This window comes from Durio zibethinus, chromosome 9, assembly GCF_047325235.1.
Source record: "Durio zibethinus cultivar Kanyao isolate XHJ-2024 chromosome 9, ASM4732523v1, whole genome shotgun sequence".
NCBI classification, from domain to species: Eukaryota; Viridiplantae; Streptophyta; class Magnoliopsida; order Malvales; family Malvaceae; genus Durio; species Durio zibethinus.
Genome location: NC_143170.1, coordinates 12,624,166 through 12,696,254, shown reverse-complemented (window position 1 = coordinate 12,696,254; position 72,089 = coordinate 12,624,166). Strand labels below are relative to the sequence as shown.

The window sequence follows — 72,089 nt, the reverse complement described above, 5'->3', positions numbered from 1 at the left end:
GCCAGCGAACCTATAAAATCTCAAATGCTCTTTAAGGGGGTGTGAGTTCTCAAGGTGTGATGAGGGATAAGGGGCCAATATAAGGGCCAAGTACTAGCACCCATCGCACATCTTGTGCGCACACCCCCCCGGCTCCCCTGATCGTCGGAACCCCAATGCCGTCGGTCAGGTTCTCCGATGATGCTCCGACAATGGTGCCCCGACGAAGAAAAATACAGAACCAGCACATGCCCGAGCCCAGCATGTGCTGTCGCAACCCTCGGTCTGGTCTGATCTTAGACTGGGAATGAACTCCATATGCTTAGACTGGGAATGGACTCTGTATGCCTAAGTCAACCCACGAAATGAGCGTGCGGGCGCTCAACCGGACAGAGGGGCGGAATTCGCAAACCGGGGATCGATCAAGTCCCCCTCTGCGTGCTGCCAATCCTGTGGCTGAAACCCTCGATCCGGTCTGATCTTAGACTAGGAATGAACTCCGTATCCCTAACCAATCGACGAAACGAGTGGGCGGGCGGGCACTACGTCGACCAGAGAAACGGGATGTGCAAGCCATGGATCGATAGGGTGGTAGGTGGGTTTAGGCACATCTTCATATTTCTGCATGCCAATGCCATTTTTATGGCTTGTAAATTCATACAATGGTCCCTTAAGCCTTCACGTGAAGTTTCATGGATAGACGACTCGTTTTCTATTTTTCACGATTTTTGAAACTTTTTGCAGTTCAGGATTTTTTAAAATTTTTTCGGAAAGAGTTTTGGGCCCAAACTTGGTAGAAATGATACTTGTATTTTTTTTGGTAAGCACAAAAACATTCAGCTAAAAACTCGAAGTGTACAAGATTTTGTGCCCATTTGAAAAGAGTCTCCCCATTTCAGACACTTTAACGGCTACTGGCAGTAAACCTGTAAAATCTCAAATGCTCATTAAGGGGGTGTGAGTTCTCGAGATTTTGATGAGGGATCAGGGGCCAATATAAGGGCCAAGTACCAGCACCCATTGCACATCATGTGCGTACACCCCCGACCCCCCTGATTGTTGGAACCCTAATGCCATCGGTCAGGTTCTCCGGTGATGGTGCCCCGACGAAGAAAAATGCGGCACCAGCACATGCCTGAGCTCAGCATGTGCTGCTGCAATCTTCGGTCTGGTCTGATCTTAGACTGGTAATGAACTCTGTATGCTTAGACTGGGAACGAACTCTGTATGCCTAAGTCAACCCATGAAATGAGCGTGCGGGCGCTTAGTCGACCAGAGGGGCGGGATGCGCAAGCCGGTGATTGGCCGGGTCCCCCTCTGCGTGCTGCCGATCCTGCTCCTGCAACCCTCGGTCTGGTCTGATCTTAGACTGAGAATGAACTCTGTATGCCTAAGCCAATCGATGAAACGAGCGGACGGCCGGGCACTACGTCCGCCAGAGAGACGGGATGCGCAAGCCGTGGATTTATAAGGTGGTAGGTGGGTTTAGGCACATCTTCATATTTGTGCATGCCAATGCCATTTTTATGGCTTGTAAATTCATACAATGGTCCCTTAAGCCTTCACGTGAAGTTTCATGGCAAGACGGCTCGTTTTCTATTTTTCACGATTTTTGAAACTTTTAGCGGTTCAGGATTTTTTAAAATTTTTTTGGAAGGAGTTTTGGCCCTGAACTTGGTAGACGTGATCCTTGTATTTTTGTTGGCATGCATAAAAAAAATCAGCTAAAAACTCGAAGTGTACAAGATTTTGTGACCATTTGAAAAAAGTGTCCCCATTTCAGACAGTTTAATGGCTACCGGCAGCAAACCTGTAAAATCTCAAATGCTCTTTAAGGGGGTGTGAGTTCTCAAGGTTTGATGAGGGATATGGGGCCACTATAAGGTCCAAGTACCAGCACCCATCTCACATCATGTGCGCACACCCCCTCGACCCCCCCGATCGTCGGAACCCTAATGCCGTTGGTCAGGTTCTCCGGCGATGCTCCGACGATGTTGCCCCGATGAAGAAAAATGCGGCACCAGCACATGCCCGAGCCCAGCATGTGCTGTTGCAACCTTCGGTCCAGTCCGATCTTAGACTGGGAATGAACTCTGTATGCCTAAGTCAACCCACGAAACGAGCGTGTGGGCGCTTAATCGGCCAAAAGGGCAGGATTCGCAAGCCGGGGATCGACCGGGTCCCTCTCTATGTGCTGCCAATCCTGCTGCAGCAACCCTCGATCTGGTCCAATCTTAGACTGGGAATGAACACCGTATCCCTAAGCCAACCGACGAAACGAGTGGGCGGGCGGGCGGGCACTATGCCGGCCAGAGAAACGGGATGTGCAAGCCGTGGATCGATAGGGTGGTAGGTGGGTTTAGGCACATCTTCATATTTCTGCATGCCAATGCCATTTTTGTGGCTTGTAAATTCATACAATGGTCCCTTAAGCCTTCACGTGAAGTTTCATGGAAAGATGACTCGTTTTCTATTTTTGACGATTTTTTAAACTTTTTACGGTTCAAGATTTTTTAAAATTTTTTCGGAAGGAGTTTTGGCCCCAAACTTGGTAGAAATCATCCTTTTATTTTTTTTGACATGCACAAAAAATTTCAGCTAAAAACTCGAAGTGCACAAGATTTTGTACCCATTTGAAAAAACAGTCCCCATTTCTGACACTTTAATGGCTACTGGCACCAAACCTGTAAAATCTCAAATGCTCTTTAAGGGGGTGTGAGTTCTCGAGATTTTGATGAGGGATTATAAGGGCCAAGTACCAGCACCCATTGCACATCATGTGCGCACACCCACCCCGGCCCCCCGATCGCCAGAACCCCAATGCCGTCGGTCAGGTTCTCCGGGATGCTCCAGCAATGGTGCCCCGGTGAAGAAAAATGTGGCACCAGCACATGCCCGAGCCCAGTATGTGCTGCCACAACCCTCGGTCTGGTCCGATTTTAGATTGGGAATGAACTCCGTATGCCTAAGCCAATCGACGAAACGAGCCGGCGGGCGGGCACTACGTCGGCCAGAGAGACGGGATGCGCAAGCCGTGGATCGATAAGGTCGTAGGTGGGTTTAGGCACATCTTCATATTTCTGTGTGCTAATGATATTTTTATGGCTTGTAAATTCATACAATGGTCCCTTAAGCCTTCACGTGAAGTTTCATGGCAAGACGACTCGTTTTCTATTTTTCATGATTTTTGAAACTTTTTACTGTTCGGGATTTTTTAAAATTTTTTTGAAACGATTTTTGGCCCCAAACTTGGTAGACATGATCCTTGTATTTTTGTTGGCATGCACAAAAAAATTCGGCTAAAAACTCAAAGTGTACAAGATTTTGTGACCATTTGAAAAAAGTGTCCCCATTTTAGACACTTTAATGGCTACTAGCAGCAAATCTGTAAAATCTAAAATTCTCTTTAAGGGGGTGTGAATTCTCGAGATTTGATGAGGGATAGGGGGCCAATATAAGGGCCAAGTACCAGCACCCATCGCACATCATGTTCGCACACTCCCCGGCCCCCCTTATCACCGAAACCCCAATGTTTTCAGTCAGCTTCTCCGGCGATGGTGACCCGGTGAAGAAAAATGGGGCACCAGCACATGCCCGAGCCCAGCATGTGCTACCGCAACCCTCAATCTGGTCCGATCTTAGATTGGGAATGAACTCCGTATGCTTAGACTGGGAATGAACTCCGTATGCCTAAGTCAACCCACGAAACGAGCGTGCGTGTGCTCAGCCGGCCAGAGAGGCGGGATGCACAAGCCGGGGATCGGCAAGGTCCCCCTCTACGAGCTACCGATCCTGCTGCCGCAACCCTCAGTCTGGTCTGATCTTAGACTAGGAATGAACTCCGTATTCCTAAGCCAACTGACGAAATGAGCAGGCGGGCGGGCACTGCACCGACCAGAGAGATGGGATGCACAAGCCGTGGATCAATAGGGTGGTAGGTGGGTTTAGGCACATCTTCATATTTCTGCGTGCCAATGCCATTTTTATGGCTTGTAAATTCATACAATGGTCCCTGAAGCCTTCACATGAAGTTTCATGGCAAGACGACTCGTTTTATATTTTTCATGATTTTTGAAACTTTTTACGGTTTGGGCTTTTTTAAAATTTTTTCGGAAGGAGTTTTGGCCTCAAACTTGGGTGACATGATCCTTGTATTTTTTTTGGCGTGCACAAAAAAATTCAGCTAAAAACTCGAAGTGTACAAGATTTTGTGACTATTTGAAAAAAGTGTCCCGAATTCAGACACTTTAACGGTAACTGGCAGCAAACCTATAAAATTTCAAATGCTCTTTAAGGGGGTGTGAGTTCTTGCGGTTTGATGAGGGATAGGGGGCCAATATAAGGGCCAAGTACCAGCACCCATCGCACATCATGTTCGCACACCCCCCCGGCCCCCCCGATCGTCGGAACCCCAATTCTACCGGTCAGGTTCTCCGATGATGCTCCGACGATGGTGACCCGATGAAGAAAAATGGGGCACCAACACATGCCTGAGCCCAGCATGTCCTGCTGTAACCCTTGGTCCGATCCAATCTTAGACTGTGAATGAATTTCATATGCTTAGACTGGGAAGGAACTTCGTATGCCTAAGTCCACCCATGAAATGAGCGTGCGGGCGCTCAGCCGGCTAGAGGGGCGATATGCGCAAGCCGAGGATCGATCGGGTCTCCCTCTGCGTGTTGCCCCTCCTGCTACCTTAACCCTCAGTCTGATCTAATCTTAGATCGAAAATGAATTCCGTATGCCTAAGCTAACCGACGAAATGAGCGGGCAAGTAGGCAGGCGGGCACTACGTCGGCCTGAGAGACGGGATGCGTAAGCCATGGATCGATAGGGTGGTAGGTGGGTTTAGGCACATCTTTATATTTCTACATCCGAATGCCAATTTTATGGCTTGTAAATTCATACAATGGTCCCTTAAACCTTCACGTGCAGTTTCATGGCAAGACGACTCGTTTTCTATTTTTCACGATTTTTGAAATATTTTACGGCTCGGGATTTTTTAAAATTCTTTCGAAAGGAATTTTGGCCCCAAACTTGGCATACGTGATCCTTATATTTTTTTTGGCATGCACAAAACAATTCAGCTAAAAACTCGAAGTGTACAAGATTTTGTGACCATTTGAAAAAAGTGTTCACATTTCAGGCACTTTAATGGCTACTAGCAGCAAACTTGTAAAATCTCAAATCCTCTTTAAGGGGGTGTGAGTTCTCGAGGTTTGATGAGGGATAGGGGGCCAATATAAGGGCCAAGTACCAGCACCCATTGCACATCATGTGCGAACACCCCCCGGCCCCCCCGATCGCCGAAACGCCAATGCCGTCGGTTAGGTTCTCCGGTGATGGTGCCCCGGTGAAGAGAATTGAGGCACCAGCACATGCCCGAGCCCAACATGTGCTACCGTAACCCTCGGTCCGGTCCGATCTTACGCTGAGAATGAACTCCGTATGCTTAGACTGGGAATGAACTCCGTATGCCTAAGTTAACCCATGAAACGAACGTCCGGGCACTCAGCCGGCCAGAGGGGCGGGATGCGCAAGGCGGGGATCAGTCTGGTCCCCCTTTGCGTGCTGCCAATCCTACTGCCGCAACCCTCGGTCCGGTCTGATCTTAGACTGGGAATGAACTCCGTATGCCTAAGCCAACCGATGAAACGAGCAGGCGGGCGGTCGACCGGGCACTACGCTGGCTAGAGAGACGGGATGCGCAAGCCATGGATCGATAGGGTGGTAGGTGGGTTTAGGCACATCTTAATATTTTTGTGTGCCAATGCCATTTCTATGGCTTGTAAATTCATACAGTGGTCCCTTAAGCCTTCACGTGAAGTTTAATGGCAAGACGACTCGTTTTCTATTCTTTACGATTTTTGAAACTTTTTACGGTTCGGGATTTTTTAAAATTTTTTTGGAAGTAGTTTTGGCCCCAAACTTGGTAGATGTGATCCTTGTATTTTTTTTGGCATGCACAAAAAATTTCAGCTAAAACCTCGAAGTGTACAAGATTTTGTGACCATTTGAAAAAAGTGTCCCCAATTAAGACAATTTAATGGCTACTGGCAGTAAACCTATAAAATCTCAAATGCTCTTTAAGGGGGAGTTAGTTCTCAAGGCTTGTTGAGGGATAGGGGGCCAATATAAGGGCCAAGTATGAGCACCCATCACACATCATGTGCGCACACCCCCCCGGCCCCCCCGACCACCAGAACTCCAATGCCGCTGGTCAGGTTCTTCGACGATGGTGCCTCGGCAAAGAAAAATACGGCACCAGCACATGCCCTAGCCAAGCATGTGCTGTCGCAACCCTTGATCTGGTCCGATCTTAGACTGGGAATGAACTTCGTATGCTTAGACTGGGAATGAACTCCGTATGCCTAAGTCAACCCATGAAACGAGCGTGCGGGCACTCAGCCAGCCAGAGGCGCGAGATGCGCAAGCAGGGGATCGGCCAGGTCCCCCTCTACGTGCTGCCGATCCTGCTGTCGCAACCCTCGATCCGATCTGATCTTAGATTGGGAATGAACTCCGTATGCCTAAGCCAACTGATAAACGAGCGGGCAGGTGGCCGGGCAGGTACTACGTCGACCAGAGAGATGGGATGCTCAAGCCGTGCATCGATAAGGTGGTAGTTGGGTTTAGCACATCTTCATATTTCTACGTGCCAATGCCATTTTTATGGCTTGTAAATTCAGACAATGCTCCCTTAAGCCTTCACGCGAAGTTTCATGGCGAGACGACTCGTTTTCTATTTTTTACGATTTTTGAAACATTTTGTGGTTTGGGATTTTTTAAAATTTTTTTGAAAGGAGTTTTGGCCCCAAACTTGGTAGACGTGATCCTTGTATTTTTTTTGGCATGCATAAAAAACTTCAGCTAAAAACTCAAAGTGTACAAGATTTTGTGACCATTTGAAAAAAGTGTCCCCATTTCAGACACTTTATGGCTACTGGCAGCAAACCTGTAAAATCTCAAATGCTCTTTAAGGGTGTGTGAGTTCTCAAGGTTTGATGAGGGATAGGGGGCCAATATAAGGGCAAGTACCAGCACCCATCAAACATCATGTGCGTACACCCCCTGGCCCCCCGATCACCGGAATCCCAATGTCGTCGGTCAGGTTCTCCGATGATGCTCCGGTGATTGTGCCCCGATGAAGAAAAATGCAGCACTAGCACATGCCCGAGCCCAGCATGTGCTGTCGCAACCCTCGGTTCGGTCCGATCTTAGACTGGAAATGAACTTAGTATGCTTAGACTGGGAATGAACTCCGTATGCCTAAGTCAACCCACGAAACGAGCGTACGGGCGCTCAGTCGGCCAGAGGGGCAGGATGCGTAAGCCGGGGATCGACTGGGTCCCTCTCTGCATGCTACCAATCCTGCTGCCGCAACCCTTGGTTTGGTCGGATCTTAGACTGGGAATGAACTCCGTATGCCTAAGCCAACCGACGAAACGAGCGGGCGGGCGGGCGAGCGGGCACTACGCTGGCCAGAGAGACGGGATTTGCTAGCTGCAGATCGATAGGGTGGTAGGTGGGTTTAGGCACATCTTCATATTTCTGTGTGCCAATGCCATTTTTATGGCTTGTATATCCATACAATGGTCCCTTAAGCCCTCACGTGAAGTTTCATGGCAAGACGACTCGTTTTCTATTTTTCACGATTTTGGAAACTTTTTGTGGTTCGAGATTTTTTAAAATTTTTTTGGAAGGTGTTTTGGCCCCAAACTTGGTAGACGTGATCCTTGTATTTTTGTTGGCATGCACAAAAAAATTCAGTTAAAAACTCGAAGTGTACAAGATTTTGTGACTATTTGAAAAAAGTGTCCCTATTTCAAACACTTTAATAGCTACTGGCAGCAAACCTGTGAAATCTCAAATGCTCTTTACGAGGGTGTGAGTTCTCAAGGTTTGATGACGGATAGGGGGCCAATATAAGGGCCAAGTACCAGCACCCATTGCACATCATGTGCGCACACCCCCCGGCCCCCCGATCGTCGGAACCCCAATGCTGTCAGTCAGGTTCTCCGACGATGCTCCAGCGATGGTGCCCCGGCGAAGAAAAATGTGGCACCAGCACATGCCCGAGCCCAGCATATGCTGTCGTAACCCTCGGTTCGGTCCGATCTTAGACTGGGAATGAACTCCGTATGCTTAGACTGGGAATGAACTCTGTATGCCTAAGTCAACCCATGAAAAGAGCGTGCGGGCGCTCAGCCGGCCAGAGGGGCGGGATGCGCAAGCTAGGGATCGGTCGGGTCCCCCTCTACGTGCTGTCGATCCTGCTATCACAACCCTCAGTCTGGTCTGATCTTAGACTGGGAATGAACTCCGTATACTTAAGCCAACCGATGAAACGAGCGGGCGGGCGGGTGGGCACTATGTCGGCCAGAGAGACGGGATGCGCAAGCCGTGGATCGATAGGGTGGTAGGTGGGTTTAGGCACATCTTCATATTTCAGCATGCCAATGCCATTTTTATGGCTTGTAAATTCTTACAATGGTCCCTTAAGCCTTCACGTGAAGTTTCATGGCAAGACGACCTGTTTTCTATTTTTCATGATTTTCAAAACTTTTTACGGTTCAGATTTTTTAAAATTTTTCAGAAAGTGTTTTGGCCCCAAACTTGGTAGACGTGATCCCTGTATTTTGGTTGGCATTCACAAAAAAATTCAGCTAAAAACTCGAAGTGTACAAGATTTTGTGACCATTTGAGAAAAGAGTCCCTATTTAAGACACTTTAACGGCTACTGGCAGCAAACCTGTAAAATCTCAAATGCTCTTTAAGGGGGTGTGAGTTCTCGAGGTTTGATGAGGGATAGGGGGCCAATATAAGGGCCAAGTACCAGCACCCATCGCACATCATGTGCACACACCCCGCCCGGCCCCCCCGATCGTCGGAACCCCAATGTCGCCGGTCAAGTTCTCCGGTGATGTTTCAGGGATGGTGCCCCGACGAAGAAAAATACGACACCAGTACATGCCCGAGTCTAGCATGTGCTGCCGTAACCCTCGGTCCAGTCCGATCTTAGACTGGGAATAAACTCCGTATGCTTAGACTGGGAATGAACTCCGTATGCCTAAGTCAATGCACGAAATGAGCGTGCGGGCGCTCAGTCGGCCAGAGGGGCGGGATGGGCAAGCTGGGGGTCAGTTGGGTCCCCCTCTGCATGCAGTCAATCTTGCTGCCACAACCCTCAGTCTGATCCAATCTTAGGCTGGGAATGAACTCCGTATGCCTAAGCCAACCGACGAAATGAACGAGCCGACAGGTACTATGCCGTCCAGAGAGACGGGATGCGCAAGCCGTGGATCAATAGGATGGTAGGTGGGTTTAGGCACATCTTCATATGTCTATGTGCCAATGCCATTTTTATGGCTTGTAAATTCATACAACGGTCCCTTAAGCCTTCACATGAAGTTTCATGGCAAGACGACTCGTTTTCTATTTTTCATGATTTTCGAAACTTTTTGCGGTTCGAGATTTTTTAAAATTTTTTTGGAAAGAGTTTTTCCCCCAAACTGGTAGACGTGATCCTTGTATTTTTGTTGGCATACACAAAAAAATTCAGCTAAAAAATCGAAGTTTACAAGTTTTTGTGACCATTTGAAAAAAGTGTCCCCATTTTAGACACTTTAATGGCTACTGGCAACAAACCTGTAAAATCTCAAATGCTCTTTAAGGGGGAGTGAGTTCTCGTGGTTTGATGAGGGATAGGGGGCCAATATAAGGGCCAAGTTCCAGCACCCATCGCATATCATGTGCGCACACCCCCTGGCCCCCCCGATCACCGGAACCCCAATGCCGTCGGTAAGGTTCTCCGATGATGGTGCCCTGGTGAAGAGAAATGCGACACCAGCACATGCCCGAGCCCAGCATGTGACGCCGCAACCCTCGGTCTGTCCGATCTTAGACTGGGAATGAACTCCGTATGCCTAAGCCAACCGATGAAATGAGCAGGCAGGTGGGCGAGCGGGCACTACGCTAGCCAAAGAGATGGGATACGCAAGTCGTGGATCGATAGGGTGATAGGTGGGTTTAGGCACATCTTCTTATTTCTGCATGCCAATGCCATTTTTATGGCTTGTAAATTCATACAATGGTCCCTTAAGCCTTCACGTAAAGTTTCATGGCAAGATGACTCATTTTCTATTTTTCACGATTTTTAAAACTTTTTACGGTTCGAGATTTTTTAAAACTTTTTTGAATGGGGTTTTGGCCCCAAACTTGGTAGACGCGATCCTTGTATTTTTGTTGGCTTGAACAAAAAAATTCAGCTAAAAACTCGAAGTGTACAAGATATTGTGACCATTTGAAAAAAGTATCCCCATTTTAGACACTTTAATTGCTACTGGCAGCAAACCTGTAAAATCTCAAATGCTCTTTAAGAGGGTGTGAGTTCTCGAGGTTTGATGAGGGATAGGGGGCCAATATACGGGCCAAGTACCAGCACCCATTGCACATCATGTGCGCACACACCCCCAGCCCCCTCGATCATCGGAACCCTAATGCCGTCGGTCAGGTTCTTCGGCGATGCTCCGGTGATGGTGCCCCGTCGAAGAAAAATACGGGACCAGCACATGCTCGAGCCCTGCATGTGCTGCTGCAACCCTCGGTTCGATCCAATCTTAGATTGGGAATGAACTTCGTATGCTTGACTGGGAATGAACTCCGTATGCCTAAGTCAACACACGAAACGAGCATGCAGACGCTCAGCCGGCTAGAGGGGCGGGATGTGCAAGCCGGGGATCGGCCCGGTGCCCCTCTACGTGCTACCGGTCCTGCTGTCATAACCCTCTGTTCGGTCCAATCTTAGAGTAGGAATGAACTCTGCATGCCTAAGCCAACCGACGAAACGAGCGGGCTGGTGGGCGGGCACTACGTCGGCCCGAGAGATAGGATGCGCAAGCCGTGGATCGATAGGGTGGTAGGTGGGTTTGGGCACTTCTTCATATTTCTGCATGCCAATGCCATTTTTATGGCTTTTAAATTCATACAATGGTCCCTTAAGCCTTCACGTGAAGTTTCATGGCAAGACGACTCGTTTTCTATTTTTCATGATTTTTGAAACTTTTTGCAGTTCGGGATTTTTTAAAAATTTTTCGAAAGGAGTTTGGGCCCCAAACTTGGTAGACGTGATCCATTTATTTTTGTTGGCATGCACAAAACAATTCAGCTAAAAAATCGAAGTGTACAATATTTTGTGACCATTTGAAAAACGTGTCTCCATTTTAGAAACTTTAATGCTACTGGCAGCAAACCTGCAAAATCTTAAATGCTCTTTAAGGGGGTGCGAGTTCTCGAGGTTTGATGAGGGATAGGGGGCCAATATAAGGGCCAAGTACCAGCACCCATCGCACATCATGTGCGCACACCCCCTGGCCCCCCCGATCATCGGAACTCCAATGTCGTCGGTCAGGTTCTCTGACGATGCTCCGGTGATGGTTCCCCGGTGAAGAAAAATACGACACCAGCACATGCCCGAGCCCAGCAAGTGCTACCGCAACCCTCGGCCTGGTCTGATCTTCGACTGGGAATGAACTCCATATGCTTAGACTGGGAATGAACTCCGTATGCCTAAGTCAACCCACGTAACGAGCGTGTGGGCGCTCAGCCGACCAGAGGGGCGGGATGCACAAGTCGGGGATCGATCGGGTTCCCCTCTGCATGCTGCTGATCCTGCTGCCGTAACCCTCGGTCTAGTCTCATCTTAGACTGGGAAAGAACTCTGTATGCCTAAGCCGACCGATGAAACGAGCGAGCGGGCGGGCAGTACGCCGGTCAGAGAGACGGGATGCACAAGCCGTGGATCGATAGGGTGGTAGGTGGGTTTAAGCACATATTCATATTTCAGCATGCCAATGCCATTTATATCACTTGTAAATTCATACAATGGTGCCTTAAGCCATCACGTGAAGTTTCATGGCAAGATGACTCGTTTTCTATTTTTCACAAATTTTGAAACTTTTTGCGGTTCGGGATTTTTTAAAATTTTTTCGGAAGGCGTTTTGGCACCAAAATTGGCAGACATGATCCTTATATTTTTGTTGCTATGCACAAAAAAATTCAGCTAAAAAATCGAAGTGTACAAGATTTTGTGACCATTTGAAAAAAGTGTCCCCATTTCAGACACTTTAATGGCTACTGGCAGCAAACTTATAAAATCTCAAATGCTCTTTAAGGGGGAGTGAGTTCTCGAGGTTTGATGAGGCATAAGGGGCCAATATAAGGGCCAAGTACCAGCACCCATTGCACATCATGTGCGCACACCCCCCGGCCCCCCGATCATCGGAACCCCAATGCCAATGGGCAGGTTCTCTAGCGATGCTCCAACGATGGTGCCCCGACGAAGAAAAATGTGGCACCAGCACATGCTCGAGCCCAGCATGTGCTGCCGCAACCCTCGGTCGGGTCCGATCTTAACTGGGAATGAACTCTGTATGCTTAGACTGGGAATGAACTCCGTATGCCTAAGTCAACCCACGAAACGAGCGTGCAGGCGTTCAGTCGGCTAGAGGGGCGGGATGCGCAAGTCGGGGCTTGGTCGGGTCCCCCTCTGCATGCTACCAATCCTACTGCCACAACCATCGATCCTGTTCGATCTTAGACTGGGAATGAACTCCGTATGCCTAAGCCAACCGACGAAACAAACGTGCGGGCGGGCGGGCACTATGTTGGCCAGAGAGACGGGATGTGCAAGCCGTGGATCGATAGGGTGGTAGGTGGGTTTAGGCACATCTTCATATTTCTACGTGCCAATGCCATTTTTATGGCTTGTAAATTCATACAATGGTCCCTTAAGCCTTCACGCGAAGTTTCATGGCAAGACGACTCGTTTTCTATTTTTCATGATTTTTGAAACTTTTTACTGTTTCGGATTTTTTTAAATTTTTTTGGAAGGAATTTTGGCCCCAAACTTGGTAGACGTGATCCTTGTATTTTTGCTGGCATGCACAAAAAAATTCAGCTAAAAAATCGAAGTGTACAAGATTTTGTGACCATTTGAAAAAAGTGTCCCCATTTGAGACACTTTAATGGCTACTGGCATCAAACCTATAAAATCTCAATTGCTCTTTAAGGGGTGTGAGTTCTCGAGGTTTGATGAGGGATAGGGAGCCAATATAAGGGCCAAGTACCAGCACCCATCACACATCATGTGCGCACACCCCTCCGGCCCCCTCGATCGTCGGAACCCTAATGTCGTCGGTCAGTTTCTCTGGTGATGCTCCGACGATGGTGCCCCGGTGAAGAAAAATGCGGCACCAGCACATGCCCAAGCTCGACATGTGCTGTCGCAACCCACGGTCCAGTCTGATCTTAGACTGGGAATGAACTTCGTCTGCTTAGACTGGGAATAAACTCCGTATGCCAAAGTCAACCCATGAAACAAGCGTGAGGGCGCTCAGTTGGCCAAAGGGGCGAGATGCGCAAGCCGGGGCTCAGTCGGGTCCCCCTCTACATGCTACCGATCCTGGTGCCACAACCCTCGGTCTGATCTGATCTTAGATTGGGAATGAACCCCGTATGCCTAAGCCAACCGACGAAACGAACAAACGGGCGAGAGGGCGGGCGGGCACTACATCGACCAGAGAGACGGGATGCGCAAGCCGTGGATCGATAGGGTGGTAGGTGGGTTTAGGCACATCTTCATATTTCTACATGCCAATGCTTTTTTTATGGCTTGTAAAATCTGTAAAATCTCAAATGCTCTTTAAGGGGGTGTGAGTTCTCGAGGTTTGATGAGGGATAGGGGGCCAATATTAGGGCCAAGTACCAGCACCCATCGCACATCATGTGCGCACACCCCCCTAACCGCCCCGATCATCGAAACACCAATGCCGCCGGTCAGGTTCTCCGGTGATGCTTCAGTGATGGTGCCCCGGTGAAAAAAAATACGGCACCATCACATGCCCGAGCCCAGCATGTGCTATCTTAACCCTCGATCCGATCTGATCCTAGACTGAGAATGAACTCCGTATGCTTAGACGGGAATGAACTTCGTATGCCTAAGTCAACCCACGAAATGAGCGTACGGGTGCTTAGCCGAGGATCAATCGGGTCCCCCTCTGCATGTTACCGATCCTGCTATCGTAACCCTCGGTCTGGTCTGATCTTAGACTGAGAATGAACTCTGTACGCCTAAGCCAACCGACGAAATGAGCGGGCGGGTGGGCGGGCACTACGCTAGCCAGAGAGACGAGAAACGCAAGCCGTGGATCAATAGGGTGGTAGGTGGGTTTAGGCACATCTTCATATTTTTGCGTGCCAATGCCATTTTTATGGCTTGTAAAGTCATACAATGGTCCCTTAAGCCTTCACGTGAAGTTTCATGGCAAGACGACTCATTTTCTATTTTTCATGATTTCTGAAACTTTTTGTGGTTCGAGATTTTTTAAATTGCTTTCAGAAGGAGATTTGGCCCCAAACTTGGTAGACGTGATCCTTGTATTTTTGTTGGCATGCATAAAAAAATTCAACCAAAAACTCAAAGTGTGCAAAATTTTGTGATCATTTGAAAAAAGTGTCCTCATTTCGAACACTTTAATGGCTACTGGCAGCAAACCTGTAAAATCTCAAATGCTCTTTCAGGGGGTGTGAGTTCTTGAGTTTTGACGAGAGATAGGGGGCCAATATAAGGGCCAAGTACTAGCAACCATCGCACATCATGTGCGTACACCCCCCCGATCCACCCGATCGTCGGAACCAAAATGCTACCGGTCAGGTTCTCTGGTGATGCTCCGGCGATGGTGCCCCGACGAAGAAAAATATGGCACCAGGACATGCCCGAGCCCAGCATGTGCTACCGCAACTGTCAGTCTGATCTGATCTTAGATTGAGAATAAACTCTGTATGCTTAGACTGGGAATGAACTCCGTATGCCTAAGTTAACCCGTGAAATGAGCGTGCGGGCGCTCAGCCGGCGAAAGGGGCGGGATGCCCAAGCCGGGGATCGATCGGTCCCCTCTGCATGCTGTCGATCTTACTACTGCAACCCTCGATAGGGTCCGATCTTAGACTGGGAATAAACTCCGTATGCCTAAGCCAACCGACGAAACGACCGGGCGGGCGGGCGGTCAGGCACTACACCGACCTGAGAGACGGGCTGCGTAAGCCGTGGATCGATAGGGTGGTAGGTGAGTTTAGGCACATCTTCATATTTTTGCATGCCAATGCCATTTTTATGGCTTGTAAATTCATACAATGGTCCCTTAAGCCTTCACGTGAAGTTTCATGGCAAGACGACTCGTTTTCTATTTTTCACGATTTTCAAAACTTTTTACTGTTAGGGATTTCTTAAAATTTTTTCGGAAGGAGTTTTGGCCCCGAACTTGGTAGACGTGATCTTTTTATTTTTGTTGGCATGCATAAAAAAATTCAGCTAAAACCTCGAAGTGTACAAGATTTTGTGACCATTTGAAAAAAGTGTCCCTATTTCAGACACTTTAATGGCTACTGGCAGCAAACCTGTAAAATCTCAAATGCTCTTTCAGAGGGTGTGAGTTCTTGAGGTTTGATGAGAGATAGGGGGCCAATATAAGGGCCAAGTACCAGAACCCATCGTACATCATGTGCGCACACCCCCCAGGCCCCCCCGGCTGCCGAAACCCCATTGCCGCCGGTCAGGTTCTCCGATGATGCTCCGACAATGGTGCCCCGGCGAGAAGAAATACTGCACCAGTACATGCCCGAGCCTAGCATGTGCTGCCGCAACCCTCGGTCTGGTCCGATCTTAGACTTGGAATGAACTCCGTATGCTTAGACTGGGAATGAAGTCCGTATGCCTAAGTTAACCCATGAAACGAGCGTGCGGCCACTCAGCCGGCCAGAGGGGCAGGATGCGTAAGCCGGGGATCGATCGGGTCCCCCTGTACGTGCTGCCGATCCTGCTGCCACAACCCTCCTTCCGGTCTGATCTTAGAGTGGGAATGAACTCTGTATGCCTAAGCCAACCGATGAAACGAGCGGGTGGGCGGGCGGGCGGGAGGGCACTACGTCGGTCAGAGAGACGGGATGCGCAAGTCTTGGATCGATTGGGTGGTAGGTAGGTTTAGGCGCATCTTCATATTTCTGGGTGTCAATGCCATTTTTATGGCTTGTAAATTCATACAATAGTCCCTTAAGCCTTCACGTGAAGTTTCATGGCAAGATGACTTGTTTTTTATTTTGCACGATTTTTGAAACTTTTTACGGTTCAAGATTTTTTAAAATTTTTTCAGAAGGATTTTTTGCCCCAAACTTGGTAGACATGATCCTTGTATTTTTTTTGGCTTGCACAAAAAAATTCATCTAAAAAATCGAAGTGTACAAGATTTTGTGACCATTTGAAAAAAGAGTCCTTATTTCAGACACTTTAATGGCTACTGGCAGCAAACCTGTAAAATCTCAAATGCTCTTTAAGGCGGTGTGAGTTCTTAAGGTTTGTTGAGGGATAGGGGTTCAATATAAGGGCCAAGTACCAGCACCCATCGCACATCATGTGCGCACACCCCCAGGCCCCCCGATCGTCGAAACCCCAATGTCGTCGGTCAGGTTCTCCGATGATGCTCCTCCGATGGTGCCCCGGCGAAGAAAAATGCGGCACCAACACATGCCTGAGCCCCGCATGTGCTGCCGCAACCCTCGGTCCGGTCCGATCTTAGACTGGGAATGAACTTCGTATGTTTAGACTGGGAATGAACTCCGTATGCCTAAGTCAACCCACGAAACGAGCTTGCGGGCGCTCAGTCGGCCAGAGCGACAGGATGTGCAAGCGGGGGATCGATCGGGTCGCCCTCTATGTGCTGCCAATCCTACTGCTGCAACCCTCGGTTCGGTCCGATCTTAGACTGGGATTGAACTCCATATGCCTAAGCCAACTGACGAAACGAACGGGCGAGTGGGCGGACCGGCAGGCGAGCGAGCACTACGCCGCCCAGAGAGGTGGGATGTGCAAGCCGTGGATCAATAGGGTGGTAGGTGGGTTTAGGTACATCTTCATATTTCTGTGTTCCAATGCCATTTTTATTGCTTGTTGTGGAAAAATGAGAGTATATTGAAAACTTGTGTATTGAATCATACAAACACCATAGATTTAAATACAGCTGGCTAGAGAGTAAACTAGGAAACTAAATATTCCTAAATCTAATCCCTATAATCAAGGAATTGTCTATCCTGATATTCTGTCCTTAATTCTAGAGATACAAATTCTTAATTTTAGGGAGATACAAATTTATACAGATTACAATCAGCAGATTACAAAATACAACCACTTGTAACTAAATGTTTTCCCACACTCCCCCTCAAGCTGATGAATAGGTATTTTCCATTCCCAGCTTGGAAATAATTTCTTGAAATGTCGCACTATTGAGGCCTTTAGTCAACACATCTGCAAGTTGACCCTTGGTTGATACATATGGGGTGCAAATCAATCCACTGTCTAGCTTTTCCTTTATGAAGTGTCGGTCTACTTCAATGTATTTTATTCTGTCATGTTGCACAGGATTGTGTGCAATGCTTATTGCAGATTTATTATCACAGTAAAGTCTCATTGGTCCATCCCATTTGATCTTCAAGTGTTCTAGAATAATCTTTAACCATAGTAATTCACAAATTCCTTGAGCCATTGCCCTAAACTCTGCTTTAGCACTTAATCTTGCCACCACATTCTATTTTTTACTCCTCCAAGTTACAAGATTACCACCTAGAAAAGTGCAGTAGCCTGAGGTAGATCTTCTGTTAGTTACTGAACTTGCATAATCAGCATCTGTATATGCCTCTTGTACCAACCTTGAATTTCTTTTAAAAAAGATACCTCTCCCAAGATTAGCCTTCAAATAGTGTAGTACACGATAGATAGCCTGTAGGTGTACTTCTTTAGGGCTATGCATAAATTGACTTATCACACTCACAACATATGCTATGTCAGGTCTAGTATGTGAGAGATAAATAAGTCTTCCAACTAATCTCTGGTACATCTCCCTATCTACAGCAGTATCTTCATTAGCTTATCCAAGCTTATGATTAGGATCTATAGGGGTACTTGCAGGTTTACATGCGAGCTTTCCAGTTTCCTTCAAAAGATCCATCACATATTTCTGTTGTGAGATAAAAATACCATGACGTTAGTGGGCTACTTCAATTCCTAGGAAGTACTTCAATCTCCCTAGCTCTTTGATCTCGAATTCTCTGGCCAAACACTGTTTTAGAGACTCTCTTTCTTTTTCATCATCTCCAGTTACAATTATATCATCAACATATACTAATAGAATTGTGACTTTACCCGAATCTGAGTGCTTGATAAACAGTGTGTGATCCCCTTGACTCTGTTTATATTTCATTCCTAGCATCACTTTGGCAAATCTCCCGAACCAAGCCCTAGGAGACTGTTTAAGGCCATATAAAGCCTTTTTCAGCTTGCATACTTTTTGTGCTTCTAGATGACCCCCAAATCTCGGTGGAACTTTCATATATATTTCTTCTTCCAAATCACCATGTAAAAAGGCATTCTTTACATCAAATTGTTGAAGCTGCCAATTGTAATTTGTCGCCAAGGATAATAAAATCCTAATTGTATTCATCTTGGCAACTGGAGCAAAAGTTTCCTGATAATCCACTCCATAAGTTTGAGTGTAGCCCTTAGCCACTAGCCTGGCCTTGTATCTTTCAATAGTACCATCTGCCTTATACTTTACAGTGAAAACCCATTTACACCCAACTGGATGTTTTCCTGCCGGCAACTCTACCAGTTCCCATGTGTTATTTTTCTCTAAGGCCTCCATTTCTGTTTTCATCGCCTGCCTCCATTTCTCATTGGATAATGCCTTAGATAATGTAGTTGGAATAGAAATAGTGTCTAGGCTCACAAGAAAATTTTTATGGGATGGTGAAAACTTTTCAAATGACACAAAATTAGAGATTGGGTATAATAGATGTTTAGTACATTCTCTAGTTCCTTTCCTAATGGCAATAGGTAGATCATAATCACCAATTTTAGGAGAGTCATGCTCATTTTGAGAAATAGAATCAGAGACTGTAATTACCTCATTTCCAGAGTTAAGATCAGGTTCTTGGATTTACACCAGTTCAGGAGCTGGAACTTTTTTTCTTGAGTACACCTACAATTCTTTCACAGAATCAAGAATAGTATTATCTTTAGTCACAACTTCTATGTTTAGAATGGGTTCAAATTTATAATAAGTATTTGACTTGGACTCTGAAGAAATGGGTTTAGGCTTAAAAAAATTAATGTGAGAAACTGTTTTGGAGGAGGATGACAAGTCAAGCAAAAAGAAGTCTTTATCATTATCTTCTATAAATGATGTCTCCCTCTGAAGATAAGGTTGAGTAAAAAATGGTTTACTTTCTTCAAAAGTGACATCTGCAGACACATAGAACTTTTTGGTAGGAGGATGATAGCACTTATACCCTTTATAAGTTGATGAATACCCTATAAAGATACACCTAATTGCTCTCGGATCCAACTTTCCCTTATTATGACTGTGAACATGAACAAATGATGTACAACCGAATATCCTAGGTGTGAGGTTGTTTGTGGTATTAAGGTTGGGATAAAATTGTGAGAGTAGTTCCATAGGAGTTTTAAATCCCAAAACCCTTAAAGGTAACCTATTTATAATGTGTGTAGCAGTGAGAACAGCCTCCCCTCAGTAAGATTTGGGCACATTTGTTTGAAAAAGGAAGGCTCGGGTTGTGGCTAGTAAGTGGCTGTTTTTTCTCTCTGCCACTCCATTTTGCTGTGGAGTATTAACATAAGATGACTCATGAATAATCCCTTCATTTTGGAAATAGGTGGATAGACTCTGGTTGAAATAGTCTCTTGCATTATCAGACCTAAATCTCTTGATTCTCACTCCAAATTTATTTTGGGTCATGTTTTGGAAGCTAAAAAACACACTATTCACATCTGATTTGGATTTAAGTAAAAAAACCCAAGAAACCCTGGCACAATCATCTATGAATGACACAAACCATCTTGCCCCAAAAATATTAGGAACTGTAGAGGGACCCCAGATGTCACTATGAATCAAGTAAAAGGGAGTAGAACTTCTTTTGTTGCTAATTGGAAAAGATAAACGTTTGTGTTTTGCAAGTTCACAAACATCACAATGAAACTCTTCAACGTTTAATCCTTTTAACAAGGAAGGAAACATGTTTTTCAAAGTTCCAAAAAAAGGGTGTCCAAAACGAAAATGATAAAGCCAGATTTTGATATTACTTATGTTGTTGGATGTCTTAAGATAGTATAGTCCATCCTTCTCCTTAGCAAGTCCAATCCTCTTCCCCGAACCCTGGTCCTGAAATTCACAGTAAGAGGGATAAAAAGTCACATTGTAGTTCATGTCTCTAGTAAGTCTTTGTATAGATATCAGATTAGTAGACAATCTAGGAACATGAAGAACATTTTTAAGAATGAATGAGGGATTAATTTGAACATCTCCTAATCCTACCACTGTAGTAAGTGAACCATATGCAATAGTAATTTTTTTAGTACCAGGACATAGGGTATATGTACTAAACTTTTATGAAGAATGTGTCATGTGGTCTGTGGCTCCTGAGTCAATGACCCAAAAACTCTTAATGAACTTATCTGAGACATTTAATCCATGAGAATTAGAGACTTTACCTGCACCAGAGTCCTTACCTGAGTGTGCCAAGGAGTATACACCAGTAGCCTTTTTAAGAGTTCCCAATAGGCTTCTCAGTTTCTCAATCTCTTTTTTATCCAACTCTCCTTGTTCCTGAGACTTCTCCTGGTTTAACTCCATTGCAGTCATGTGAGCTTGTCCTTGATTTCTTGGCTGTCCTCCTTTACAACCCCATTCTTTGCTTGAAGTTGAAGGTTTTCCATGTAGTTTCCAGCAACGATCTCTGGTGTGTCTTGGCTTCTTGCAATAGGTGCACTAAAGATTGTCGTGATTTGAAGTTTTAGTCAAATCACCTTTCCCATTCTCACTGACTGGTAATTGTTCTAAGCTTTGGTTCTTCCCACCATTAGAGACCATAGCAGATCCTTCTACATGCACACTGTCAAGCATCACTCCTCTTCTGCTCTCTTCTGCTCTAACCATGGATATCACTTCATTTAAAGAAGGCAGATTCTGTTTTCCCAGAATTTGGACTCTGACTTGATCAAACTCAACATTCAGTCCAGCAAGAAAATCATAGACTCGATCTTTTTCAATAAATTTCTTCAAAGTTGTTGCATCTTCACTGCATTTCATTTCTATGCACCGGTAGTGATCCATCTCTTGCCAAAGATTTTTAAGAAGAATAGCATACTCTATGACTGACTTATTCCCTTGTTTGAGAGCTGCAGTCTTGATCTTGACCTCATAGACTTGAGTAGCATCTTTAACTTTGGAATAGGTTTGACAAATTGATTCCCAAATGTCTTTGGCCGTGGACAAAAACATACAAGTGTCACTAATATCTGGCGTCATAAAATTCCACAGCCATGACATAACCATAGAATCCTCTTCATCCCAAGCCTCAAATTTTGGATCTCCTTTCTCAGGACCAGTGCCAAGAAGATGGCTCAATTTTCCTTTCCCTTTTAGAAAGGTTTGAACCAACTGAGACCACTTCAAGTAGTTCTTTCCATTCAACCTGTATGCAGCTTGGATATTCTGTAATTTCGTTGTGGTTTGACCAGTTGTTACTTCTCCAAATCGAGTAGTAACTGCAGATTTTGCTATTTCTGACATGATTACCTTTCTCAGGACTGAAATAGTATAGGCAATGAAGGCCAAAAAGGAACAAAATAAAAGTATAACAGACTTAACAAAATTTGGCTATGAAGGCCTAAAACAAAATTCAGCATTGAAAGCTGAGAAATTTTCTTCCCAAGAAGAGTCTAAAGCTCTGATACCATGTGAAAAAATGAGAGTATATTGAAAACTTATGTATTGAATCATACAAACACCATAGATTTAAATACAGCTAGCTAGAGAGTAAACTAAGAAACTAAATATTCCTAAATCTAATCCCTATAATCAAGGAATTATCTATCCTGATATTCTGTCCTTAATTCTAAAGATACAAATTCTCAATTTTAGGGAGATACAGATATATACAGATTACAATAAGTAGATTACAAAATACAACCACTTGTAACTAAATGTTTTCCCACACTTGTAAATTCATACAATGGTCCCTTAAGCCTTCACGTGAAGTTTCATGGCAAGACGACTCGTTTTCTATTTTTCACCATTTTCAAAACTTTTTGCGGTTTGGGATTTTTTAAAAGTTTTTCAGAAGGAGTTTTGGCCCCAAACTTGGTAGAAGTGATCCTTGTATTTTTATTGGCATGCACAAAAAAATTCAGCTAAAAACTCGAAGTGTACAAGATTTTGTGACCATTTGGAAAAAGTGTCCCCATTTCAGACACTTTAATGGCTATTGGTAGCAAACCTGTAAAATCTCAACTGCTCTGTAAGGGGGTGGGAGTTCTCAAGGTTTGATGAGGGATAGGGGGCCAATATAAGGGCCAAGTACCAGCACCCATCGAACATCATGTGCGTACACCCCCCCGGCCCGCCCGATCGCCGGAACCCCAATGTCGCCGGTCAGGTTCTCCGACGATGCTCCGGTGATTGTGCCCCGACGAAGAAAATGCGGCACGAGCACATGCCTTAGCCCAGTATGTGCTACCGTAACCTTCGGTCTGGTCCAATCTTAGACTGGGAATGAACTCCATATGCCTAAGTCAACCCACGAAACGAACGTGCGGGTGCTCAGCCAGCCAGAAGGGCGGGACGCGCAAGCCGGGGATCGACCGGGTCCCTCTCTGCTTGCTACCGATCATACTACCACAACCCTCAGTCTGGTCCAATCTTAGACTGGGAATGAACTCCGTATGCCTAAGCCAACCGATGAAACGAGCGGGCGGACAGGCAGCCACTAAGCCGACTAGAGAGACGAGATGCGCAAGTCGTGGATCGATAGGGTGGTAGGTGGGTTTAGGCACATCTTCATACTTCTACATGCCACTGCCATTTTTATGGCATGTAAATTCATACAATGGTCTCTTAAGCCTTCACGTGAAGTTTCATGGCAAGACGACTCGTTTTCTATTTTTCATGATTTTTGAAACTTTTTACAGTTCAGGATTTTTTAAAATTTTTTCGGAAAGAGTTTTCACCCCATACTTGGTAGACATGATCCTTGTATTTTTATTGGCATGCATAAAACAATTCAGCTAAAAACTCAAAGTGTACAAGATTTTGGGACCATCTGAAAAAAGTGTCCTCATTTCAGACACTTTAATTGCTATTGGCAGCAAACCTGTAAAATCTCAAATGCTCTTTTTGATGAGGGATAGGGGGCCAACATAAGGGCCAAGTACCAGCACCCATCACACATCAAGTGCGCACACCCCCCGGCCCCCTCAATCGTCGGAACCCCAATGCCGCCGGTTAGGTTCTCCAGTGATGCTCCGGCGATGGAACCCCGACAAAGAAAAATGTGGCACGAGCACATGCCCGAGCCCAGCATGTGCTGCCACAACCCTCGGTCTGATCCGATCTTAGATTGGGAATGAACTCCGTATGCTTAGACTGGGAATAAACTCCGTATGCCTAAGTCAACCCACGAAACGAGCGTGCGGGCGCTCAGCGGGTCAGAGGGGCGAGATGCGCAAGCCGGGGATCGATCGGGTCCCCTTTTGCATGCTACCGATCTTGCTGCCGGAACCCTCGATCTAGTCCAATCTTAGACTGGGAATGAACTCCGTATGCCTAAGCCAACCGACAAAACGAACGGGCGGGCGGGCACTACGCTGGCCAGAGAAATGGGATGTGCAAGTCATGGATCGATAGGGTGGTAGGTAGGTTTAGGCACATCTTCATATTTCTGTGTGCCAATGCCATTTTTATGGCTTGTAGATTCATACAATGGTCTCTTAAGCCTTCACGTGAAGTTTCATGGCAAGATGACTCGTTTTCTATTTTTCACAATTTTCAAAACTTTTTGAGGTTCGGGATTTTTTAAAATTTTTTCGAAAGGAGTTTTGGCCCCAACCTTAGTAGACGTGATCCTTGTAATTTTGTTGGCATGCACAAAAAAATTCAGCTAAAAACTCGAAGTGTACAAGATTTTGTGACCATTTGAAAAAAGTGTCCCCATTTCAGACATTTTAATGGCTACTGGCAGCAACCCTTTAAAATCTCAAATGCTCCTTAAGGGGTGTGAGTTCTTGAGGTTTGATGAGGGATAGGGGGCCAATATAAGGACCAAGTACCAACAACCATCGTACATCATGTGCGCACACCCCCCGACCCACCCGATCGTCGAAACCAAAATGCCACCGGTCAGGTTCTCTGGTGATGCTTCGGTGATGGTGCCCCGACGAAGAAAAATGCGGCACCAGCACATGCTGAGCCCAGCATGTGCTGTCGCAACCCTCGGTCCGATCCGATCTTAGACTGGGAATGAACTCCACATGCTTAGACTGAGAATGAACTCCGTAAGCCTAAGTCAACCCACGAAACGAGCGTGCGGGCACTCAGCCGGCCAGAGGGGCGGGATGCACAAGCCGGGGATCGACCGGGTCCCCCTCTGTGCGCTGCAGATCCTGCTGCCGCAACCCTCCTTCAGGTCCAATCTTAGAGTGGGAATGAACTCCGTATGCCAAAGCCAACCGATGAAACGAGCGGGCGGGCGGGCGGGCACTATGTCGGTCAGAGAGACAGGATGCGTAAGCCGAGGATCGACCGGTCCCCCTCTGCATGCTGCCGATCCTACTACCGTAACCCTCGGTTCAGTCTAATCTTAGACTGGGAATGAACTCCGTATGCCTAAGCCAACCGACAAAACGAACGGGCGGGCGACGGTCAGGCACGACACCGGCCTGAGAGACCGACTGCGCAAGCCGTGGATCGATAGGGTGGTAGGTGAGTTTAGACACATCTTCATATTTCTGCATGCCAATGCCATTTCTATGGCTTGTAAATTCATAGAATGGTCCCTTAAGCCTTCACGTGAAGTTTCATGGCAAGACGACTCGTTTTCTATTTTTCATGATTTTCAAAACTTTTTGCGGTTTGGGAATTTTTAAAATTTTTTCGGAAGGAGTTTTGGCCCCAAACTTGGTAGACGTGATCCTTGTATTTTTATTGGTGTGCACAAAAAAATTCAGCTAAAAACTCGAAGTGTACAAGATTTTGTGACCATTTGGAAAAAGTGTCCCTATTTCAGACACTTTAATCGCTATTGGAAGCAAACCTGTAAAATCTCAAATGCTCTGTAAGGGGGTGTGAGTTCTTGAGGTTTGATGAGGGATAGGGTGCCAATATAAGGGCCAAGTACCAGCACCCATCGCACATCATGTGCGCACACCCCCCGGCCCCCCCGATCGCCAGAACCCCAATGCCGTTGGTCAGGTTCTCCGACGATGCTCCGGCGATGGTGCCCCGGTGAGGAAAAATATGGCACCAGCTCATGCTCGAGCCCAAAATGTGCTGCTGCAACCCTCGGTCTGATCCGATCTTAGACTAGGAACGAACTCGGTATGCCTAAGCCAACCGACGAAACGAGCGGGCGGGTACTACGTCGGCTAGAGAGATGGGATGCATAAGCCGTGGATCGATAGGGTGGCAAGTGGGTTTAGGCGCATCTTCATATTTCTACGTGCCAATGCCATTTTTATGGCTTGGAAATTCATACAATGGTCCCTTAAGCCATCGCGTGAAGTTTCTTGGCAAGACGACTCGTTTTCTATTTTTCATGATTTTTGAAATTTTTTGCGGTTCGAGATTTTTTAAATTTTTTCGAAAGGATTTTTGGCCCCAAACTTGGTAGATGTGATCTTTGTATTTTTGTTGGCATGCACAAAAAAATTTAGCTAAAGACTTGAAGTGTACAAGATTTTGTGACCATTTGAAAAAACTGTCCCCATTTTAGACACTTTAATGGCTACTGGCAACAAACCTATAAAATCTCAAACGCACTTTAAGGGGTTGTGAGTTCTCGAGGTCTGACGAGGGATAGGGGGCCAACAAAAGGGCCAACTACCAGCACCCATCGCACATCATGTGCGCACACCCCCCCGCCCCCCCGATCGCCGAAACCCCAATGTCATCGGTCAGGTTCTCCGGCGATGCTCCGGTGATGGTGCCCCAACGAAAAAAATGTGGCACCAGCACATGCCCGAGCCCAACATGTGCTGCTGCAACCCTCGGTCCAGTCTGATCTTAGACTGGGAATGAACTCGATCTGCCTAAGCCAACCGACGAAACGAACGGGCAAGCGGGCGGGCGGGCACTACACCGGCCATAGAGATGGGATGCACAACCCATGGATCGATAGGGTGGTAGGTGGGTTTAGGTACATCTTCATATTTCTGCGTGCCAATGCCATTTTTATGGCTTGTAAATTCATACAATGGTCCCTTAAGCCTTCACATGAAGTTTCATGGCAAGACGACTCGTTTTCTATTTTTCATGATTTTTGAAACTTTTTATGATTTGAGATTTTTTAAAATTTTTTTGGAAGGATTTTTGGCCCCAAACTTGGTAGACATGATTTTTTTATTTTTGTTGGCATGCACAAAAAAATTCAGCTAAAAACTAGAAGTGTATAGGATTTTGTGATCATTTGAAAAAACTGTCCCCATTTTAGACACTTTAATGGCTACTGGCAGCAAACCTGTAAAATCTCAAATGCTCTTTAAGGGGGTGTGAGTTCTCCAGGTTTGATGAGGGATAGGGGGCCAATATAAGGGCCAAGTACCAGCACCCATCACACATCATGTGCGCACATCCCCTCTGGCCCACCCGATCATCGGAACCCCAATACCGCCGGTCAGGTTCTCCGATGATGCTTTGGCGATGTGCCTCGACGAAGAAAAATGCAGCACCAGCACATGCTCGAGGCCAGCATGTGCTGCCGCAACCCTCGGTCCATTCCGATCTTAGACTGCGAATGAACTCTGTATGCTCCGACTGGGAATGAACTTCGTATGCCTAAGTCAACCCATGAAACGAGCGTGCGGGTGCTCAACCGGCTAGAGGGGCAAGATGCACAAGCCGGGGATCGGCTAGGTCCCCCTCTGTGCGCTGCCGATCCTGCTACCACAACCCTTGGTTTGGTTCGATCTTAGACTGGGAATGAACTTTGTATGCCTAAGCCAACCGATGAAATGAGCGGGTGGGCGGGCACTATGCCGGCCAGAGAGACGGGATGCGCAAGCTGTGGATCGATAGGGTGGTAGGTGGGTTTAGGCACATCTTCATATTTCTACATGCCAATGCCATTTTTGTGGCTTGTAAATTCATACAATGGTCCCTTAAGCCTTCACATGACGTTTCATGGCAAGATGACTCGTTTTTATTTTTCATAATTTTTGAAACTTTTTGTGGTTCAGGATTTTTTAAAATTTTTTCGGAAGGATTTTTGGCCCCAAACTTAGTAGACATGGTCCTTGTATATTTTTTGGCATGCACAAAAAATTTCAGCTAAAAACTAGAAGTCTAGAAGATTTTGTGACCATTTGAAATAAGTGTCCCCATTCCAAAACACTTTAATGGCTACTGGCAGCAAACCTGTAAAATCTCAAATGCCCTTTAAGGGGGTGTGGGTTCTCGAGGTTTGATGAGGGATAGGAGGCCAATATAACACCAAGTACCAACAACCATCACACATCATTTGTGCACACCCCCCCCAGCCCCCCCGATCGTCGGTACCCCAATGCCGCCGATCAGGTTCTCCGGCGATGCTCAGGCGATGGTGACCCGACGAAGAAAAATACGGCACCAGCACATGCCCGAGCCCAGTATGTACTATCGCAACCCTCGGTCTGGTCCGATCTTAGACTGGGAATGAACTCCGTATGCCTAAGCCAACCGACGAAACGAGCGGGCGGGTGGGCGGCGGGCACTATGCCGGCCAGAGAAACGGGATGCGCAAGCCGTGGATCGATAGGATGGTAGGTGGGTTTAGGCACATCTTCATATTTCTACATCCCAATGACATTTTTATGGCTTGTAAATTCATACAATGGCCCCTTAAGCCTTCACGTGAAGTTTCATGGCAAGACGACTCATTTTCTATTTTTCATAATTTTTGAAACTTTTTGTGGTTCGGGATTTGTTAACATTTTTTTGGAAGGATTTTTGGCCCCAAACTTGGTAGACGTGATCCTTCTATTTTTGTTGGCATGCACAAAAAAATTCAGCTAAAAACTCGAAGTGTACAAGATTTTGTGACCATTCGAAAAAAGTGTCCCCATTTTCAAACATTTTAATGGCTACTGGCAGTAAACCTGTAAAATCTCAAATGCTCTTTAAGGGGTGCAAGTTCTCGAGGTTTGATGAGGGATAGGGGGCCAATATAAGGGCCAAGTACCAGCACCCATCACACATCATGTGCGCACACCCCCCCGCCCCCCGATTACCGAAACCCCAATGCCGTCGATTAGGTTCTTCGGTGATGCTCCGGTGATGGTGCCCCGGTGAAGAAAAATACGGCACCAGCACATGCTCGAGCGCAGCATGTGCTACCGCAACCCTCGGTCTGGTCTGATCTTAGACTGCGAATGAACTCCGTATGCCTAAGTCAAACAACGAAATGAGCGTACGAGTGCTCAGCCGGCCAGAGGGGCGAGATGCGCAAGCCGGGGATCGATCGGGTCCCGCTCTGTGTGCTGCTGATTTTACTACCGCAACCCTCAGTCCGGTGTAATCTTAGACTACGAATGAACTCCGTATGCCTAAGTCGAATGATGAAACGAGCGGACAGGCGGGCGGGCAGGCACTACGTCGCCCAGAGAGACGGGATGCACAACCCGTGGATCGATAGGGTGGTAGGTGGGTTTAAGCACATCTTCATATTTCTACATCCCAATGACATTTTTATGGCTTGTAAATTCATACAATGGCCCTTAACCCTTCACGTGAAGTTTTATGGCAAGATGACTCGTTTTCTATTTTTCAAGATTTTGGAAACTTTTTACGTTTCGGGATTTTTTAAAATTTTTTCGAATGGAGTTTTGGCCCCAAACTTGGTGACGTGATCCTTGGATTTTTGTTGGCATGCACAAAAAAATTCAGCCAAAAACTCGAAGTGTACAAGATTTTGTGACCATTTGAAAAAAGTGTCCCCATTTCAGATACTTTAATGGCTACTGGCAACAAACCTGTAAAATCTCAAATGCTCTTTAAGGGGGTGTGAGTTCTTAAGGTTTGATGAGGGATGGGGGGCCAATATAAGGGCCAAGTACCAGTACCCATCACACATCATTTGCGCACACCCCCTAGCCCCTCCGATCGTCGAAACCCCAATGCCACCGGTCAGGTTCTCCGACGACGGTGCCCAGGCGAAGAAAAATGCGGCATCAGCACATGCCCAAGCCCAGCATATGCTGCCGCAACCTTTGGTCCGGTCCGATCTTAGACTGGGAATGAACTCCGTATGCCTAAGTCAACTCACGAAACGAGTGTGTGGGTGCTCAACCGGCCAGAGGGGCGGGATGTGCAAGCCAAGGATCGGTCGGGTCCCCCTCTGCGTGCTGTCGATGTTGCTGCCGCAACCCTCAGTCCAGTTTGATCTTAGACTGAGAATGAACTCCATATGCCTAAGCCAACCAACGAAACGAGCGGGCGGGCGGGCGGGCACTACGTCGGCCAGAGAGACGGGATGCGCAAGCCGTGGATCGATAGGGTGGTTGGTGGGTTTAGGTACATCTTCATTTTTCTACATGCCAATGCCATTTTTATGGCTTGTAAATTCATACAATGGTCCCTTAAGCTTTCACCTGAAGTTTCATGGCAAGACGACTCGTTTTCTATTTTTCATGATTTTCGAAACTTTTTACAGTTCGAGATTTGTTAAAATTTTTTTGGAAGGAGTTTTGGCCCCAAACTTGGTATAGGTGATCCCTGTATTTTTGTTGGCTTGCACAAAAAAATTCAGCTAAAAACTCAAGTGTACAAGATTTTGTGACCATTCGAAAAAAATGTCCCCATTTTCAGACTCTTTAATGGCTACTAGCAGCAAACCTATAAAATCTCAACTGCTCTGTAAGGGGGTGTGAGTTCTCGAGGTTTGATGAGGGATAAGGGGCCAATGTAAGGGCCAAGTACCAGCACCCATCGCACATCATGGGGGCACACCCCCCGGCCCCCCTGATCGTCGGAACCGCACTGCCGCCAGTCAGGTTCTCCGACGATGGTGCCCCGACGAAGAACAATGCTGCACTAGCACATGCCTGAGCCCAGCATGTGCTGCCGTAACCCTCGATCCGGTCCGATCTTAGATTGGGAATGAACTCCGTATGCCTAAGTCAACCAATAAAACGAGTGCGCGGGCACTCAGCCAACCAGTAGGGCGGGATGCGTAAGCCAAGGATCGGTCAGGTCCCCCTCTACGTGCTGTCGATCCTGCTGCCACAACCCTCAGTCTGGTCTGATCTTTGACTTTGAATGACTCCGTATGCCTAAGCCAACCGACGAAATGAGCGGGCGGGTGGGCACTACGTCTGCCAGAGAGACGGGATGCGCAAGCCGTGAATCGATAGGGTGGTAGGTGGGTGTAGGCAAATTTTCATATTTCTACATGCCAATGCCATTTTTATGGCTGTTAAATTCATACAATGGTCCATTAAGCCTTCACGTGCAGTTTCATGGCAAGATGAGTCATTTTTTATTTTTCATGATTTTCGAAACTTTTTACGGTTCGAGATTTTTTAAAATTTTTTTGGAAGGAGTTTTAGCCCCAAACTTAGTAGACGTGATCTTTGTATTTTTTTTGGCATGCACAAAAAAATTCATCTAAAAACTCGAAGTGTACAAGATTTTGTGACCATTTGAAAAAAGTGTCCCCATTTCAGACACAACAGGTGTGCACACCCCCCGGCCCCCCCGATCGTTGGAACCCCAATGTCGTCAGTCAAGTTCTCCAGCAATGCTCTGACGTTGGTGCCCCAACAAAGAAAAATATGGCTGCAGCCCATGCCCGAGCCCAGCATGTACTACCGCAACCCTCGGTCCGATCCGATCTTAGACTGGGAATGAACTCCGTATGCTTAGACTAGGAATGAACTCCATATGCCTAAGTCAACCTACGAAACGAGCTTGCGGGTGCTCAGCCTTCCAGAGGGGTGGGATGCACAAGTCGGGGATCAGTCGGGTCCCCTTCTGCGTGCTGCAGATCCTGCTGCCGTAACCTTCGGTCCGGTCCGATCTTAGACTGGGAAAAAACTCCAAATGCCTAAGCCAATCGACGAAATGAACGGGCAGACGGGCGGGCAGGCACTACGCCGGCCAGAGAAACGGGATGCACAAGCAGTGGATCGATAGGGTGGTAGGTGGGTTTAGGCACATCTTCATATTTTTGAGTGCCAATGCCATTTTTATGGCTTGTAAATTCATACAATGGTCCGTTAAGCCTTCTCATGAAGTTTCATGGCAAGACGACTCGTTTTTTATTCTTCACGATTTTCAAAACTTTTTGCGGTTCAAGATTTTTTAAAATTTTTTCAGAAGAAGTTTTGGCCCCAAACTTGGTATACGTAATCCTTGTATTTTTGTTGGCATGCAAAAAAAAATTCAGCTAAAAACTCGAAGTGTACAAGATTTTGTGACCATTTGAAAAAAGTATCCCCATTTCGGACACTTTAATTGCTACTGGCAGCAAACCTGTAAAATCTCAAATGCTCTTTAAGGGGGTGTGAGTTTTCGAGGTTTGATGAGGGATGGGGGGCCAATATAAGGGCCAAGTACCAGCACCCATCGCACATCATGTGCGCACACCACCCCCCCGGCCCCTCCGATCGCCGGAACCCTAATACCGCCGGCCAGGTTCTCCGACGATGGTGCTCCGACGAAGAAAAATGTGACACCAGCAGATGCTTGAGCCCAACATGTGCTGCCGCAACCCTTGATTTGGTCCGATCTTAGACTAGGAATGAACTCCGTATGCTTAGACTGGGAATGAACTCCGTATGCCTAAGTCAACCCATGACACGAGCATAGGGCGCTCAGCCGGCTAGAGGGGCGGGATGCGCAAGCCGGGGATGGTCGGGTCCCCCTCTGTGTGCTGTCAATCTTGCTGCTGCAACCCTCAAACCAGTCTGATATTAGTCTGGGAATGAAATCTGTATGCCTAAGCCAACTGATGAAACGAGCGGGCGGGCACTACGTCGGCCAGAGAGACGGGATGCGCAAGCCATGGATCGATAGGGTGGTAGGTGAGTTTAGGCAGAGCTTCATATTCCAGCATGCCAATGGCATTTTTATGGCTTGTAAACTCATACAATGGTCCCTTAAGCCTTCACATGAAGTTTCACGGCAAGACGACTCGTTTTCTATTTTTCACGATTTTTGAAACTTTTTACAGTTCTTGATTTTTTAAAATTTTTTTGGAAAGATTTTTAGCCACAAGCTTGGTATACGTGATCCTTGTATTTTTGTTGGCATGCACAAAAAAATTCAGCTAAAAACTCGAAGTGTACAAGATTTTGTGACCATTTGAAAAAAGTGTCCCCATTTCAGACACTCTAATTGCTACTGGCAGCAAACCTGTAAAATCTCAAATGCTCTTTAAGGGGGTGTGAGTTCTCGAGGTTTGATGAGGGATAGGGGGCCAATATAAGGGCCATGTACCAGCACCCATCGCACATCATGTACACACACCCCCCTCGGCCCCCCCGATCATCGGAACCCCAATGCCGTCGATCAGGTTCTCCGACGATGCTCCGGTGATGGTGCCCCGGCGAAGAAAAATGTGGCACCAGCACATGCTCGAGCCCAGCATGTGCTATCGTAACCCTCGATCCGGTCCAATCTTAGATTGGGAATGAACTCCATATGCTTAGACTAGGAATGAACTCCGTATGCCTAAGTCAACCCACGAAACGAGCGTGCAGGCGCTCAGCTGGCCAGAGGGGCGGGATGCGCAAGCTGAGGATCGGTCGGGTCCCCCTCTGTGTGCTGCCAATCTTGCTGCCGCAACCCTCGGTTCGGTTCGATCTTAGATTGGGAATGAACTCCGTATGCCTAAGCCAACCATCGAAACATGCGGGCGGGCGGGCAGGCATTATGCCGGCCAGAGAGACGGGATACGTAAGCCGTGGATCGGTAGGGTGGTAGGTGGGTTTAGGCACATCTTCATATTTCTGTGTACCAATGCCATTTTTATGGATTGTAAATTCATACAATGGTCCCTTAAGCCTTCACGTGAAGTTTCATGGCAAGACGACTCGTTTTCTATTTTTCACGATTTTCAAAACTTTTTGCGGTTCAGGATGTTTTAAAATTTTTTCGGGAGGAGATTTGGCCCCAAACTTGGTAGACCTGATCCTTGTATTTTTGTTGGCATGCACAAAAACATTCAGCTAAAAACTCGATGTGTACAAGATTTTGTGACCATTTGAAAAAAGTGTCCGCATTTCAAACACTTTAATGGTTACTGGCAGCAAACCTATAAAATCTCAAATGCTTTTTAAGGGGGTGTGAGTTCTCGAGGTTTGAAGAGGGATAGGGGGCCAATATAAGGGCCAAGTACCAGCACCCATCGTACATCATGTGCGCACAACCCCCCGGGCCCCCCCGATCATTGGAACCCCAATGCCATCGGTCAGGTTCTTCGGTGATGCTCTGGCGATGGTGCCCCGACGAAGAAAATGCGGCACCAGCACATGCTCGAGCCTAGAATGAACTCCGTATGCTTAGACTGGGAATGAACTCCGTATGCCTAAGTCAACCCACGAAACGAGCGTGCGGGCGTTCAGTCGGCCAGAGAGGCGGGATGCGCATGCCGGGGATTGGCTGGGTGCCACTCTGCGTGCTGCCGATCCTACTTTTGCAACCCTCGATCTAGTCTGATCTTAGACTGGGAATGAACTCCGTATGCCTAAGCCAACCAATGAAATGAGCGAGCGAGCGGGCAGACAGGCACTACGTCGGCCAGAGAGACGGGATGCGCAAGCCATGGATCGATAGGGTGGTAGGTGGGTTTATGCACATCATCATATTTCTCCATGCCAATGCCATTTTTATGGCTTGTAAATTCATACAATGGTCCCTTAAGCCTTCACGTAAAGTTTCATGGCAAGACGACTCGTTTTCTATTTTTCATGATTTTCAAAACTTTTTACGGTTCAAGATTTTTTAAAATCTTTTCGGAAGGATTTATGGCCCCAAACTTAGTAGAGGTGATACTTGTATTTTTTTTGGTATGCATAAAAAAATTCAGCTAAGAACTCGAATTGTACAAGATTTTGTGACCATTTGAAAAAAGTGTCCCCATTTTAGACACTTTAATGGCTACTAGCAGCAAACCTGTAAAATTTGAAATGCTCTTTAAGGGCGTGTGAGTTCTCGAGGTTTGATGAGGGATAGTAGGCCAATATAAGGGCCATGTACCAGCACCCATCACACATCATGTGTGCACACCCCACCGGCCCTACCGATCGACGGAACCCCAATGCCGCCGGTCAGGTTCTCCGACGATGCTCCGGCGATGGTGCCCCAGAGAAGAAAAATGCGGCACCAACACATGCCCGAGCCCAACTTGTGCTGCCACAACCCTTGGTCCAGTCCGATCTTAGACTGGGAATGAACTCCGTATGCTTAGATTGGGAATCAACTCTGTATGCCTTAGTCAATCAACGAAATGAGCGTGCGGGCGTTCAGCCGGCCAGAGGGGCGGAATGCGCAAGCCGGGGACCGGCTGCATCCCCCTTTACGTGCTGCCGATCCTACTGCCATGACCCTCAGCGCGGTCCAATCTTAGACTAGGAATGAACTCCGTATGCCTAAGCCAATCGACGAAATGAGTGGGCGGGCACTACGCAGGCTAGAGAGGCGGGATGCGCAAGTCGTGGATCGATAGGGTGGTAGGTGGGTTTAGGCACATCTTCATATTGCTGCATGCCAATTCCATTTTTATGGCTTGTAAATTCATACAATGGTCCCTTAAGCCTTCACGTGAAGTTTCATGGCAAGACGACCTGTTTTCTATTTTTCATGATTTTTGAAACTTTTTACGATTTGGGATTTTTTAAAATTTTTTCGGAAGGGGTTTTGGCCCCAAACTTGGTAGACGTGATCCTTGTGTTTTCTTTGGCATGCACAAAAAAATTCAGCTAAAAACTCGAAGTGTACAAGATTTTGTGACCATTTGAAAAAAGTGTCCCCATTTCAGACACTTTAATGGCTATGGCAGCAAACCTGTAAAATCTCAAATGCTCTTTAAGGGGGTGTGAGTGCTCGAGGTTTCATGAGGGATAGGGGGCCAACATATGGGCCAAGTACCAGCATCCATCGCCCATCATGTGCGCACACCCCCCCGGCCCCCTCGATCGTCGGATCCCCAACGTCGCCGGTCAGGTTCACCGGTGATGCTCCGACGATGATGCCCCGACGAAGAGAAATGTGGCACCAGCACATGCCCGAGCTCAGTATGTGCTGCCACAACCCTCGTTCTGGTTCGATCTTAGACTGGGAATTAACTCCGTATGCTTAGACTGGGAATGAACTCTGTCTGCCTAAGTCAACCCACGAAACGAGCGTGCGGGCGTTCAGCCAGCCAGAGTGGCAAGATGCGCAAGCTGGGGATCAACCAGGTCCCCCTCTACGTGCTGCTGATCCTGCTACTGTATCCCTCGGTCTACTTCGATCTTAGACTGGGAATGGACTCCGTACGCCTAAGCCAACTGACGAAATGAGCGGCCGGGCACTACGTCGGCCAGAGAGACGGGATGCGAAAGCCGTGGATCGATAGGGTGGTAGGTTAGTTTAGGCACATCTTCATTTTTTGCATGCCAATGCCATTTTTATGGCTTGTAAATTCATACAATGGTCCCTTAAGCCTTCACATGAAGTTTCATGGCGAGACGACTCGTTTTCTATTTTTGATGATTTTTGAAACTTTTTGGGGTTTGGGATTTTTTAAAATTTTTTCAGAAGGATTTTTGGCCCAAACTTGGTAGACGTGATCCTTGTATCTTTTTTGGCATGCACAAAAAAATTCAACAAAAAACTCGAAGTGTACAAGATTTTGTGACCTTTTGAAAAAAGTGTCCCCATTTCAGAAACTTTAATGGCTACTGGCAGCAAACTTGTAAAATCTCAAATGCTCCTTAAGGGAGTGTGAGTTCTCGAGGTTTGATGACGGATAGGAGGCCAATATAACGGCCAAGTACCAGCACCCATCGCACATAATGTGCACACACCCCCCCCCGGCCCCTTCAGTCGTCGGAACCCCAATGCCACCGGTCAGGTTATTCGGCGATGCTCTAGCGATGCTGCCCCGGTGAAGAAAAATGCGACACCAGCAAATGCCCAAGCCCAGTATGTTTTGCCACAACCCTCGGTCTGATCCGATCTCAGACTGGGAATGAACTACGTATGCTTAGACTGGAATGAACTCCGTATGCCTAAGTCAACCCACGAAACGAGCGTACCGGCGCTCAGTCAGCCAGAGGGGTAAGATGCGCAAGTCGGGGATCGGTCGGGTCCCCCTCTGCGTGCTGCCGATCCTGCTACCGCAACCCTCCATCCGGTCTGATCTTAGATTGAGAATGAACTCCGTATGCCTAAGCCAACCGACGAAACGAGCGGGCAGGCGGGCGGGCGCCACTTCGGCCAGAGAGACGGGATGCGCTAGCCGTGGATCGATAGGGTGGTAGGTGGGTTTAGGCGCACCTTCATATTTCTACGTGCCAATGCCATTTTTATGGCTGGTAAATTCATAAAAAGGTGGCTTAAGCCTTCACGTGAAGTTTCATGGCAAGACGACTCGTTTTATATTTTTCATGATTTTCGAACCATTTTGCGGTCGAGATTTTTAAACTTTTTTCGGAAGGAGTTTTGGTGCCAAACTTGGTAGACGTGATCCTTGTATTTTTTTTGGCATGCACAAAAAAATTCAGCAAAAAACTCAAAGTGTACAAGATTTTGTGATGATTTGAAAAAAGTGTTTCCATTTCAGACACTTTAATGGCTACTGGCAGCAAACCTGTAAAATCTCAAATGCTCTTTAAGGGGTGTGAGTTCTCGAGGTTTGATGAGGGATAGGGGGCCAATATAAGGGCCAAGTACCAGCACCCATCGCACATCATGTGCGCACACCCTCCGGCCCCCCGATCACCGGAACCCCAATGCCGTCGATCAGGCTCTCTGACGATGGTGCCCCGAGGAAGAAAAATACGGCACCAGCACATGCTCGAGCCCAGCATGTGCTGCCGTAGCCCTCTGTCCAGTGCGATCTTAGACTGGGAATGAACTCCGTATGCTTAAGTCAACCCACAAAATGAGCATGCGGATGTTCAGCCGACCGGAGGGGCAAGATGTGCAAGTCACGGATCGACTGGGTCCCCCTCTACGTGCTGTCGATCTTGCTGCCGCAACCCTCCATTTGGTCCCATCTTAGACTGGGAATGAACTCCGTATGCCTAAGCCAACCGATGAAACGAGCGGGCAGGCAGGCACTACGCTGGCCAGAAAGGCAGGATGCGCAAGTCGTGGATCGATAGGGTGGTAGGTGGGTTTAGGCACATCTTCATATTTCTGCGTGCCAATGCCATTTTTATGGCTGGTAAATTCACACAATGGTCCCTTAAGAATTCACGTGAAGTTTCATGGCAAGACTACTCGTTTTCTATTTTTCACGATTTTCAAAACTTTTTATGGTTCCAGATTTTTTAAAATTTTTTCAGAAGGAGTTTTGGCCCCAAACTTGGTAAACGTGATCCTTTTATTTTTTTTGGCATGCACAAAAAAATTCAGCTAAAAACTCAAAGTGTACAATATTTTGTGACCATTTGAAAAAAGTATCCCCATTTCAGACAGTTTAATGGCTACTAGCAGCAAACCTATGAAATCTGAAATGCTCTTTAAGGGGGTGTGAGTTCTCGAGGTTTAATGAGTTATAGGGGGCCAATATAAGGGCCAAGTACCAGCACCCATCGCACATCATGGGCGCACACCCCCCCGATCGCCGAAACCTCAATGTCGCCGATCAGGTTCTCAGACGATGGAGCCCCGACAAAGAAAAATGTGGCACCAGCACATGCCCGAGCCCAGCATGTGCTGCCACAACCCTCGGTCCGGTCCGATCTTAGATTGGGAATGAACTTCGTATGCTTAGACTGGGAGTGAACTCCGTATGCCTAAGTCAACCCACGAAAGGAGCGTACGGGCGCTCAGCCAGCCAGAGGGGCGAGATCCGCAAGCCGGGGATAGACCGGGTCCCCCTTTGTGTGCTGCCGATCCTGCTACCGTAACCCTCCATCCGGTCTGATCTTAGACTGGGAATGAACTCTGTATGCCTAAGCCAACCGATGAAACAATTGGGCGGGCGGGCGAGCACTACGTCGGCCAGAGAGACGGGATGCGCAAGCCGTGGATCGATAGGGTGGTAGGTGGGTTTAGGCACATCTTCATATTTCTGTGTGCCAAAGAAATTTTTATGGCTGGTAAATTCATACAATGGTCCCTTAAGCCTTCACGTGAAGTTTCATGGCAAGACTACTCGTTTTCTATTTTTCATGATTTTCAAAACTTTTTACGGTTCGGGGTATTTTAAAATTTTTTCGGAAGCAGTTTTGGCCCCAAACTTGGTAGACGTGATCCTTGTATTTTTGGTGGCATGCACAAAAAAAATCAGCTAAAAACTCGAAGTGTACAAGATTTTGTGACCATTTGAAAAAAGTGTTCCCATTCCAGACACTTTAATGGCTACTGGCAGCAAACCTGTAAAATCTCAAATGCTCTTTAATGGGGTGTGAGTTCTCAAGGTTTGATGAGGGATAGGGGGCCAATATAAGGGCCAAGTACCAGCACCCATCGCATATCAAGTGTGCACACCCCCCGGCCTCCCCGATCGTCGGAACCCCAAAGCCGTCGGTCAGGTTCTCCGACGATGCTCCGACGATGGTGCCCCGGCAAAGAAAAATGTGGCACCAGCACATGCCCAAGCCCAGCATGTGCTGCCATAACCCTCGGTCTGATCCGATCTTAGACTGGGAATGAACTTCGTATGCGTAAGCCAACCGACGAAACGAATAGGTGGGCAGGCGGGCGGGCACTATGCCAACCTGAGAGACGGGATGCGCAAGCCGTGGATCGATAGGGTGGTAGGTGGGTTTAGGCACATCTTCATATTTCTGCATGCCAATGCCATTTTTATGGCTTGTAAATTCATACAGTGGTCCCTTAAGCCTTCACGTGAAGTTTCATGGCAAGACGACTCGTTTTCTATTTTTCACGATTTTTGAAACTTTTTACGGTTCGGGATTTTTTAAAATTTTTTCAGAAGGAGTTTTGGCCCCAAACTTGGTAGACGTGATCCTTCTATTTTTATTGGTATGCATAAAAACAATTTGCTAAAAACTCGAAGTGTACAAGATTTTGTGACCATTTGAAAAAGGTGTCCCCATTCTAGACACCTTAATGGCTACAGGTAGCAAACCTGTAAAATCTCAAATGCTCTTTGAGGGGGTGTGAGTTCTCGAGCGATGCCGATCCTGCTACCACAACCCTCCATCCGGTCCGATCTTAGACTAGGAATGAACTCCGTATGCCTAAGCCAACCGACAAAACGAGTGGGCGGGCGGGCGGGCACCACGTCGGCCAGAGAGACGGGATGCGCAAGCCCTGGATCGATAGGGTGGTAGGTGGGTTTAGGCACATCTTCATATTTCTATGTGCCAACGCCATTTTTATGGCTGGTAAATTCATACAATGGTCCCTTAAGAATTCACGTTAAGTTTCATGGCAAGACTACTCGTTTTCTATTTTTCACGATTTTTAAAACCTTTTACGGTTCGGGATTTTTTTAAATTTTTTCAGAAGGAGTTTTGGCCCCAAACTTGGTAGACGTGATCCTTGTATTTTTTTTGGCATGCACAAAAAATTCAGCTAAAAACTCAAAGTGTACAAGATTTTGTGACCATTTTAAAAAAGTATCCCCATTTCAGATAGTTTAATGGCTACTGGCAGCAAACCTGTAAAATCGCAAATGCTCTTTAAGGGGGTGTGAGTTCTCGAGGTTTGATGAGGTATAGGGGGCCAAGATAAGGGCCAAGTACCAGCACCCATCGCACAACATGTGCGCACACCCCTCGGCCCCCCGATCACCGGAACCCCAATGTCGACGGTCAGGTTCTCCTCTGCGTGCAGCCGATCCTGCTACCGATCCTGCTACCGTAGCCCTTGGCCCGGTCTGATCTTAGACTGGGAATGAAGTCCGTATGCCTCAGCCAACCGATGAAATGAGCAGGTGGGCGGGCGGGCAGGCACTACGCCGGCCTGAGAGACGGGATGCGCAAGTCGTGGATCGATAAGGTGGTAGGTGGGTTTAGGCACATCTTCATATTTCTGCATGCCAATGCCATTTTTATGGCTTGTAAATTCATACAGTGGTCCCTTAAGCCTTCACGTGAAGTTTCATGGCAAGACGACTCGTTTTCTATTTTTCATGATTTTTGAAACTTTTTACGGTTCGGGATTTTTTAAATTTTTTCAGAAGGTGTTTTGGCCCCAAACTTGGTAGACGTGATCTTTGTATTTTTGTTGGCATGCACAAAAAAATTCAGCTAAAAACTCTAAGTGTACAAGATTTTGTGACCATTTTAAAAAAGTATCCCCATTTCAGACAGTTTAATGGCTACTGGCAGCAAACATGTAAAATCTCAAATGCTCTTTAAGGGGGTGTGAGTTCTTGAGGTTTGATGAGGTATAGGGGGCCAACATAAGAGCCAAGTACCAGCACCCATCGCACAACATGTGCGCACACCCCCCCGGCCCCCCGATCGCCGGAACCCCAATGTCGACGGCCAGGTTCTCCTCTGCGTGCTGCCGATCCTACTACCGATCCTGCTACCGCAACCCTTGGCCCGATCCGATCTTAGACTGAGAATGAAGTCCGTATGCCTAAGCCAACCGATGAAACGAGCGGGCGGGCGGGCGGGCAGGCACTATGCCAGCCAGAGAGATGGGATGCACAAGCCGTGGATCGATAGGGTGGTAGGTGGGTTTAGGCACATCTTCATATTTCTACGTGCCAATGCCATTTTCATGGCTTGTAAATTCATACAATGGTCCCTTAAGCCTTCACGTGAAGTTTCATGGCAAGACGACTCGTTTTCTATTTTTCATGATTTTCAAAACTTTTTACGGTTCGAGATTTTTTAAAATTTTTTCGGAAGCATTTTCGACCCCAAACTTGGTAGACGTGATCCTCGTAGTTTTGGTGGCATGCAGAAAAAAATTTTAGACTGGGAATGAACTTCGTATTTTTGTTGGCATGCATAAAAAAAATTTGCTAAAAACTCGAAGTGTACAAGATTTTGTGACAATTTGAAAAAAGTGTCCCCATTTCATACGCTTTAATGGCTACTGGCAGCAAACCTGTAAAATCTCAAATGCTCTTTAAGGGGGTGTGAGTGCTCGAGGTTTGATGAGGGATAGGGGCCAATATAAGGGCAAAGTACCAGCACCTATCGCACATCATGTGCGTACACCCCCCGGCCCCCCCGATCGTCGGAACCTTATTACCGTCTGTCAGGTTCTCCGGTGATGTTTCGACGATGGTGCCCCGACGAAGAAAAATACGGCACCAGTACATGCCGGAGCCCAGCATGTGCTACCGTAACCCTCAGACCAGTCCGATCATAGACTGGGAATGAACACCGTACGCTTAGACTGGAATGAACTCCGTACGCCTAAGTCAACCCACGAAACGAGCATGCATCCCGAGGATCGGTCGGGTCCCCCTCTGCGTGCTGTCGATCCTGCTGCCGCAACCCTCAGTTCGGTCTGATCTTAGACCAGGAATGAACTCCGTATGCCTAAGCCAACTGATGAAACGAGCGGGCGGGCGGGCACTATGCCGGCCAGAGAGATGGGATGCGCAAGCCGTTGATCGATAGGGTGGTAGGTGAGTTTAGGCACATCTTCATATTGCTGCGTGCGAATGCCATTTTTATGGCTTGTAAATTCATACAATGGTCCCTGAAGCCTTCACGTGAAGTTTCAGGGCAAGACGACTCGTTTTCTATTTTTCATGATTTTCAAAACTTTTTACGGTTCGGTATTTTTTAAAACTTTTTCGAAAGGAGTTTTGGCCCCAAACTTGGTAGACGTGATCCTTGTATTTTTGTTGGCATGCACAAAAAAATTCAGCTAAATACTCGTAGTCTAGAAGATTTTGTGACCATTTGAAAAAAGTGTCCCCATTTCAGACACTTTAATGGCTACTAGCAGCAAACCTGTAAAATTGCAAATGCTCTTTAAGGGGGTGTGAGTTCTCGAGGTTTGATGAGGGATAGGGGGCCAATATAAGGGCCAAGTACCAGCACCCATCGCACATCATGTGCACACACCCCTCTCGGCCCCCCGATCACCGAAACCCTAATGCCGTCGGTCAGGTTCTCCGACGATGCTCTGACGATTGTGCCCCGACGAAGAAAAATACGACACCAGCACATTCCCGACCCCAGCATGTGCTGTTGCAACCCTCGGTCCGATCTTATCTTAGATTGGGAATGAACTCCGTATGCCTAAATCAACCCACGAAATGAGCGTGCGGGCGCCCAGCTGGCCATAGAGGAAGGATGCGCAAGCCGGAGATCGGTCGGGTCCTCCTCTGCGTGCTGCTGCAACCCTTGGTCCAGTTCGATCTTAGATTGGGAATGAACTTTGCATGCCTAAGCCAACTGACGAAACGAGCGGACGGGCAGGCGGGCACCACATCGGCCAGTGAGACAGGATACGCAAGTCGTTGATCGATAGGGTGGTAGGTGGGTTTAGGCACATCTTCATATTTTTGCATGCCAATGAAATTTTTATGGCTTGTAAATTCATACAATGGTCCCTTAAGGGTTCATGTGAAGTTTAATGGCAAGACGACTCGTTTTTTATTTTTCACGATTTTCAAAACTTTTTACGGTTCGAGATTTTTTAAAACTTTTTCAAAAAGAGTTTTGGGCCCAAACTTGGTAGACGTGATCCTTGTATTTTTGTTGGCATGCACAAAAAAATTTAGCTAAAAACTCGAAGTGTACAAGATTTTGTTACCATTTGAAAAAAGTGTCCCCATTTTAGACACTTTAATGGCTACTGGCAGCAAACCTATAAAATCTCAAATGCTCTTTAAGGGGGTGTGAGTTCTTGAGGTTTGATGAGGGATAAGGGGCCGATATAAGGGCCAAGTACTAGCACCCATTGCACATCACGTGCACACAACCCCCAGCCCCCCGATCGTCGGAACCCAATGTCGCCTGTCAGGTTCTCTGATGATGCTCTGGTGAAGTGCCCCGACTTAGAAAATGCGGCACCAGCACCTGCTCGAGCGTAGCATGTGCTGCTGCAACCCTCGGTCAGGTTCGATCTTAGACTGGGAATGAACTCTGTATGCTTAGACTGGGAATGAACTCCGTATGCCTAAGTCAACCCACGAAACGGGCGTGCGGACGCTTAGTCGACCAGAGGAGTAGGATGCACAAGCCGGGGATCGAAAGGGTCCCCCTCTGCGTGCTAGCAATCTTGTTGTCACAGCCCTCTGTTCGATCCGATCTTAGGCTAGGAATGAACTCTGTATGCCTAAGCCAACCGGCGAAACGAGCGGACGGGCGGACGGGCGAGCACTACGTCGGCCAGAGAGACGGGATGCGCAAGACGTGGATCGATAGGGTGGTAGGTGAGTTTAGGCACATCTTCATATTTTTACGTGCCAATGCCATTTTTATGGCTTGTAAATTCATAGAATGGTCCCTTAAGCCTTCATGGTGTATTTTCATGGCAAGACGACTCGTTTTCTATTTTTTATGATTTTTGAAACTTTTTACTGTTCGATATTTTTTAAAATTTTTTTGGAAGGAATTTTGGCCCCAAAATTGGTAGACGCGGTCCTTTTATTTTTGTTGGCATGCAAAAAAAAATTCAGCTAAAAACTTGAAGTGTACAAGATTTTGTGATCATTTGAAAAAAGTGTCCCCATTTCAGACACTTTAATGGCTACTGGCAGCAAACCTGTAAAATCTCAAATGCTCTTTAAGGGGGTATGAGTTCTCAAGGTTTGATGAGGGATAGGGGGCCAATGTAAGGGCCAAGTACCAGCACCCATCGCACATCATGTGTGCACACCCCACGGCCCACCCGATCACCGGAACCCCAATGCCGCCGGTCAGATTCTCCAGCGATGCTCCGACGATGGTGCCCTGATGAAGAAAAATACGGCATCAGCACATGCCTGTGCCCAACATGTGCTACCGCAACCCTCGGTCTGGTCCGATCTTAGACTGGGAATGAACTCCGTATGCTTAGACTGGGAATGAACTCTGTATGCCTAAGTTAACCCACAAAACAAGCGTACGGGCACTCAGCCGGCTAGAGGAGCAGGATGCGTAAGCTGGGGATCGGCCGGGTCCCCCTCTGCATGCTGCCAATCTTGCTGTCGTAACCCTCGGTCTGGTTCGATCTTAGACTGGGAATGAACTACCGACGAAACGAGTTAGCGGACGGGTAATATGTCGGCCAGAGAGACAGGATGCACAAGCTGTTGATCGATAGGGTGGCAGGTGGGTTTTGGTACATCTTCATATTTTTGCATGCTATTGCCATTTTTATGTCTTGTAAATTCATACAATGCTCCCTTAAGCCTTCACGTGAAGTTTCATGGCAAGACGACTCATTTTCGATTTTTCATGATTTTCAAAACTTTTTACGGTTCAAGATTTTTTAAAATTTTTTCGGAAGGAGTTTTGGCCCCAAACTAGCAGACTTGATCCTTGTATTTTTGTTGGCATGCACAAAAAAATTCAACTAAAAACTCTAAGTGTACAAGATTTTGTGACCATTTGAAAAAAGTGTCCCCATTTCAGACACTTTTATGGCTACTGCCAGCAAACCTGTAAAATCTCAAATGCTTTTTAGGGGGGTGTGAGTTCTCGAGGTTTGATGAGGGATAGGGGGCCAATATAAGGGCCAAGTACCGACACCCATTGCACATCATGTGCGCACACCCCCCCGGCCCCCCCGATCGCCGAAACCCCAATGCTGTCGTCAGGTTCTCCGGCGATGGTGCCCCGATGAAGAAAAATACGGCACCAGCACATGCCTGAGCCCAGCATGTGCTGTCGCAACCCTCGGTCTGATCCGATCTTAGACTGAGAATGAACTCCGTATGCTTAGGTTGGGAATGAACTCCGTATGCCTAAGTCAACCCATGAAAAAAGCTTACGGGCGCTCAACCGGCCAGAGGGGCGGGATGCGCAAGTCGGGGATTGACCAGGTCCCCCTCTACGTGCTACCTATGCTGCTGCCGCAACCCTCAGCCCGGTCCAATTTTGACTTTTGAATGAACTCCGTATGCCTAAGCCAACCGACGAAAAAAGCGAGCGGGCGGACGGGCGGGCACTATGCCGGCCAGGGAGGTGGGATGCGCAAGTCGTGGATCGATAGGGTGGTAGGTGGGTTTAGGCACATCTTCATATTTCTATGTGCCTAAGCCATTTTTATGGCTTGTAAATTCATACAATGGTCGCTTAAGCCTTCACGTGAAGTTTCATGGCAGGAAGACTCGTTTTCTATTTTTCATGATTTTTGAAACTTTTTGCGGTTAGAGATTTTTTAAAATTTTTTCAGAAGGATTTTTGGCCCCAAACTTGGTAGACGTGATCCTTGTATTTTTATTGGCATGCATAAAAAAATTCAGCTAAAAACTCGAAGTGTACAAGATTTTGTGACCATTTGAAAAAAGTGTCCCCATTTCAGACACTTTAATGGCTACTGGCAGCAAACCTGTAAAATCTCCAATGCCCTTTAAAGGGTTTGAGTTCTTGAGGTTTGATGAGGGATAAGGGGCCAATATAAGGGCCAAGTACCAACACCCATCGCACATCATGTGCGCACACCCCCCGACCCCCCCGATCGTTGGAACCCCAATGCCGTCGGTCAGGTTCTCCGACGATGCTCCGACGATGGTGCCCCGATGAAGAAAAGTACGGCACCAGCACATGCTCGAGCCCAGCATGTGCTACCGCAACCCTCGGTCTGGTCTGATCTTAGACTGGGAATGAACTCCATATGCCTATGTAAACCGATGAAACGAGCGGGCGGGTGGGTGCGCGGGCACTACGTTGGCCAGAGAGACGGGATGCACAAGCCGTGGGACGATAGGGTGCTAGGTGGGTTTAGGCACATCTTCATATTTCTGCGTGCCAATGCCATTTTTATGGCTTGTAAATTCATACAACGGTCCCTTAAGCCTTCAAGTGAAGTTTCATCCCAAGACGATTCGTTTTCTATTTTTCATGATTTTTGAAACTTTTTACGGTTCGGGATTTTTTAAAATTTTTTCGAAAAGAGTTTTGGCCCCAAACTTTTTAGACGTGATCCCTGTATTTTTTTTGGCATGCATAAAAAAATTCAGCTAAAAACTCGAAGTGTACAAGATTTTGTGACCATTTGAAAAAAGTGTCCACATTTCAGACACTTTAATGGCTACTGGCAGCAAACCTGTAAAATCTCAAATGCTCTTTAAGGGGGTATGAGTTCTCGAGGTTTGATGAGGGATAGGGGGCAAATATAAGGGCCAAGTACCAGCACCCATCACAAATCGTGTGCGCACACGCCCACGGCCCCTTCGATCGTCGAAATCCCAATGCCGTCGGTCAGGTTCTCCGATGATGCTCCAGTGACGGTGCCCGGACAAAGAAAAATGTGACACCAGCACATGCCCGAGCCCAGCATGTGTTGCCGCAACCCTCGGTCCGATCCAATCTTAGACTGGGAATGAACTTCGTATGCCTAAGTCAACCCACGAAATGAGCGTGCGGGCGCTCAACCGACCAGAAGGGCGGGATATGCAAGCCGGGGATCGACAGGGTCACCCTTTACGTGCTGTTGATCCTACTGTCGCAACCCTTGATCCAGTCTGATCTTAGACTGGGAATGAACTCCGTATGCCTGAGCCAACCGACGAAACGAACGGGCGGGCGGGCGTGTGGGCACTACGTCGGCCAGAGAGACGGGATGTGCAAGCCGTGGATCGATACGGTGGTAGGTGGGTTTAGGCACATCTTCATATTTCTGCATGCCAATGCCATTTTTATGGCTTGTAAATTCATACAATGGTCCCTTAAGCCTTCACGAGAAGTTTCATGGCAAGAGGACTCGTTTTCTATTTTTCACGATTTTCAAAACTTTTTGTGGTTTGGGATTTTTCAAAATTTTTTCGGAAGGAGTTTTGGCCCCAAACATGGTAGACGTGATCCTTGTATTTTTGTTGGCTTGCACAAAAAAATTCAGCTGAAAACACGAAGTGTACAAGATTTTGTGACCATTTGAAAAAAATATCCCCATTTCAGACACTTTAATGGCTACTGGCAGCAAACCTGTAAAATCTCAAATGTTCTTTAAGAGGGTGTGAGTTCTCGAGGTTTGATGAGGGATAGAGGGCCAATATAGGGCCAAGTACCAGCACCCATCGTACATCATGCGCGCACAACCCCCCGGCCCCCTCGATCGTCGGAACCCCAATGCCGCCGGTCAAGTTCTCCGGCGATGCTCCGGCGATGGTGCCCCGGTAAAGAAAAATGCGACACCAGCACATGCCCGAGCCTAGCATGCGCTGCCGCAACCCTCGATCTGGTCTGATCTTAGATTGGGAATGAACTTCGTATGCTTAGACTGGGAATGAACTTCGTATGCCTAAGTCAAGCCATGAAATGAACGTGCAGGCGCTCAGCCGGCCAGAGGGGCAGGATATGCAAGTCGGGGATCGGCAGGGTCACCCTTTACTTGCTGTCGATCCTGCTATCGAAACCCTTGGTCTGGTCTGATCTTAGACTGGGAATGAACTCCGTATGCCTGAGCCAACCAACGAAACGAGCGGGTGGGCACTACGCCGGCCAGAGAGATGGGATGTGCAAGCCATGGATCGATACGGTGGTAGGCGCTCAGTCGGCCAGAGGGGCGGGATGCGCAAGTAGGGGATTGATCGGGCCCCCCTTTGCGTGTTACCGATCCTGCTGCCGCAACCCTCTGTCTGATCTGATCTTAGAATGGGAATGAACTCTGTATGCCTAAGCCAACCGACGAAACGAGCGGGCAGGCGGGCGGGCGAGCACTTCGCCGGCCAGGCAGACGGGATGCGCAAGCCGTGGATCGATAGGGTGATAGGTGGGTTTCAGCACATCTTCATATTTCTGCATGCCAATGCCATTTTTATGGCTTCTAAATTGATACAATGGTCCCTTAAGCCTTCACGTGAAGTTTCTTGGCAAGACGACTCGTTTTCTATTTTTCACGATTTTTGAAACTTTTTAGGGTTCAGGATTTTTTAAAATTTTTTCGGAAGGAGTTTTTGCCCCAAACTTGGTAGACGTGATCCTTGTATTTTTTTTGGCATGCATAAAAAAATTCAGCTAAAAACTCGAAGTGTACAAGATTTTGTGACCATTTGAAAAAAGTGTCCTCATTTCAGACACTTTAATGGCTATTGGCAGCAAACCTGTAAAATCTCAAATGCTCTTTAAGGGGGTCTGAGTTCTCGAGGTTTGATGAGGGATAGTGGGCCAATATAAGGGCCAAGTTCCAGCACCCATCGTACACCATGTGTGCACACCCCCCGGCCGCCCCGATCGTCGGAACCCCAATGCCGCGATCAGGTTCTCCGACGATGCTCCGACGATGGTGCCCTAGCGAAGAAAAATACGGCACCAGCACATGCCCGAGCCCAGCCTGTGCTACCGCAACCCTCGGTCTGGTTTGATCTTAGACTGGGAATGAACTCCGTATGCTTAGACTGGGAATGGACTCCGTATACCTAAGTCAACCCACGAAACGAGTGTGCGGGTGCTCAGCCGGCCAGAGGTGTGGGATGCCTAAGTCAGGGATTGGTCGGGTCCCCCTCTATGTGCTGCCATTCCTGCTACTGCAACCCTCAGTTTGGTGTGATCTTAGACTGGGAATGAACTCTGTATGCCTAAGCCAACCGACGAAACGAGCTGGTGGGTGGGCGGACGAGCACTACGTCGACCAGAAAGACGGGATGCGCAAGCCGTGTATCGATAGGGTGGTTTGTGGGTTTAGGCATATCTTCATATTTCTGCATGCCAATGCCATTTTTAAGGCTTGTAAATTCATACAAGGGTCCCTTAAGCCTCCACGTGAAGTTTCATGGCAAGATGACTCGTTTTCTATTTTTCATGATTTTTGAAACTTTTTCCGGTTCAAGATTTTTTAAAATTTTTTGGGAAGGAGTTTTGGCCCCAAACATGGTAGACGTGATCCTTGTATTTTTTTTTTGCATGCACAAAAAAATTCAGCTAAAAACTCGAAGTGTACAAGATTTTGTGACCATTTGAAAAAAGTGTCCCCATTTTAGATACTTTAATGGCTACTTGCAGCAAACCTGTATAATTTCAAATGCTCTTTAAGGGGGCATGAGTTCTCAAGGTTTGATGAGGGATAGGGGGCCAATATAAGGGCCAAGTACCAGCACCCATCGCACATCATGTGCGCACAACCCCCCGGTGATGGTGCCCTGAAGAAGAAAAATACGGCACCAGCACATGCCCAAGCCCAGCATGTGCTACCGCAACCCTCGGTCCGGTCTGATCTTAGACTGGGAATGAACTCCATTTGCTTAGAGTGGGAATGAACTCTGTATGCCTAAGTCAACCCATGAAACAAGCGTACGGGCACTCAACCGGCCAGAGGGGTGAGATGCGCATGCCAGGGATCGGTCGGGTGCCCCTCTGCGTACTACTGATCCTACTGTCACAACCCTTCATCCAGAATGAACTTCGTATGCCTAAGTTGACCGACGAAATGAGCGAGCAGGTGGGCAGGTGGGCACTACGCCGGCAAGAGAGACGGGATGCGCAAGCCGTCGATCGATAGGGTGGTAGGTGGGTTTAGGCACATCTTCATATTTCTATGTTCCAAAGCCATTTTTATGGCTTGTAAATTAATACAATCGTCCCTTAAGCCTTCACGTGAAGTTTCATGCCAAGACGGCTCGTTTTCTATTTTTCACGATTTTCAAAACTTTTTGCAGTTCAGGATTTTTTAAAATTTTTTTGGAAGGAGTTTTGGCCCCAAACTTGGTAGACATGATCCTTGTATTTTTGTTGGCATGCATAAAACAATTCAACTAAAAACTCAAAGTGTACAAGATTTTGTGACCATTTGAAAAAAGTGTCCCTATTTTAGACACTTTAATTGCTATTGATAGCAAACCTGTAAAATCTCAAATGCTCTTCAAGGGGTGTGAGTTCTCGAGGTTTGATGAGGGATAGGGGGCCAATATAAAGGCCAAGTACTAGCACCCATCGCACACCCCCCCAGCCCCGCCGATCGTCGGAACCCCAATGCCGTCGGTCAGGTTCTCCGGTGATGGTGCCCCGACGAAGAAAAATGTGGCACCAGCAAATGCTCGAGCCCAGCATGTGTTGCCGTAACCCTCGATCCGGTCCAATCTTAGACTGGGAATGAACTCCGTATGCTTAGACTAAGAATGAACTCCGTATGCCTAAGTCAACCCACGAAACAAACGTACGGGCGCTCTGCCGGCCAGAGGGGCGGGATGCGCAAGCTGGGGATCGGCCAGGTCCCCCTCTGCGTGCTGCCGATCCTGCTACCGCAACCCTCAGTCCCTTCTAATCTTAGACTGGGAATGAACTCTGTATGCCTAAGCCTACCAACGAAACGGGCGGGCGGGCGGGCAGGCGGACAGGATGCGCATGCCGTGTGTCACGGACTAAGCTTTCTCTCAACAAGCACTAGCCCGTGTGGCACTTGAATTGACCCTTCCACCCAAGTCAGCCTTCAATAGATCGAGATCTGAACAAATAACCATAAACCATGGTTAGTCTCAAGCATTCACAATAAGGCACAATATAGCGAGGTCAATCTCAAGAATGCACACAACAAGGCACATTCACATCGAGAAAGAAAGAAACACATCGAGGCAACAATCGGGCATTCAATCGGGACAAATTATATTATAAATGGGAATCATACATCGAGACCTCCCACCATCACCAGGGCCAGGGGGCAGCCCTTGGTGGGTGGCCTAAGCTGGCATAGCACCCGGTGAGACAGCCCAACACTACGCTGCCGGCTCACCCCCCCTAAAGAGCCTTAAAACTTTTAGAGCTATGCTACCAGTAACCGTTACAATGTTTGAAATGGGGACACTTTTCCTAGTACAAGGGATCTACCCGACCATGGCCCTATACATGGGTGGCTCATGGCAACTTAAGTCCCGATCATGGCCCTATACAAGGGTGGCTCATGACATCCTCCCCCACCTATTCTATCGACGTCCTCATCGACTTACTGGCTTGAAACTCTTCGATCTTCCTTTGAAATCTTTGGAGGTCGTGTTCTCTCTCCCAGCTGGTTTCTTCTAGTCCTAAGCCCTCCCACTTCACTAAGTATTCTCGAACTGGTCTTCGAGATATCTTGTTTTCCCTGTCGGCTAAGATCTCTTCCACTCGACGCTCTGAGGGTGGCTTCATGGTGATGGTGGCTCTGGTTGGCTCCCTTCAGCTAATATCTGTAGGATCTGCATGGAAAGGCTTCAGGTTGCTTACATGAAATACTGGGTGCACCTTCATCCACTTCGGTGGGTCGATTTTGTAAAAAGCGTTCCCACCTTGGAAATGACCCTTATCGGACCTTCATATTTACGCACCAGTCTGCGATCTCTCTTTCTTAAGAACCTGGTTTATTCTAGAACTAGTCGGACCAAAACCAAGTCACCAACTTGGAATTGCTGAGCTCTGCGATTCTTGTCTGCCCATTTTTTCATCAGCTTTGATGCCTTCTCCAGGTAAGCTTGTGCAATCTCTGTGTTTTGTTCCCACTCCTTGCTGAAGCTAAAAGCTCTCGGATTCTTTCCTCCATATTGTTCCAAGGAAGTGTGGGGTAGCCTTGGTAGTTGTCCAGTGACCACCTCAAATGGGCTCTTGTTAGTGGAAGAGCTCTTGTTGGAATTGAAGCATAGTTGAGCAACGTCCAACAATGAAGGCTAGTCCTTTTGGTTGGCTTGGACAAAGTGCCTCAAATATTCCTCCAACAATCCATTGAAGCGTTCTGTTTGGCCATCGGTCTGAGGATGGTAGCTCGAAGAGATGTTGAGTTGGGACCCCAAAATCTTGAAAAGTTCCCTCCAAAAGGATCCCGTGAATCTCGGATCTCTATCACTGATGATGTTTTGAGGGACGCCCCAATATTTGACCACATGTTTGAACAATAGTCGAGCTGTGTCTTCTGCTGTACAATACTTGTGAGCGGGGATGAATGTGGCAAACTTGGAGAACCGATCAATTACCACCAAGATAGTTCCAAGATCCCTAACCTTGGGTAGGCTCGAAATGAAATCGAGGGAGATGCTTTCCCATGGTTTAGTGGGTACCGGTAATGGTTCCAGCATGCCCGCAGGTTTCCTCTTTTTGACTTTGTCCTATTGGCAAATGAGGTAAGTCTTCGTGTAGTCCATCATATCTTGTCGCATGTGAGGCCAATAGTATCCTTGTTTCAGTAATGCTAAAGTGCGTTGCCAGCCTGGGTGTCTCGCCCATAGGTTGTCATGGCATTCCCTCATCAGCATTTGTCTCAGCCCTCCTGCTCTCGGCACAAACACTCGAGGCCACTTGGTCCACAAGACACCATTTTCTTGCCAGAAGTATTTGGATTTCCCTTCTTCCACTAGCTTCAAGATGGCACAGGCTTGCGGGTCCTTCCCTAGATGATCTCCAATCAACTTATGAATGTCGGTAGTGGCTCTACTGGTTGCCATTGGGGCCATTCTTCTGAGGGCCGCCAACTCTGATCGCCTGCTCAATGCATCCGCCACTTGATTGGTCTTTCCAGCGGTATGCTCAAGGTGAAAGTCAAACTCCGCTAAAATTTCCTGCCACCTAGCTTGTTTCGCTGTAAGCCTTGGTTGGGTGAGAAAGTGGCTAACGACTGCGTTGTCCGTCTTCACGACAAAGTGTGAACCCAACAAGTAATGTCGCCAAGCCCTCAAGCAATGAACCACCGCCAGGAGCTCTTTTTCTTGGGCCGTATATTTCCTCTCTGCTTCGCTTAGCTTCCTACTTTCAAATGCTATCGGGTGATGTTGTTGTAAAAGCACACCTCCAATAGCAAAATCTGATGCATCCGTTTGAACTTCAAAAGGCTTTTCAATATCGGGGAGAGCTAAGATGGGATCTTTCATAATAGCATCTTTCAATCTCTCAAAGGCCTCTTGGCACTCGTTGGTCCAACACCATTTGTGCTCCTTCTTCAATAACTCCGTGAGAGCTGTGGTCTTGTGAGAGTACCCTTCCACAAACCTTCTATAATAGTTGGCTAGTCCCAAAAATGAGCGGAGTTCACTAACATTCTTTGGTGTAGTCCACTCTTTAATGGCCCTAACCTTTTCCATGTCCATTCGAATGTGGCCACGTTCAACAATGTGACCGAGGAAGTGGATTTGGGTCTGAGCAAATGCGTATTTCTCCCTTTTTACATATAACTGGTGGTCCCGCAGCCTTTCAAAAACCCGACGTAGGTGTTCTTGATGTTCTTCCAAGGTGGAGCTGTACACCACTATATCGTCTAAATAAATGACTACAAATTTGTCAAGGTAGTCATGGAACACCTGATTCATCAACGTACAAAATGTGGCAGGAGCATTAGTTAGTCCAAAGGGCATAACAAGAAATTCAAATGCGCCATACCGTGTTACACAAGTGGTCTTTGGCTCATCTCCCTCAACGATTCTGACCTAATGGTATCCAGATCTCAGGTCCAGTTTGGAGAAGTACTTAGCCCGGCTCAATTGATCAAATAAGTCAGCTATAAGTGGGATAGGATATTTGTTTCTTACGGTGACTTTGTTCAGGGCCCTGTAGTCAACACATAAGCGCAAACTCCCATCATGCTTCTTCTGGAATAGCACTGGCGTTTCAAAAGGAGCCTTTGATGGTCGGATGAACTCGGCTTGTAGAAGCTCATCTAACTGTTTTCTCAGCTCGACCAACTCTGGCGGGGCCATGCGATAGGGAGTTTTAGCAGGGGGTTTTACTCCTGGGAGGAGCTCAATTTTGTGGTCCACTACTCGTCGAAGGGGTAGAACCTTAGGCAGCATCACTGGCATCACCTCTCTGAATTCTTCTAACACTTTCTTTACGCCATCGGGTATTGGTTCTACTTTTGACCCTTCTTTGTAGATCGGCATGGCCACAAACGAGGGTTCCCTTCTCTTTACCCCTTTCTTGAATTGCAAAGCCGAAATCATTTTCTTCCCACTCTTTGGCAAGATATTGGCTGGCACCACACATGGGTGCTCTCCTAAGAACAACAAGCAGCTAGCCGCGGGGATAGGGATCGCCTGAGCCAACGTCATGAAGTCCAATCCGAGAACTACATCAAAGTCATCCATAGGGGAGACTGTGAAGTCTACTTTCCCTTCCCATGGCCCCAATTGGGTTGTCACACTTTTTGAGCTTCCACTAATTGCAAAGGCTGGTGAATTGACCGCCTTTATTCGCCCACAGTCTTTACTAATCTGAAGACCACACCTTTTTGCTTCTTCTGGTGTGATGAAAGTGTCGGTTGCACCCGTATCCACCATGGCCTTGGTGGCTTTCCCATTGATCGCCAAGTTCATGTACATCAAGCCTCTACTTTGCTCTTTCTTTATAGTGTTCAATTGGGTGCGGAGGGCACTGAGGAACCTTATTGAGCCCATCCTGGCTGGCTCCTCTTCAGCTTCTTCAACGCTCTCTGGCGCTTTCGCGGACTCTTGGGATGAGGACCTTAAGGCATTCAGGGCTCCTCGGTGCGGGCATTCAGCCACTCGATGCAGTCCCTTACAAAGAAAGCAAGCTAGCGGTTGTCTGGGCCTGAAAATCCCCGTGTTGTTTGTCTTGGGCTGAATGCTATCTCACCCAAAGGACCTCCTATCTGATCCCCCACTTAAGGGTCGGTCCAACGTAGTGATCTTTCCCCCACTCCCAAGGTTAAAGCTACTGCCCATTGATGGAAGATTTTTCCGTTTTAAGGAGCCATCATTGTAATCATGAAGGCGTTCCGCTGCAGCCATGGCCGTGGCCACATCTTGCACTTTCTACCTTTGTAGCTCTGTCCTCGCCCATGGCTTGAGGCCCTCAAGAAAATAGAGCATCTTGTCCTTTTCAGACATGTCCCGAATATCTAGCATCAAGGTAGAAAAGTTCCTTATGAACTCTCGCACCGTTCCGGTTTGCACCAACTCTCGAAGTCTCTTTCGAGCCATATACTCCACATTCTTCGAAAAAAATTGGTTCTTCAGCTCTCGCTTCAGATCCGTCCAAGTCTTAATCAGGCACTCATCATCGACAAACTTAGAGCGCCACCACAACTTGGCATCCCCTACGAGGTACATCGATGCCATTGTCACCTTGTCTTCCTCTGAACTGGTGTGTACAGCTCGAAAGTATTGTTCCATGTCGAACAAGAAATTTTCAAGTTCCTTAGCATCCCTTGCCCCCTTGTAGCATCGAGGCTCCGGCACCATGGGCCTTTGTCCCCTGTCCATCGAGCTCGAACCCGATCTGGGCACAGCCAATTGTAGGATGCTCACCTGAGCCCTGAGCTCCTCAAACTCCTTTTGGAGAATGATCAAGGCATCTCTAGCCTCTTCGCTCACATTGTGGAGAGTATCGGACAACTCCCGCTAGGTTGTCTCGATCTCCCTCACTCGGTCTTTTGTCACCATATGAGTTTTCATAGCGGCCACCACGGCCTCTAGTTCCTCAATTCTCTGCTGATGATCCGGTCCACCACTTGTTGCCATCTCATCCATTTCTCTAGCACTTCTCAACCGTGCTCTGATACCACGTGTCACGGACTAAGCTTTCTCTCAACAAGCACTAGCCCGTGTGGCACTTGAATGGATGCTTCCACCCAAGTCAATCTTCAGTAGATCGAGATCTGAACAAATAACCATAAACCATGGTTAGTCTCAAGCATTCACAATAAGGCACAATATAGCGAGGTCAATCTCAAGCATACACACAACAAGGCACATTCACATCGAGAAAGAAAGAAACACATCGAGGCAACAATCGGGCATTCAATCGGGACAAATTATATTATAAACAGGAATCATACATCGGGACCTCCCACCATCACCAGGGCCAGGAGGGCAGCCCTTGGTGGGTGGCCTAAGCTCGCATAGCACCCGGTGAGACAGCCCAACACTACGCTACCGGCTCACCCCCCCTAAAGAGCCTTAGAACTTTTAGAGCTATGCTACCAGTAACCGTTACAATGTTTGAAATGGGGACAATTTTCCTAGTATAAGGGATCTACTCGACCATGGCCCTATACATGGGTGGCTCATGGCAACCTAAGTCCCAGTCATGGCCCTATACAAGGGTGGCTCATGACACCGTGGATCGATAGGGTGATAGGTGGGTTTAGGCACATCTTCATATTTCTGCGTGCCAATGCCATTTTTATGGCTTGTAAATTCATACAATGGTCTCTTAAGCCTTCACGTGAAGTTTCATGGCAAGACGACTCGTTTTCTATTTTTCACAATTTTCAAAACTTTTTAGGGTTCAAGATTTTTTAAAATTTTTTTGGAAGGTCTTTTTGCCCCAAACTTGGTAGACGTGATCCTTGTATTTTTTTTGGCATGCACAAAAAAATTCAGCTAAAAATTAGAAGTGTACAAGATTTTGTGATCATTTGAAAAAAGTGTCCCCATTTCAGACACTTTAATGGCTACTGACAGCAAACCTGTAAAATCTCAAAAGCTCTTTAAGAGGGTGTGAGTTCTTGAGGTTTGATGAGAGATAGGGGGCCAATATAAGGGCCAAGTACCAGCACCCATCGCACTTCATGTGCGCCCACCCCCCGGCCCCCCCGATCATCGGAACCCCAATGTCGTCGGTCAGGTTCTCCGGTGATGCTCCGGCGTTGGTGCCCTGGCGAAGAAAAATGCGGCACCAGCACATGCAGCCGTAACCCTCGGTCCGGTCCGATCTTAGACTGGGAATGAACTTCGTATGCTTAGACTAGGAATGACCTTCGTATGCCTAAGTCAACCCACGAAACGAGCGTGCGGGCGCTCAGACTGCCAGAAGGGCGGGATGCGCAAGCCAGGGATCGACCGGGTCCCCTTCTGCATGCTGCCGATACTGCTGCCACAACCTTCAGTCTGATCAGATCTTAGACTGGGAATGAACTCCGTATGCCTAAGTCAACCGACGAAATGAGCAGGCGGGCGGGTACCACGTCGGCCGGAGAGACGGGATGCGCAAGCCGTGGATCGATAGGGTGGAATGTGGGTTTAGGTATATCTTCATATTTTTGCATGCCAATGCCATTTTTATGGCCTGTAAATTCATACAATAGTCTCTTAAGCCTTCACGTGAAGTTTCATGGACAGACAACTCGTTTTTTATTTTTCATGATTTTTGAAACTTTTTACGGTTCGAGATTTTTTAAAATTTTTTCGGAAGGAGTTTTGGCCCCAAACTCGGTAGACGTGATCCTTGTATTTTTCTTGGCATGCACCAAAAAATTCAGCTAAAAACTCAAACTGAAAAAGATTTTGTGACCATTTGAAAAAAGTTTCCCCATTTTAGACACTTTAATGGCTACTGGCAGCAAACCTGTAAAATCTCAAATGCTCTTTAAGGGGGTGTGAGTTCTTGAGGTTTGATGAGGGATAGGCAGCCAATATAAGGGCCAAGTACCAGCACCCATCGCACATCATGTGCGCACACCCCCAGCCCCCGATCGCCGGAACCCCAATGCTGTCGGTTAGGTTCTCCGACGATGCTTCAGCGATGGTGCCCTGACGAAGAAAAATAATGCACCAGCACATGCCCGAGCCCAGCATGTGCTGCCGTAACCCTCGGTCCGGTCTGATCTTAGACAGGGAATGAACTCCGTATGGTTAGACTGGGAATGAACTCTGTATGCCTAAGTCAACCCACCAAACGAGCGTGCGAGCGCTCAGCCGGCCAGAGGGGCGGTATGCGCAAGCCAGGGAATGGCTGGGTTCCCTTCTGCGTGCTGCTGCAACCCTCAGTCTGATCTGATCTTAGACTGGAAATGAACTCCGTATGCCTAAGCCAATCGAGGAAACGTGCGGGCGGGTGGGTACTGCACCGACCAAAGAGACGGGATGCGCAAGCCGTGGATCGATAGGGTGGTAGGTGGGTTTAGGAACATCTTCATATTTCTATGTGCCAATGCCATTTTTATGGCTTGCAAATTCATACATTGGTCCCTTAAGCCTGCACGTGAAGTTTCATGGCAAGACGACTTGTTTTCTATTTTTCACGATTTATGAAACTTTTTACGGTTCGGGATTGTTTAAAATTTTTTTGGAAGGAGTTTTGGCCCCAAACTTGGTAGACGTGATCCTTGTATTTTTTTTGGCATGCACAAAAAAATTCAGCTAAAAAATCGAAGTGTACAAGATTTTGTGACCATTTGAAAAAACTGTCCCCATTTCGGACACTTTAATGGCTACTGGCAGCAAACTTGTAAAATCTCAAATGCTCTTTAAAGGGGTGTGAGTTCTCGAGGTTTGATGAGGGATAGGGGGCCATATTAAGGGCCAAGTACCAGCATCCATCGCACATCATGTGCACACACCCCCCCGGCTACCTCGATCGTCGGAACCCAAATGCCACCGGTCAAGTTCTCCGACGATGCTCCAGCGATGGTGCCCCGGCGAAGAAAAATGCAGCACCAGCACATGCCCGAGCGCAGCATGTGCTACTGTAACCCTCAGTCTGGTCTGATCTTAGACTGGGAATGAACTCCATATGCCTAAGTCAACCCACGAAACGAGCGTGCGAGCGCTCAGCCGGCCAGAGGGGCAGGATGTGCAAGCTGAGGATCGATCGGTCCCCCTCTATGTGCTGCCGATCATACTGCTGCAACCCTTGGTTTGGTCCAATCTTAGATTGGGAATGAACTCCGTATGCCTAAGCCAACCGATGAAACGAGCGGGCGGGCGGGCGGGCGGGCGGGCGAGCGAGCACTACGCCGGCCAGAGAGACGAGATGCGCAAGCCGTGGATCGATAGGGTGGTAGGTGGGTTTAGGCACATCTTCATATTTCTGTGTGCCAATGCCATTTTTATGGCTTGTAAATTCATACAATGGTCCCTTAAGCCTTCACGTGAAGTTTCATGGCAAGACGACTCGTTTTCTATTTTTCACGATTTTTGAAACTTTTTACGGTTCGGGATTTTTTAAAATTTTTTCGGAAGGAGTTTTCACCCCAAACTTGTTAGACATGATCCTTGTATTTTTTTTGGCATGCATAAAAAAATTCAGCTAAAAACTAGAAGTGTACAAGATTTTGTGACCATTTGAAAAAAGTGTCCCCATTGCAAACACTTTAATTGCTACTGGTAGCAAACCTCTAAAATCTCAAATGCTCTTTAAGGGGGTGTGAGTTCTTGAGGTTTCGTGAGGGATAGGGGGCCAATACAAGGGCCAAGGACCAGCACCCATCACAAATCATCTACGCACACCCCCCCGGCCCCCTCGATCGTCGGAACCCCAATGCCGCCGATCAGGTTCTCCGGTGGTGCTCCGGCAATGGTGCCTCGATGAAGAAAAATGCGGCACCAGCACATGCCCGAGCCCAGCATGTGCTGTCGTAACCCTCGGTCCGATCCGATCTTAGACTGGGAATGAACTCCGTATGCTTAGACTCGGAATGAACTCCATATGCCTAAGTCAACCCATGAAATGAGCGTACGGGTGCTCAACCGACGAGAGGGGCAGGATGCACAAGCCGAGGATCCGCTGGGTCCCCCTCTACGTTCTGCCGTAAGCCTCGGTCTGTTTCGATCTTAGACTGGGAATGAACTCCGTATGCCTAAGCCAACCGACGAAACGAGCGGGCGGGCGGGCGAATGGGCATAACACCGGCCAAAGAGACAAGATGCGCAAGTCGTGGATCGATAGGGTGGTAGGTGGGTTTAGGCACATCTTCATATTTCTACGTGCCAATGCCATTTTTATGGCTTGTAAATTCATACAATGGTCCCTTAAGCCTTCACGTGAAGTTTCATGGCAATACGACTCGTTTTGTATTTTTCACGATTTTTAAAACTTTTTACGGTTCGGGATTTTTTCAAAGTTTTTTGGAAGGAGTTTTGGCCCCAAACTTGGTAGACATGATCTTGTATTTTTGTTGGCATGCACCGAAAAATTCAGCTAAAACCTCAAAGTGTACAAGATTTTGTGACCATTTGATAAAAGTGTCCCCATTTCAGACACTTTAATGGCTACTGGCAACAAACTTGTAAAATCTCAAATGCTCTTTAAGGGGGTGTAAGTTCTCAAGGTTTGATGAGGGATATGGGGCAAATATAAGGACCAAGTACCAGCACCCATCGCACATCATGTGCGCACACCCCCCCGGCCCCCCCCGATCGTCGGAACCCTAATGTCGTCGGTCAGGTTCTCCGGCGATGCTCCGACGATGGTACCGCGGTGAAGAAAAATGCGGCACCAGCACATGTCCGAGCCCAGCATATGCTACCACAACCCTCGGTCTGGTCCGATCTTAGATTGGGAATGAACTCCGTATGCTTAGATTGGGAATGAACTCCATATGCCTAAATCAACCCACGAAACGAGCGTACGGGCGCTCAGCAGGCCAAAAGGGCGGGATGCGCAAGTCGGGGATCGGTCGGGTCCCCCTCTGCTTGCTACCAATCCTGCTACCGCAAACCTCGGTCTGGTCAGATCTTAGACTGGGAATGAACTCCGTATGCCTAAGCCAACCGACGAAATGAGTGGGCAGGCGGGCGGGCATTACGCCGGCCAGAAAGGTAGGATGCGCAAGCTGTGGATCGATAGGGTGGTAGGTGGGTTTAGGCACATCTTCATATTTTTGCATGCCAATGCCACTTTTATGGCTTGTAAATTCATACAATGGTCCCTTAAGCCTTCACGTGAAGTTTAATGGCAAGGCGAGTCGTTTTCTATTTTTCACGATTTTTGAAACTTTTTACGGTTCGGGACTTTTTAGAATTTTTTTGGAAAGAGTTTTGGTCCCAAACTTGGTAGACGTGATCCTTGTATTTTTGTTGGTATGCACAAAAAAATTCAGCTAAAAACTCGAAGTGTACAAGATTTTGTGACCATTTCAAAAAAGTGTCCCCATTTTAGACACTTTAATGGCTACTGGAAGCAAACCTGTAAAATCTCAAATGCTCTTTAAGGGGGTGTGAGTTCTTGAGCTTTGATGAGGGATAGGGGGCCAATATAAGGTCCAAGAACCAGCACCCATCGCACATCATGTGCGCACACCCCCCCGATCGTCGAAACGCCAATGCTGTCGGTTAGGTTCTCTGGCGATGCTCCGGCGATGGTGCCCCAGCGAAAAAAAATGCGGCACCAGCACATGCCTGAGCCCAGCATGCACTGCCGCAACCCTCGGTCTGGTCCGATCTTAGACTGGGAATGAACTCCGTATGCTCAGACAGGGAATGAATTCCGTATGCCTAAGTCAACCCACGAAATGAGCGTACGGGCGCTCAGTCGGCCAGAGGGGCAGGATGCGCAAGTCGGGGATTGGTCGGGTCCCTTTCTACGTGCGGGCAGGCACTACATCGACTAGAGAGACGGGATGTGCAAGCTTTGGATCTTAGACGAGAAATGAACTCCGTATGCCTAAGCCAACTGACGAAACAAGCGGGCGGGGGGGCGGGCACTACGCCGGCCAGAGAGGCGGGATACGCAAGCCGTGGATCGATAAGGTGGTAGGTGGGTTTAAGCACATATTCATATTTCTATGTGCCAATGCCATTTTTATGGCTTGTAAATTCTTACAATGGTCCCTTAAGCCTTCACGTGAAGTTTCATGGCAAGACGACTCGTTTTCTATTTTTCACGATTTTTGAAACTTTTTACGGATCGGGATTTTTTAAAATTTTTTCGGAAGGAGTTTTGGCCCCGAACTTGGTAGACGTGATCCTTGTATTTTTCTTGGCATGCACAAAATAATTCAGCTAAAAACTCGAAGTGTACAAGATTTTGTGACCATTTGAAAAAAGTGTCCCCATTTTGGACACTTTAGTGGGTACTGGCAGCAAACTTGTAAAATCTCAAATGCTCTTTAAGGGGGTGTGAGTTCTCGAGGTTTGATGAGGGATAGGGGGCCAATATAACGGCCAACTAACCAGCACCCATCGCACATCATGTGTGCGCACACCTCCCCTGGCCCCCCCGATCACCGGAACACCAATGCTGCCGGTCAGGTTCTCCGACGATGCTCCGGTGATGGTGACCCGACGAAGTAAAATGTGGCACCAACACATGCTCGAGCCCAGCATGTGCTGCCATAACCCTCAGTCCGGTCCGATCTTAGACTAGGAATGAACTTCGTATCTTTAGACTGGGAATGAAGTCCGTATGCCTAAGTCAACCCACTAAACGAGCGCCGGTCAGAGGGGCGGGATGCGCAAGCCGTGGATCGATCGGGTCCCCCTCTACGTGCTACCGATCTTGTTGCTGCAACCCTCAGTCCAGTCTGATCTTAGGCTGGGAATGAACTCCGCATGCCTAAGCCAACCGACGAAACGGGCGGCGAGCACTTTGCGGGCCAGAGAGATGAGATCCGCAAGCCGTGGATCGATAGGGTGGTAGGTGGGTTTAGGCACCTCTTCAAATTTCTGCATGCCAAAGCCATTTTTATGGCTTGTAAATTCATACAATGGTCTCTTAGGCCTTCACGTGAAGTTTCATGGCAAGACGACATGTTTTCTATTTTTCACGATTTTTGAAACTTTTTGCGGTTCCAGATTTTTTAAAATTTTTTCGAAAGGAGTTTCGGCCCCAAACTTGGTAGACGTGATCCTTGTATTTTTCTTGGCATGCACAAAAAAATTCAGCTAAAAAATCCAAGTGTACAAGATTTTGTGACCATTTGAAAAAAGTGTCCCCATTTCAGACACTTTAATGGCTACTGGCAGCAAACCTGTAAAATCTCAAATGCTCTTTAAGGGGGTGTGAGTTCTCGAGGTTTGATGAGGGATAGGGAGCCAATATAAGGGCCAAGTACCAGCACCCATTGCACATCATGTGCGCAAACCCCCTAGGCCCCCCTGATCGCCGAAACCCTAATGCCACCGGTTAGGTTCTCCGACAATGCTCCGACGATGGTGCCTAGGCGAAGAAAAATGCGGCACCAGCACACCCTCGAGCCTAGCATGTGCTGCCGCAACCCTTGGTCCGGTCTGATCTTAGAATGGGAATGAACTGTGTATGGTTAGAATGGGAATGAACTCCGTATGCCTAAGTCAACCCACGAAAAGAGCGTACGGGCGCTCAACCGGCCAGAGGGGCAGGATGCGCAAGCCGAGGATCTACCGGGTCCCCCTATGCGTGCTGCCAATCCTGCTGCTGCAACCCTTAGTCCGGTCTGATCTTATACTGGGAATGAACTCCGTAAGCTCAAGCCAATCGACGAAACGAGCGAGCGGGTGGGTGGGCGGGCACTACGTCGGCCAGAGAGACGGGATGGACATATTTCTGCGTGCCAATGCCATTTTTATGGCTTGTAAATTCATACAATTTTCCCTTAAGCCTTCACGTGAAGTTTCATGGCAAGACGACTCGATTTCTATTTTTCACGATTTTCAAAACTTTTTGGGGTTCGGGATTTTTTAAAATTTTTTTGGAAGGAGTTTTGGCCCCGAACTTGGTACACGTGATCCTTGTATTTTTGTTGGCGTGCATAAAAAAATTCAGCTAAAAAATCAAAGTGTACAAGATTTTGTGATCATTTGAAAAAAGTGTCCCTAATTCAGACACTTTAATGGCTACTGGCAGCAAACCTGTAAAAGAGCGTACGGGCGCTCAGCCGGCCAGAGGGGCGGGATACGTAAGCCAGGGATCTGCTGGGTCCCCCTCTGCGTGCTGCCAATCCTGCTGCTGCAACCCTTAGTCTGGTCCGATCTTCGACTGGGAATGAACTCTATATGCCTAAGCCAACCGACGAAACGAGCGGGCGGGCGGGCACTATGCGCAAGCCGTGGATCAATAGGGTGACAGGTGGGTTTAGGCACATCTTCATATTTCTACGTGCCAATGCCATTTTTATGGCTTGTAAATTCATACAATTGTGCCTTAAGCCTTCACGTGAAGTTTCATGGCAAGACGACTCGTTTTTTATTTTTCATGATTTTAAAAACTTTTTGTGGTTCGAGATTTTTTTAAATTTTTTCGGAAGGGATTTTGGACCCAAACTTGGTAGACGTGATCCTTGTATTTTTGTTGGCATGCATAAAACAATTCAGTTAAAAACTCGAAGTGTACAAGATTTTGTGACCATTTTACAAAATTGTCCTCATTTCAGAAACTTTAATGGCTACTGGCAGCAAACCTGTAAAATTTTGAACTCTCTTTAAGGGGCGTGAGTTCTCAAGGTTTGATGAGGGATAGGGGGCCAATATAAGGGCCAAGTACTAGCACCCTTCGCACATCATGTGTGCACACCCCCCGGCCCCCCCAATCGCCAGAACCCCAATGCCACCAATCAGGTTCTCCGGTGATGGTGCCCCGACGAAGAAAAATACGGCACCAGCACATGTCTGAGCCCAGCATGTGCTGCCGCAACCCTCACTCCGGTCTGATTTATACTGGGAATGAACTCCGTATGCCTAAGTTAACCCACGAAACGAGCGTGCAGACATTCAGTCGGCCAGAAGGGCGGGATGCCCATACCGGGGATCGATCGGGTCCCCCTCTACGTGCTGCCAATCCTGCGCCGCAACCCTCAGTCTGGTCTGATCTTAGACTGGGAATGAACTCCGTATGCCTAAGCCAACCGACGAAACGAGCGGGCGAGCGGGCGGGCGAGCACCATGCCGGCCAGAGAGATGGGATGTGCAAGCCGTGGATCGATAGGGTGGTAGGTGGGTTTAGGCACATCTTCATATTTCTACATGCCAATGCCATTTTTATGGCTTGTAAAGTCATACAATTGTCCCTTAAGCCTTCACGTGAAGTTTCATGGCAAGATGACTCATTTTTTATATTTCACGATTTTTAAAACTTTTTACGGTTCGAGATTTTTTAAAATTTTTTCGAAATGACTTTTGGCCCCAAACTTGGTAAACATGATCCCTGTATTTTTGTTGGCATGCAAAAAAAAATTCAACTAAAAACTCGAATTGTACAAGATTTTGTGACCATTTGAAAAAAGTGTCCCCATTCCAGACACTTTAATGGCTACTGGCAGCAAACCTGTAAAATCTCAAATGCTCTTTAAGGGGGTGTGAGTTCTCGAGGTTTGATGAAGGATAGGGGGCCAATATAAGGTCCAAGTACCAGCACCCATCACACATCATGTGCGCACACCCCCTGGCCACCCGATCGTCGAAACTCCAATGTCGCCGGTCAGGTTCTCCGGCGATGCTCCGGCGATGGTGCCCCGATGAAGAAAAATGTGGCACCAGCACATGCCCGAGCCAAGCATGTGCTGCCGCAACCCTCAGTCCAGTCCGATCTTAGACTGGGAATGAACTCCGCATGCTTAGACTGGGAATGAACTCCGTATGCCTAAGTCAACCCACGAAAAGAGCATGCGACCGCTCAGCCGACCAGAGGGGCGGAATGCGCAAGCCAGGGATCAGCTGGGTCCCCCTCTGCGTGCTGCCAATCCTGCTACCGCATCCCTCAGTTTGGTCCAATCTTAGACTGGGAATGAACTCCGTATGCCTAAGCCAACCGATGAAACGAGCGGGTGGGCGGTCGGGCGGGCACTACGTCGGCCAGAGAGACGGGATGCGCAAGTTGTGGATCGATAGGGTGGTAGGTGGGTTTAGGCACATCTTCATATTTCTACGTGCCAATGCCATTTTTACGGCTTGTAAATTCATACAATGGTCGCTTAAGCTTGACGTGAAGTTTCATGGCAAGACGACTCGTTTTCTATTTTTCATGATTTTCAAAATTTTTGTGGTTAGAGATTTTTTAAAATTTTTTCGGAAGGGATTTTGGCCCCAAACCTGGTAGACGTGATCCTTGTATTTTTGTTGGCATGCACAAAACAATTCATTGAAAAAGTTGAAGTGTACAAGATTTCGTGACCCTTTGAAAAAAGTGTCCCCATTTCAGAAACTTTAATGGCTACTGGCAGCAAACCTGTAAAATTTCAAATGCTCTTTAAGGGGTGTGAGTTCTCGAGGTTTGATGAGGGATAGAGGGCCAATATAAGGGCCAAGTACCAGCACCCTTCGCACATCATGTGCGCACACCCCACCGATCGCCAGAACCCCACTGCCACCGGTCAGGTTCTCCGACGATGCTCCGATGATGGTGCCCCGACGAAGAAAAATACGGCACCAGCACATGTCTGAGCCCAGCATGTGCTGCCGCAACCCTCGCTCCGATCTGATTTTTACTGGGAATGAACTCCGTATGCCTAAGTCAACCCATGAAACGAGCGTGCGGGCATTCAGTCGGCCAGAGGGGCGGGATGCCCAAATCGGGGACCGACCGGGTCCCCCTCTACATGCTACCAATCCTTATGCTACAACCCTCAGTCTGGTCTGATCTTAGACTGGGAATGAACTCCGTATGCCTAAGCCAACCGACGAAATGAGCTGGCGAGCACGCGGGCGGGCACCATGCTGGCCAGAGAGACGGGATGTGCAAGCCCTGGATCGATAGGGTGGTAGGTGGGTTTAGGCACATCTTCGTATTTCTACGTGCCAATGCCATTTTTATGGCTTATAAATTCTTACAATGGTCCCTTAAGCCTTCACGTGAAGTTTCATGGCAAGACGACTCGTTTTCTATTTTTCACGATTTTTAAAACTTTTTGCAGTTCAAGATTTTTTAAAATTTTTTCGGAATGAGTTTTGGCCCCAAACTTGGTAGATGTGATCCCTGTATTTATGTTGGCATGCACAAAAAAATTCAGCTAAAAACTCGAAGTTTACAAGATTTTCTGACCATTTGAAAAAAGTGTCCCCATTTCAGAAACTTTAATGGCTACTGGCAGCAAACCTGTAAAATCTCAAATTTTCTTTAAGGGGGTGTGAGTTCTCGAGGTTTGATGAGGGATAGGGGGCCAATATAAGGGCCAAGTACCAGCACCCATCGCACATCATGTGCGCACACCCCCCCGGCCCCCCCGATCGTCGGAACCTCAGTACTGCCGGTCAGGTTCTCCGGTGATGCTACGGCGATGGTGCCCCGACGAAGAAAAATACGGCACCAGCACATGCCCGAGCGCAGCATGTGCTGGTGCAACTCTTGTTCCTATCTGATCTTAGACTAGGAATGAACTCCGTATGCTTAGATTGGGAATGAACTCCGTATGCCTAAGTCAACCCACGAAACGAGCGTGCGGGCGCTCAGCCGGCTAGAGGGGCGGGATGCGCAACCCGGGGATCGGCCATGTCCCCCTCTACATGCTGCCGATCCTGCTGCCACAACCCTCGGTCTGATCTAATCTTAGACTGGGAATGAACTTCGTATGCCTAAGCCAACTGACAAAACGAGCGGGCGGGCGGTCGAGCGAGCACTACGCTGGCCAGAGGGACGGGATGTACAAGCCGTGGATCGATAGGGTGGTAGGTGGGTTTAGGCACATCTTCATATTTCTGCATGCCAAAGCCATTTTTATGGCTTGTAAATTTATACAATGGTCCCTTAAGCCGTCACTTGAAGTTTCATGGCAAGACGACTCGTTTTCTATTTTTCATGATTTTCCAAACTTTTTACGGTTTGTGATTTTTCAAAATTTTTTTGAAAGGATTTTTTGCCCCAAACTTCGTAGACGTGATCCTTGTATTTTTGTTGGCATGCACAAAGAAATTCAGCTAAAAACCCGACAAGATTTTGTGACCATTTGAAAAAAGTGTCCCTATTTCAGACACTTTAATGGCTACGGGCAGCAAACCTGTAAAATCTGAAATGCTCTTTAAACGGGTGTGAGTTCTCAAGGTTTGATGAGGGATAGGGGGTAATATAAACACCATGTACCAGCACCCATCGCACATCATTTGCGCACACCCACCCCGACTCCCTTAATTGTCGGAACCCCAATGCCGCCAGACAAGTTCTTTGTATGCCCGTATGCTTGGATTGGGAATGAACTCCGTATGCCTAAGTCAACCCACGAAATGAGCGTGCAAGCGCTCAGCCGACCAGAGGGGCGGTATGCGCAAGCCGGGGATCAGCTGGGTGCCCCTCCGCGTGCTGTCGATCCTACTACCGTAACCCTCGGTCCGGTCTGATCTTAGACTGGGAATGAACTTTGTATGCCTAAGCCAACCGACGAAACGAGCGGGCGGGCGGGCGGGCGGGCACTACGGCGGCCAGAGAGACGGGATGCGCAAGCCGTGAATCGATAGGGTGGTAGGTGGGTTTAGGCACATCTTCGTATTTCTGTGTGCCAATGCCATTTTTATGGCTTGTAAATTCATACAATGGTCCCTTTAAGCCTTCACGTGAAACTTCATGGCAAGATGACTCGTTTTCTATTTTTCATGATTTTCGAAACTTTTTACGGTTCAGGATTTTTTAAAGTTTTTTCGGGAGGAGTTTTTGTCCCAAACTTAGTAAACGTGATCCTTGTATTTTTGTTGTTGTGCATAAAACAATTCAGCTAAAAACTCGAACTGTACAAGATTTTGTGACCATTTCAAAAAAGTGTCCCCATTCCAGACACTTTAATGACTACTGGCAGCAAACCTATAAAATCTCAAATGCTCTTTAAGGGGGTGTGAGTTCTCGAGGTTTGATGAGGGATAGGTGGCCAATATAAGGGCCAAGTACCAGCACTCATCGCACATCATGTGCGAACACCCCCCGGCCCCCCCGATCGCTTGAACCCTAATGTCGTCGGTCAGGTTCTCCAGCTATGCTACCCCGGTGAAGAAAAATGCGACACCAGCACATGCCTGAGCCCAGCATGTGCTGCCATCACCTTCGATCTGGTCTGATCTTAGACTGGGAATGAACTCCGTATGCTTAGACTGGGAATGAACTCCGTATGCTTAGACTGGGAATGAACTCCGTATGCCTAAGTCAACCCATGAAACGAGCGTGCGGGCGCTCAGCCGGCCAGAGGGGCGTGATGCGCAAGTCGGGGATCGATCGAGTCCCCCTCTATGTGCTGGCGATCCTGCTGCCGCAACTCTCGATCCGGTTCGGTCTTAGACTGGGAATGAACTTTGTATGCCTAAGCCAACCGATAAAACGAGCGGGTGGTCGGGCGGGCACTACGTCGGCCAGAGAGGCGGGATGCGCAAGCCGTGGATGGATAGGGTGGTACGTGAGTTTAGGCGCATCTTCATATTTCTATGTGCCAATGCCAATTTTATGGCTTGTAAATTCATACAATGGTCCCTTAAGCCTTCACGTGAAGTTTCATGGCAAGATGACTCGTTTTCTATTTTTCATGAATTTTGAAACTTTTTACGGTTTGGGATTTTTTAAAATTTTTTCGGAAGGATTTTTGGCCCCAAACTTGGTAGACATGATCCTTATATTTTTATTGGCATGTACAAAAAAATTCAGCTAAAAACGCGAAGTGTACAAGATTTTGTGACCATTTGAAAAAAGTGTCCCCATTTCAGACACTTTAATAACTACTGGCAACAAACCTGTAAAATCTCAAGTGCTCTTTAAGGGGGTGTGAGTTCTCGAGGTTTGATGAGGGATAGGGGGCCAATATAAATGCCAAGTACCAGCACCCATTGCACATCATGTGCGCACACCCCCTCGCCCCCCCCGATCGTCGGAACCCCAATGTCGTCGGTCAGGTTCTCCAGCTATGGTGCCCCAGTGAAGAAAAATGCAGTACCAGCACATGCCCGAGCCCAGCATGTGCTGCCACGACCCTCGATCTAGTCTGATCTTAGACTGGGAATGAACTCTGTATGCTTAGACTGGGAATGAACTCCGTTTGCCTAAGTCAACCCACGAAATGAACGTGCGAGCGCTCAGCCGGCCAGAGGGGTGGGATACGCAAGCCGGGGATCGATCGAGTTCCCCTCTATGTGCTGCCGCAACCCTCGGTCCGGTCCGATCTTAGACTGGGAATGAACTGCGCATGCCTAAGCCAACCGACGAAACGTACGGATGGGCGGGCATGCTCTACGCCGGGCAGAGAGACGGGATGTGCAAGCCATGGATCGATAGGGTGGTAGTTGGGTTTAGGCACATCTTCATATTTCTGTGTGCCAATGCCATTTTTATGGCTTGTAAATTCAGAAATGGTCCCTTAAGCCTTCACGTGAAGTTTCATGACAAGACGACTCGTTTTCTATTTTTCACGATTTTGGAAACTTTTTGTGGTTCGGGATTTTTTAAAATTTTTTTGAAAGGCGTTTTGGCCCCAAACTTGGTAGACATGATCCTTGTATTTTTGTTGGCATGCATAAAAAAATTCAGCTAAAAACTCGAAGTGTACAAGATTTTGTGACCATTTGAAAAAAGTGTCCCCATTTCAGACACTTTAATGGCTACTGGCAGCAAACTTGTAAAATCTCAAATGCTCTTTAAGGGGGTGTGAGTTCTCAAGGTTTGATGAGGGATAGGGGGCCAATACAAGGGCCAAGTACCAGCACCCATTGCACATCATGTGCGCACCCCCCCCGGCCCCCCCGATCGTCGGAACCCCAATGCCGTCGGTCAGGTTCTCCGATGATGCTCCGGCAATGGTGCCTCGACGAAAAAAAATGTGGCACCAGCACATGCCTGAGCCCAGCATGTGCTGCCACAACCCTCGGTCTGGTCCAATCTTAGACTGGGAATGAACTCCGTATGCTTAGACTGAGAATGAACTCTGTATGCCTAAGTCAACCCACGAAATGAGCGTGCAAGCGTTCAACTGGCCTGAGGGGCGGGATGCGCAAGCCGGGGATCAGTCGGGTCCCCCTCTACGTGCTACTGATCCTGCTGCTACAACCCTTGGTCCAGTCTGATCTTAGACTGGGAATGAACTCCGTATGCCTAAGCTAACCGACGAAACGAACGGGCGGGCGGGCGGGCACTACGTCGGCCAGAGAGACGGGATGTGCAAGCCGTGGATCGATAGGGTGGTAGGTGGGTTTAGGCACAGCTTCACATTTCTGCATGCCAATGCCATTTTTATGGCTTGTAAATTCATACAATGGTCCCTTAAGCCTTCACGTGAAGTTTCATGGCAAGACGACTCATTTTCTATTTTTCATGATTTTTGAAACTTTTTGCGGTTTGGGATTTTTTAAAATTTTTTCGAAAAGTGTTTTGGCCCCAAACTTGGTAGAGGTGATCCTTGTATTTTTTTTGGCATGCACAAAAAAATTCAGCTAAAAAGTCAAAGTGTACAAGATTTTGTGACCATTTGAAAAAAGTGTCCCTATTTCGGACACTTTAATGGCTGCAGCAGCAAACCTGTAAAATCTCAAATGCTCTTTAAGGAGGTGTGAGTTCTAGAGGTTTGATGAGGGATAGAGGGCCAATATAAGGGCCAAGTACCAGCACTCATCGCACATCATGTACGCTCACCCCCCCGGCCCTCCCGATCGCTGGAACCCCAATGCCGTCGGTCAGGTTCTTCGACGATGCTCCGGCGATGGTGCCCCGACGCAGAAAAATACGGCACCAGCACATGCCCGAGCCCAGCATGTGCTGCCGCAACCCTCGGTTTGGTCCAATCTTAGACTGGGAATGAACTCCGTATGCCTAAGCCAACCAACGAAACGAGCGGGCGGGTGGGCGGGAGGGCACTACGCCGGCCTGAGAGATAGGATGCGCAAGCCGTGTATCGATGCGTGGTAGGTGGGTTTCGGCACATCTTCATATTTCTATGTGCCAATGCCATTTTTATGGCTTGTAAATTCATACAATGGTCCCTTAAGCCTTCACATGAAGTTTAATGGCAAGACGACTCATTTTCTATATTTCACGAATTTGGAAACTTTTTACGGTTCGAGATTTTTTAAACTTTTTTTGAAGGAGTTTTGGCCCCAAACTTGGAAAACGTGATGCTTGTATTTTTGTTGGCATGCACAAAAAAATTCAGATAAAAACTCGAAGTGTACACGATTTTGTGACCATTTGAAAAAAGTGTCCCCATTTTAGACACTTTAATGGCTACTGGCAGGAAACCTGTAAAATCTCAAATGCTCTTTAAGGGGGTGTG

At 47.6% G+C, this 72,089-nt stretch overlaps 1 protein-coding gene across 1 annotated transcript; it reads right to left on the bottom strand.

Annotated features, from left to right (window-relative positions):
* Nucleotides 1–20,454: 20,454 nt before the first annotated feature.
* On the bottom strand, nucleotides 20,455–51,439 carry LOC149516812 (uncharacterized). Its single transcript, XM_089765223.1, has 3 exons — nucleotides 51,348–51,439; nucleotides 21,779–21,831; nucleotides 20,455–21,691 (listed from the first exon to the last, which is right to left on the bottom strand). The coding sequence occupies exons 1-3, from the start codon at nucleotides 51,437–51,439 to the stop codon at nucleotides 20,871–20,873; spliced, it is 966 nt and encodes a 321-aa protein (XP_089621349.1). The 3' UTR covers nucleotides 20,455–20,870.
* Between the last annotated feature and the right edge of the window lie 20,650 nt (nucleotides 51,440–72,089).

Coding starts and splice junctions, on each gene's coding strand:
- LOC149516812 (XM_089765223.1), bottom strand. CDS start 51,439: ATGAAGCCACCCTCAGAGCGTCGAGTGGAAGAGATCTTAGCCGACAGG. Junction 21,832..51,347: donor GTTCGAGAATACTTAGTGAA/GTGGGAGGGCTT, acceptor ACATGGTATCAG/AGCTTTAGACTCTTCTTGGG. Junction 21,692..21,778: donor AGCTTTCAATGCTGAATTTT/GTTTTAGGCCTT, acceptor ATACTATTTCAG/TCCTGAGAAAGGTAATCATG.